Genomic DNA, 72,089 nt, shown 5'->3' with positions numbered 1-72,089 from the left:
TTTGTCTTTTTTTGTGGGGGAGAAAAACAAATATTAAATGATTTTAGGACATCTTAGAAAAATATTTTCTGAAGTATGTATGCATGAAGTATGAAATATGTAAATGTTATCACTAAATCACAATAAAATTCATAACTTCAAACCAAGAGATGTACTCATAAACATTTTAAGTCATTTTTCTTCAGCTGTTCTACTTCTAGAATAGAGTCATGACCTTACTCACCTTTCTACTTCTGATGTCCCACTGGGACTTCTCACTAAGTAAACCCAATTGGTAGACAGAGGGAAAGGAAGCTGAGTGATGTGCCCATATAGATCAACCTTTTGGGACACAAAATAGAGCGAACAAGTGGAGGAGTTGATCTGGATATAACAAGAAACATATCTGGTACAACCTTACTGCAAAAATAAATCCCAGATGGAATAAAGGCCCATATGTGAAAAGCACAACTTTGAAATTATTAAAAATTAATATGAGACTATCTTAATATCAAGGGGTATGAAAAAATTTCTTTACCAAGATCCCAAAAACATACATCCTAAAAGACGATGGAACTATTCTAAAATTAATTTTTGAACAGTACTATGCAAAACAGTCAAAGGTAAATAACAAACTACATATATAACAGACAAGGGATGGCTATCTAGGATATATAAATATTATGTACAAATAAAGTTGGCTAAATAAGCACTAGAAGATGTAAACCATTACATGTAGTTAATGTGAACTGGTTGGATCTTTACATATCAACATGGATAAATCTCAAACAAAATACTGAATTAGTGCACCTGGGTGGCTCAGTTGGTTAAACATCTGCCGTTAGTTCAGGTCACGATCCCAGCATCCCTGGGCTCTCCGCTAAGTGGAAAGTGGACTTCTCCCTCTTCCTCTGCCCCTCCCCCTGCTTCTGCTTACTTGTGAGCACTTTCTCCCTCTCAAATAAATAAAATGTTAAAAAATATTGAATTAAAGAAAACTCATGAAATGATTAGGTATGAAATACATTTATTATGATTATGAGTGGAATAATTCCATTTGTGAAAATTAAACTAAAACTACAATATATGCTATGTATTATTTATAGATAGATATGCAATAAAATTACAAACAGATCAGTTATAGTAAACTAGTCATGTTAGTTATTTGTAACCAGGTTTGGAGGGAAATGGGAGTGGGAAGTGTAATATAGGCACTTGAATGTAATCTCTAATGTTTTATTTCTTAACTTATATACAACAAAATGACAGTTTTGCTTAATTCAGTCTTAGGTACATTGCGTTATTTTTCTTTCTTTCTTTTTTTTTTTTCAATTTTCTGGGCTTTAAAACTTCTAAAAAATAACAAAAAAGAAGAACACTTTATTCATGCAATAGAAAAATACTTTTTCAGATATAGGAGAGTGATTAGGGTTATCATGAGATCAATAATTTTAATTCTGTAGACTGAGCTCATGATGGAAGTTAAGGAATTACTTTTGTGCTTTTTCTACTTCCACTGTTTCTCTGGTAGTGGATCTAAACAAGCAAGAAGTATTTTCCCCCTGTCTTTTCCCTCCATAGCAAAAGAGTATTAAATACATCCCAGGAGTTCAGAAACTGAGCAGCCAGAAAGTGGTTATTAATTCATGCATAAGTGTTAGTTGATTTTTAAATTCAATAAGCAACATGTACAAAACAATATTCTGGGCTATGTAGATAAATGCAGAAATGATCTTGGGGGAAAAGCAGGGTGACAGAAAATGAACATTCACTAAACACCTTTTGTATGGCGGGCCCCAAATAGGAATGTAAGGCACAGACTACTAACATGGAGTCCTTTAAATCTAATTTTTTAAAATACATACTTAGTATTTATTTAATTTTGGCAGTTAGAAACTTGTTTCTGGTCAATAAAAATGGAATTCTTATCTTCCAAGTAGGAGACTTCTTCCATAAACTAATTACCACAGCTTTGAACTTGTTTGCAGTTGTGTCTGTTTCAGTCTTTTGTTCATATCATGGGGAAAGAAGCACCTCTCATGGACAGTGGCAGGGAAGCTTCCCATATTGTTTAGACTGTATTTGAAATTTCTTTCTTCTGTCTTTTCTGTTAGCAAAACATTTCCTATTGTTTGGGGGATTTTATTATTTCTCCAGCTTTCTTTTCTGATTTTTTGAACTGTAAAGCTAATTGGGTGACGTCAAAACTAAGAGCAAGATTCTAAGGCCCGATTCTTGATTTTGTTACTTCTTGTTTGACCTGTCTTGGGCAACATAATGACTTTTTAACGTTCCAGTTGCCTTGTCTGACAATTGACATGGTAATAATACCACCTAGCTCAGAGAGTTGTTGTGTGTGGAGGGAGGTAGATTTAAAAAAAAAAAATCTTAAATAACACATCTGCGTCACTTGAACAAGGAACAACATTAAACCTGCAAATGAAACCTATGTTGGCTCAGTAGGTTAAGTGTCTACCTTTAGCTCAGGTCATGATCTCAGAGTCCTGGGATGGAGCCCCACATTGGGCTCCCTGCTCAGTGGGGAGTCTGGTTCTCCCTCTCACTGCTCCTCTGTGCCTGCTTGCTCTCTCAAATAAATAAATAAAATCTTCAAAAAAAAAAAAAAAGAATTACAATTTAGATGATAAAACTAGTCATTTGTTCCTGGAAAACAGCACTAGGCCATACAGCCCTGTGCTTCAAATTTTCCAATCTGACGCCTGAGGCCTTGTCAGCTGTTGACTTTCCATCCTGGGGTGTCTTTCCGCTTGTGCTATGCCATTTTCATCTGGCTCAAAAGGGGCCCATTCTCTAAGGAGTGCTTTTTAGAATTTCCACTTGAGGGCAGTGTCTACTTCTGTGGGAACTGGAATACCACAAGCGTTCAGTTACATCAAGAACCTTTTTTTGGAGTCTGGATTTAATTTATCCCATATTTCCAATATATTCTAGGGTCGTGTTAGTGTTCCTTATTGATTGTTGCCCCAGACGGATGCCATCCTGACCTATGCTAAGCACTTTATATTAGACATTTCATTCCATTGCATTAATCTTCTCAAATATCTTGAGGCGAATACTTGTCCCAATTTTATAAATGAGCAAATAGCCTGAGAAAGGTTAAGTAATTCTCCCAAGTTGTCCTAACTAGTGTGTATAATAAAACTCAAACTTAAGGCTTGATCAGTCTAACTACAAAACTAGTTGACATTCTTTCATGGTGTCTCTCTTTTGAATGTATATACATGTTTACAAATATGGGTGTGTATGTATATATAGAGAGATTATACATGTGTATGTGCATATATATGTATGTGTACATGGGTGTATATTTGAGCATATATGTATATATTTGTAATGTAAGTGTAATTTAAAAATTTAGTGGGCAAATATATAATTATATTTAGACTATGTTTTAAAAACCACATTTAGATTATATTTTAAAATAGATCCAAATTAAGTATCCCGATAAAGAAAATACACAGATACAATCATTTGCCTGCAGAGAAAGTTCTGTTTTCTTGATGAATAATAATGCAATAAATGTGCTAAAGCAGAGCTAGCACACCCAACTGCTTTATCACATTGGCAAGTAATAATAAAACACCAAATCACAGTCTAGAAACAAAGCACGTTGTTACTGTTACCAAGGGTTGCTTTAAATAATAGGAAAGCATCCCGACCCATTTAATAGGTGAGTTTTTTCCCACTGTTTCTTGTAAAATATTAGGTAAAGACTATAATATTATTTGTATTTATAGAGAATCAGTTCCTGGAGCAGACTAAGCCACTAATTCACATAAAGTTACTATTTCCCAACATAAGTAAAAGCAGAAGAAATAGTATGCATTATTATTCCATTTGTATGCAAATACGTAAGAATTCCTCCAGTTAACCTGGTTGGTATTTGCCACTTCTCCTTTTCTAAATGGTGCCAAATCGAATGCTCTTTTTTCAAAAATTTGAAACTTGAACAGTGTTATGAATTGAAAGGTGACTGAGAAGAGCATTAAAATAATTATCCATTGAGCTTTATATAAGTGAGTACTTTCTTCATAACCAATAATAAGCATTACTGAATGCCTCTTGGGTCTAGGACATTGTGCTGAGCAGTTAGAAACATGTTTCCTGCCCAATTTGAAAGGAGGGCTTCATGTGGGAAGAACAGAAGGTATTCCCAGTCTGAGAGTCAAGGCTCTGAGCTGTGAAGGTGGACAGCAGAGAAGGGCCAGGCCCTGACTAAGATGTCCACATTTCTCAAGACCGCCTATACAGTGCTTTCTGCATACAATATAGTTAATATGCTCCAGGCATTTTGAGGAGAGAAAATGGTCCTAGACAGCCACAGAAGTGCCTTTCTTCCCATCTCTTGGTAGTTAAGCATGAAACTTGGCTCAGCAGCTCTGAGTTAGTACAAGAAGAAGGTAGATGCTAGAGGCGAAGGGCCTGTCCCCTACCCCATCATTTCTAATAGGATCGCTTCTCTTATCAGGAAGCCCCTATTGGTATGGTAACCTACGTGTTGCCTGCAGTACTGTTTCCTTCTCTTTTCCTGTATGCAAAGGGTGGGAAGCTAATTCCTTCTCTGGAGCTTTTCCATGTTGCAGTGCAATATAGCTCTGCCTGTCCTAAGCTCAGCCACCTCTGCAGAACAAACAAGAATTTAAGAGATTGTGTATGCTCTGCTACTTCTCTCTGTTTTTGAATGAAAAGAAACCATCATATTAATGCTGCTGATAGTGTTAATGGTGTGTGTAGTTGTGCTTTCTTTACATTGACACATTTCTTTATAAAATGCCGTGTATGAGCAGTTAGGACAAAAACCACCAAGTCAGTTATAATTAGGGTTACAACAAAAATAATCTTTTCTTTGAAGTCTGGCATGTCACCTGTGCTCAGAACCAAAGGACCAACTAATTCACAACCTGTGGATGTGTCTGCACAGATACTCCAATGAATTGACCGTGCAGTCTGTACTTGTTGTGAAGGGATGTGTTGAAGAACCCAGACTGTGAAACAGACTTTAATTCAGGCAGATCAAAGTGGAAATTTTTTGAGAATACATCAGCAGAAGTGTTAATGTTAGATAATATGTTATAAATTTTAACAGTGACCTTTAACACTCCAAGAGCAGGAATTGCCAGAGGCTTGCTACTGTCATTGCCTCAAGTTCTAGTTGAACAAGCTTTCATTTGGTCCTCCAGAGGGACTACTGATAAAATAACTTTGAGAATGTCAGAACCGGATAAAACGTTTTCACACACATTACCCCTGACAGGCAAACCTGGTGGGCTGATGTCAAAAACATAAAACCACATCCTAGACCTTTTTAGAAATGCTTTGCCTGTCCCCTCTACAAATATAGAGCCATTTCAGATTAACTTCCTGGCTAAGACTTCGATGCATGTCAAATACACATAAGGCTGATAGCATTCATCACTGCTGGGGCTTTGAGGTGGAGATGTTGTTTTCCAAAATCTGGAGATCAAAAAGGGAAATTATGACATTTACTTTCCATAGGGAGAGTTATATAGTTTTGTGAAAATTTGAAGTGGAGGGTCAAACCAAAAATAAGTATGCAAAAAAAAAAAAAAAAAGAAAAAGCTTGGATTGTAAAGCCTCTTTGGCAATGACAGTTATTTTAGCTCAATGAAATATATAACTAATTGAATTTTCCTCCATTTAAAAATTAACTTGTTTAAGAAAATTAAACAACTTAAAAAGACATATAGTAAAACATAACTGTCTTGTCTCCTATTCTTAGTCCTTTTTATTAATTTCTTATACTTCCACAATTTTTAATGCAATTGTAATCAAATAGGTATTATATTTTATTTTTATCCTCACCCTCCTTTCATATGATTTGAGAGGTAGCACCTTGTTTTATTCATTTAACAATGTATACTATATATTGTATATTTCCATATGAAACTCAGAGATTCCTTGTCTTTTCCCTTCTTCCCTTTTAGAAATAAATGCATAGCATTTCAGTGTATGATTGTATCAATTTAAATAGTTTCTCATTGAAGGCAATCTGTGTGGTTGCTAATTTTATGCAATTACAATACTGTAATGGATAACAATACATATCATTTTGCTTGTGTACAATTATATCTTTAGGATAAATTTTATAAAATTGAATCCAGGTAATTTATAATTTTGAAAGATCTTGCCAAATTCCTCTTTATAGGTTAAGCTAATTGGTGGTCTCAGCAGATATTTATGAGCATCTTAACACAGTGTGTTGGGAATTTTTATTTTTTTAGCAGATATTTGAGGTATCTGGATAAAAATCGTATCAATGAAATTTTAATCTGCATTTCTCTTAAGAAAGCCAAAAAACTCTGTTCAGATGTTTAGAGGCCATATGTATTTCCTTATTTCTTTTTCTGTGAACCATTTATGCATATACTGTGCTCATTTTTCTATGGGGTCATTAATTTTTCTTATAAAAAGATTTTATTTATTTATTTAGCAGAAAGCAAGAGTGAGAGAAAGAGAGAGAGCACAAGCAATGGAGCAGCATGCAGAGGGAGAGGGAGAAGTGGGCTCCCCATTTAGCAGAGAGCCTGATGTGGGACTCGATCCCAAGACCCCGAAATCATGACCTGAGCTGACGGCAGCCATTTAACTGACTGAGCCACCCAGGTGCTCCCTCTTATAAACTTTCTTAAGAACTCTTTCTATAACAGAAAGATTAGTATTTTATTTCTGATATATAACTTTTTCATCTATCTCTTGACTTAGGATGTTTATTTATTTTGCAGATTTGTTTTTAATTATAATTTTATGTAATAAAATACGTTAATCTTATTTTCTATGGCTTCTGAACTTTAAGTACAAGTTAGAATATTGCCTAGAAGGGTGCCTGGGTGTCTCAGTGGGTTAAGCATCCCACACTTGGTTTTGACTCAGGTCGTGATCTCAGTGTCTTGAGATCAAGCCCTGCCCCGGGTTTGCACTGGGCAAGGAGCCTCCTTGAGAGTCTCTCTCTTGCTCTCTCCCTCCCTACCCTGTTCACTCTCTCTCTCTCAAAATGAATAAATTAGTAAAGTCTTTTTTAAAAAAAACTTCAAAGTAATAAAATAATTGTCCCAAGTTTTATTCTACTGGCTTAATATATATAGCAATTACAATTATTAATATATGTTATCTTTAGAAGATATTAAGATATGCAAACTGAGGGTTGGTAGAGAGGAGAGGGATGGGCAGGATGGGGTGCCTGGGTGATGGACATTGGAGAACTTATGTGCTATGAATTGTGTAAGACTGATGAATCACAGACCTATACCCCTGAAACAAATAATACATTGTAGGTTAATAAAATAAGGTATGCTAACATAAATAATAAAAATGTACAACTATAAAATAAAATATAAGAATACAAATGAACTGGGGCACATAGGTGGTTCAGTTGGCTGGGTGTCAGAGTCTCAATTTTGGCTAGGGCAGTGATCTCGAGGTTGTGTGATGGAGCCCCATGTCACACTCACACTAGGCGCAGGGTCTGCTTGGAATTCTCTCTCTGTCTCTCCCTCTGACCCTCCATCCGCTAATGTGTATACATGTTCTCTCTCTTTCTCAGTAAATAACTTTAAAAAATCTAATAAAAAGAGAAAACAAATGAATTGACAATATGTAATCATTAATATGCAGTTATTAATAAAACATCAAATAAATATATTTACACCTTTGCCATAAGATTGGAGGGTTTTGTTTTTTAAATTTCTAAGTGAGAAGGACTTTTGTTTTTGAATTTAAAGGTATTTTCTATTTAATTTTTAAAGATATATTTATTTGAGAGAGAGAGAGTGCATGGGGTGGAGGGGCAGAAGGAAGAGGAGAGGGAGAGACTGTCTTTAGCAGACTCTGTGCTGAGTGCGCAGCCCACCATAGAGCTCGATTTCAACCCTGAGATCAAGAACCCGAGCTGAAACCAAGAGTCAGTTGCTCCATCAATCTGACTATGCCACCCAGGCACCCCTATTTTTCTATGTTTTGATCAGACAGTATTGTCTGTATTCTTTCTAGTTTTTAATACTGTTTTTTTGTGTATGTGACCTAATAATGTTCTACTACTAATGTATTTCAAATTTTTCTTTGTATCTCCTATAATATTTTGTGCTTTAAAAGGTGGTCATATGGCGCACCTGGGTGGCTCAGTGGGTTAAAGCCGCTGCCTTCGGCTCAGGTCATGGTCCCAGGGTCCTGGGATCGAGCCCCGCATCGGGCTTCCTGCTCGGCGGGGAGCCTGCTTCCCCCTCTCTCTCTATCTGCCTGCCTCTCTGCCTACTTGTAATCTGTCTGTCAAACAAATAAATAAAAATTTTAAAAAAATTTAAAAAAAAGGTCATATTATGAGATATGTAGAAGTTGGTAACTTTAATATATTCAGTGTGATTTGTATTTGTTAGACTTATGAAGTATCCTTTTTAACTTTTTTTTTTGGACTTTTAATACACTGGCTGGAATACTTCATTTGACTCATCTGATAGTTATATCAATCCCTATCTTTTCTTTTTTCCTGCATTGTGTGGTTTATACCTTTCGCTATTCTTTTATTTTCAAACTTTCTGAATCACTTGTTTTAGCAGTGTCTGTAGTTTGGTATAAAAATTGTGTTCTATTTTTCTGTGAGTTGTAGACTTTTATGTTTGTTAAAATGGGAGATCTATTTGGTTTTATTTTAGCTAATTTTAATAAAATCTTTTGATTTAACATTGCATAAATGAATTACCTATAGTCTGACTTTGAGGCAGAATAGAGAATCACTGGCCTTGGTAGTAGGGAAAAAATATGTTGAATCCCATGCTGGCTTATAATAAACCTTTCTGCCTGGAAGTTTTCACTCACCTTTCATTGGCACAAGTAAATTATTACCACGTTGAAGTTGACAGCAGAGGGAAGGGGTGAACAATCTTATCTTTGACCTAGAAACATTAGACCAGGAATATTTGTGCATAGTTTATGATGACCATCTGAAGTTGTTTGACATTTTAATTTGTCATTTTCAAGCTGACTACATAGGTAGGTTATTTAAGAGGCTTGATTTGAGGACTAAAATACATAAGAGAAGTACAGTCTAAATACTTTTTGACATTTTCTTTCTGTCAGTGAATGACTTGAATTATTACATTTTTTTACATCTGTGAACAAAATATATTTTGGATATGGAGAAATTTTGAATTTCTAAAATATTTGGCTGGTGGTGATAGTGATGATTTTAACAATGATAATAATGATGATGATAACAATGGAGAAGATAATGATTGGAAAAATATTGCCTGAGAAATGTTAATTATAGTATGGAGAATGGCAGAACTTCATTTAAAGGCCAATAAGATTTATTTTATGGCACTAGGAGATAATCTTTTTGGAATAACTTGGTGCATTGACCAGAATGTTTCATTCCTGGTTTATGGAACAATCTGTTTCTTTGGGCTCACTTTCTTACAATACATAATTTATGTTTCCAATTCACATTTTTCTTTTCCTTATTATTGTAAGTACTTTTGTTGGAGGTTACTTGTTAATATTATTTTAAACACCAGAACCATTAAAACTGTACATCTATAGCCTTAAAATTGTGGTAACCTGTAATAAGACTTTGCATGGAACCTTTACCACAGTAGGTGCTCAAATTTTATTTGATGAATGACTCCCCATAAAAAGGAATTTTATGACTCAAGAGAAATTGTAATCTAAGTCTTTTATCACCTTCCACATAACAGATAAACCAGCAAAAGAACTAAAATTTCAGAGAAAACATGTTTGTGCCTTGTGTTCATTAATTGAAATTAGTCATAATGAAATTCTGGGTTAGACCAGACTTAATATAAGGATATAGAAAATTATTTTTCTCTGATGAACCTTAAAGAAACTGAGAAAAGTATCAATTTGGTATTATTCATTGAGCATTTAATATGTGCCAATAATTTTATTCTATTGGTAACTTAATGAAGTAGGAATTATTATGACATTTATACCCATTTTCTGAAGAGAAAACTTTCCTGACTATTCAGCTAACAAAATAATGGAAGTATGATTTGCACTCAGAAAGTCTAACTCCAGAACCCATTGTGTGAGAGATGACCTTGCCAAAATGATTGAAAAAGTTTCCATTATTGCATTAAAATTTTGTAGGTTTGTATTTATAAAGCTTCAAACCTACAAAGCAATGAAACTTTGTAGGTTTGAATTTATAAAGCTAGCTGTTTTTTCCTGTTGTTTAACATGCAGTAATATCTCAGTGCTGCCTTAATTATGTACAAAATACTAAGCTTCTGATAACTAAGAACCTGATTAGTTTAAGGGAATATCACACTTTTCCGAAAAACTCACTGAGACTCTACCCTAGTAAATTGCTTATATCTTTTATTTTTTATAAACTGCCACATTTGAAAAGATTATATACATTTTATTGCAGAAGTAAGGACTTTGGGACTACTCTCAACTATAGTAAACTGTTAAAAATTATGATTCAATGTAATCTTATTCTTTTCATGCCAGAAAAGAGTTAATTTTTGTACATAGTATAAGGTAGGGGTCCAACTTTATTCTTTTGCCTGTGGCTATCTGGTTGTGCCAGAACTATTTGCTGAAGACTATTCTTTCCCATTGAATGGTCTTGATACCTTTGTAAAAAATCAGTTTACCATAGGTGTTTGAGGTTATTTTTGGATTTTCCTTTCTATTCTATTGATCTGTATGTCTATCCTTATGCTAGTACCTTAATGTCTATCCTTATATAGTACTGTTGCACTGTTAATCTTAAAATTATTAAGTATGAATCCTCCTTCTTCCTATTTTCTTTTAGTTTTGTTTTGGCTTTTCTGGGCTCCTTGCAATTTCATATGAACTCTAGAATCAGCTTGTTAATTTCTAAAAGAAAAATCAGCTGGTATTTTCATAGGAATTCAACTAAATCTATAGATCAGTTTGGGGTGTGTTGCCTTCTCAGCAATGTGTTCTGATCCATGAACATGGATGACTTTCCCAATTATTTAGATCTTCATTACTTTCTTTCAACAATGCTTGATAGTTTTCAGAAGTAAGATTTGAGTTTCTTTGGTTAAATTTATTTCATTCCTTTTGATGTTTTTGCAAATGGAATTTTTGCTTGCAAATTATCTGTTGCAAATATGTAGAAATATAGTTGACTTTTGCATATTGGTACCATAGCCTGCAAACTTGCTGAATGTGTCTATTCTAATAGTTTTTTAGTGGGTTCTTTAGGATTTTCTCTGTATAAGATTAATCCATTTATGAATAGTTATTGTTTTACTTCTTCCTTTGCAATCTGGATGATGTTTATTTATTTATTTATTTATTTATCGACCTGTGAGAACTTCTAGTATTATGTTAAAAAGCGGTGGCAAAAATGGGCAGAAGATATGAACAGACACTTCTCCAATGAAGACATAAAAATGGCTATCAGACACATGAAAAAATGTTCATCATCACTAGCCCTCAGGGAGATTCAAATTAAAACCACATTGAGATATCACCTTACACCAGTTAGAATGGCCAAAAATAACAAAACAGGAAACAACATGTGTTGGAGAGGATGTGGAGAAAGGGGAACCCTCTTCCACTGTTGGTGGGAATGCAAGTTGGTGCAGCCTCTTTGGAGAACAGTGTGGAGATTCTTCAAGAAATTAAAAATAGAACTTCCCTATGACCCTGCAATTGCACTCCTGGGTATTTACCCCAAGGATACAGATGTCGTGAAAAGAAGGGCCATCTGTACCCCAATGTTTATAGCAGCAACGGCCACTGTCGTCAAACTATGGAAAGAACCAAGATGCCCTTCAACAGACGAATGGATAAGGAAGATGTGGTCCATATACACTATGGAGTATTATGCCTCCATCAAAAAGGATGAATACCCAACTTTTGTAGCAACATGGACCGGACTGGAAGAGATTATGCTGAGTGAAATAAGTCAAGCAGAGAGAGTCAACTCTCATATGGTTTCACTTATTTGTGGAGCATAACAAATATCATGGAGGACAAGGGGTCTTAGAGAGGAGAAGGGAGTTGGGGTAAATTGGAAGGGGAGGTGAACCATGAGAGACTATGGACTCTGAAAAACAACTGAGGGGATTGAAGTGGTGGGGGGGTGGGAGGTTGGGGTACCAGGTGGTGCGTATTATAGAGGGCACAGATTGCATGGAGCACTGGGTGTGGTGAAAAAATAATGAATACTGTTTTTCTGAAAATAAATAAAGTAATTTAATTTAAAAAAAAAAGAGGTGGCAAGAGTGGTTACTTTGTCTTGTGCCTGATCGTGGGGATAAATATTCAGGTCTTTCATCATTAAGTATGAGGTTAACTGGTTTTTTTCTAGCTGTTTATCAGGTTGAGGAAGTTCCTTTCTATTCCAAGTTTGTAGCATGTTGTTATCATCTAAGGGTATTGGATTTTGTCAAATACTTTTTCTCTATTAAAATTATTGTGTGTTATTGTGTGTTTTTAAACATTCTATTAATATTACATATTACATTAATTAATTTTCAGATGTTAAACCAATCTACTGTGATGGGATAAATCCACTTGACCTTAGTATATAATTCTTCTCATATGTTGTTGGAATCAGTTTGCTAGTATCATGAGGATTGTGCATTTATTTTCATAAGAAGCAGTGGCCTGTGGTTTCTTCTCTTGTGTACTCTTTGTTTCTTCTTTTTTTCTGCTTTCTTTGCCTAATTTTAGTATCAGGGTGATCCCTTTAAAATAAGCTGGGGAATGCTACCTCCTCTTCTGATCTCAGAGTGAAGAATTGGTATTCTTCTTTGAATGTTTGGTAGAAATTAGCTGTATTGGCTTGGGCTTATTTATGACTAGTTTTTTTTATTATTATAGTTTTCAGTCTCTTCATTTTTTATAGATCTATTCTGATTGTCTATTTCTTCTTGTGTCAATCTTAGCAGTGCATGTCTTTCTAAGATTTTCTCTGTTTCTTCTAAGTCATCTAATTTGTTGGTGTGCAGCTGTTCATAGTGTTCCTTCATACTCCTTTTTATTTATGTTAAGGTTGGTGTTTATGTGATGTCTGCTCTTTCAATTCTGATTCTAGCAATTTGAATCTTTGCTCTTTTCCTCTTGCCCAAACTAGGCAAAGGCTGGTTAGTTTTTTTGTTGATCTGTTTAAGGAAACTGATAGTCTATACTCTGTTTCATTAATTTACATTCTAATCTTTTGACTTTTCTCTTGCCTGCTTTAGGTTCAGTTTTCTCTCCCCTCCCCAATATGTAAAATTAGAAGTTTAGATTTTTGATATGAGATATTTGTTATTTCTTTTAAAAAAAATATAGGCATTTACAGCTGTAAATTTTCCTCTAAGAATTCCTTTAGCTGCATCCCATAAGTTTTGATATGTTATGCCTTTATTTTCGTTCATTGCAGGGTATTTTTGGATTTACTTAATTTCTTCTTTGACCTATTGGTTGTTTGAGAATTTTTTTTATTTTCATATTTTTGTGAGTTTCCTTAATTATTTTTAATGATTTTTTATTTTATTTCATGTGTTGAGGGCATATATTTAGTATTACTTCTACCCTTTTAAATGCACTGAAGTTTCTTTTATGACATAGTATATGGTCTAGTCTTGAGAATGTTTCATGTGCACTTGAGAAAAGTATATATTCTGTTGTTGGATAGAGTGTTCTACCACTAGTTTGTTAGATCTAGTTTTTTTTGTTTGTTTTTGTTTTAAGATTTTGTTTATTTATTTGACAGAGAGATAGCGAGAGAGGGAACACAAGCATGGGGATTGGGAGAAGGAGAAGCAGACTTCTTGCTGAGCAGACTTCCTGCTGAGCCTGTTGTAGGGCTCTATTCCAAGACCCTGGGATCATGATCTGAGCCAAAGGCAGTTGCTTAAAAGACTGAGCCAGCCAGGTGCCCCAAGATCTAGTTGTTTTATAGTATTGTTCAAATCTGTCTTTTTGTTGATTTTCTCTTTAGTTGTCTTTATTATTATTGAAGGCAGGATATTGAAGTCTTCAACTGTTATTATTGAATTGTCTATTTCTCTCTTCATTTCTGTCAGTTTTTGCCTTATATATTTTGATGCTCTGTAATTAGGTGCATATACATTGATAATCATTATATATTCCTGATAGATTGACCCTTTTATCATTATAAAATATCTCTCTTTATCTCTAGTAACATATTTTAATGTCTGTTTTAATATGAGTATAGAGCTACTCCATTTATTCTGTGGATTGCCCTTGGCATGCTGTATTTTTTCCCATCATTTTACTTTTATGTCTTTGAATTTAAAGTGGTTCTCCTGTAGACAACATATAATTGAATCTTTTTTTTTTTAAATACAGTCTGACAATCTGTACTTTTTTATTTTTTAAAGATTTTATTTATTTATTTGACAGACAGAGATCACAAGTAGGCAGAGAGGCAGGCAGAGAGAGAGGAAGGGAAGAAGGCTCCCTGCTGAGCAGAGAGCCCAACACAGGGCTGGATCCCAGGACCCTGAGATCATGACCTGAGCCGAAGGCAGCGGCTTAACCCACTGAGCCACCCAGGCGCCCCTGCCTTTTGATTTCTGCTGAGATCTTTAGCTGTTAATCTTATTGGAGTTTCATTTAAGTGATGTTATTTTTTTCTCTTGCTGTTACCAAGATTTTCTCTTTGTCAGCATTTTTAGTAGGGTATGTCTGTTTGTGGATCTTTGTGTTTCCACTTGGAGAATGTTGACTTTTCTAGATGTGTAGGCTATAGTTGTTCAATAAATTTGAGAAGTTTTTAACCATTATTTCTTTGAATATTTTTTCTCTACTCAGATATTCTTATATATATTTTAATGTTCTTAATGTTGTTCCACATTTCTCTGAGTCTCTGTTCATTTGTCTTCATTTTTTTTTCCCTCTCTGGTTAGTCTTGCATAATTTCTGTCAACTATTTTCAAGTTTGTTAATTCTTTCTGCTGTCATTTCCTATCTGTTTAGTTCCAGTGCTTCTTTTTTATATCAGTTATTGTACTTTCTAGCTCTATAATTTCCATTTGGTTATTGTATTTATTTTTATAATTTCAATCTCTGTATTGATATTGATATTCTTTATTTGATGCAACATTGTCATTATACATCTTTTTATTTCTTTAATCATACTTTCTTTTAGTTCTGCAAACAAATTTACAGTGGCTACTTTGAAATATTTTCCTGTTAAATCTGAGGTCTGGTCACTTTCATAGGCAGTTTTGCCCCCCAGTGTTTGGGTCATACTTTTGTTTGTTTCTTTGCATGCCTCATAATTCCTTTTTGGAAACTAAATATTTTAGATAACAATTTAGGTAACAATTCTGGGTATTCTCCTCCTCCTCTGTTTCCAGGGCTGATACTGTTATTTACTTGTTCATTTGTTTAGTAAGTGGCAGGATTATATTAATGTAGTCTGTTGCCCCCACCTCCCAATTTTAAACCTCTGAAGTTGCTTTTCATGGAGGCGTAGGTTTGGATATGCCCACAGTCATCCTGGTAACAATGGGATTGGTAGAACTCTCTTTCCCTCTTTTTTTTTTTTTTTTTTTTAACCCCACCCACCTGTTATACTCCACTGATTTCCAGCTGATTGCTTTGTTTACAATACCCTGGAGCATACATTCCTCTACCAACTAACAAATCAAATCGCAACTCCTTCTGTGGATGGAATAGTTTCTGAGGTCAGTGTTTGATATTTATTCTGACCCTAGAAGAATTTTTCCCAACTGTCTTATTTCCCAGTTATCTCCTGTGCAATAGGATCTATGATCTAGGCTGTATCTTCATGAATGTTTTCATCTTTGAATCTTCTTTCACCATGTTCATCTTAAAAATAAAACAACCAGTTATTTTACCAGCAAAATGGCTTTCTTCAGGTATAATAGAGGAATTGTAGTTATGGACCTGCAAGCTATGGCAAAACACAGGCAGGTTAAAAGAGCAAGGAGGGGAATTCTCTCTTGTAGAGGAAAGGGGAGTTAAGAGGGGCTGTTGTAATTGAATGTCAGTTGGAGTAAACTGGGAGTTTGAAGTGTAATGGCTTTTCATTGGTTAAGTTGTGTAAGTCTCTCATTGGCTGGACTGTTGCTGGGTAAACAGAAAATCTTTCTTCTTTTTTCTCCTCCTCCAGGTTAGTAAAATATAGGCTTCTCTGTTTTTGAAATGCAAAGTGTGCCTCTTTCTGTTGGTTCTGCAAAGGACTACAAGGAATGGTATGGCATAGGAGCTCCCCCTTCTGGCTTCCTATCTCCATTTTAAATGAGGTTTTATTTTATTCAACTGCAACCTCCATTATTTTTGAGAGCACCCTCAGGTTTAAACTTTTCCATATGCAGTTGCAAATGAAGTCAGTTCCTCTGGGAAGAGATCAGCAGCCATCTGTTCTACAGTCTGTTCTTCCCCCATACAAAATATCTGAGTCAGCGCTCTGGAGCTGGTAGTGGAGATGGCAGCAAGTGTTTCTCTGAGTGATACTTCCTGCTCTTGGAGCTGAGTGCCTGGATGTGTGTTTTGGTGGGGTGCAGATAGCATAGAGATGCAAATAGAAAATATGGAACACAAGGGGGAACTCTGTGGCATTGGATCAGAATTACAAATATCAGGGTAAACATCATAAACACATATTAATACATATACATCCCTATACATACAGGTTCATTTGTTGTTTTTTTCTGGTTCTTTTTTAGTTTTGGAACTTCACTGAGGCAGAAGAGCTCCTATATAGTTGTAATAGTTGGGCTGATAATATGTGGCTCACTTAGTTGATATATTTTGCGTTAAACCAGAGACAAAAGCTAATTCTTGCCATAAGCCTGTTTTTGCAAACTACATTCCCTTATGTGTTTAGGAGACCAGATAAAAAGCATGAAATTAATTTTTATTAGAGAAGGCAAAAATCATAACCTCTTCCTGATGGCTTTTTTGAAGACCACAGGAGTAGAGTTTCAAGGTTAAATATAAATTGAATCTTGGAGAAATTGTTAGATTTTTATGGATACAAATTTTTCTTTTTGTATAGGGTTGGTGATTTGCATGAATCCCAATTTGGCATATGTTTTTCACTACACATTAATGAACCATTCACACTATATGTGGCAGAAAGCAGTGGAAAATAGAAAGTAATTTACATTAAAATGAAGTTTTAAATCTATAGAGGATATAGATTTGCATTATTGTCCTTGTATGAAAAATGAAGGTTACTGCTTTCTCCTGTCAGATGAATTTTTACATACCTGAGAGAGGGAGAAAGAGAAAAAAAGAGAGATACAAGAGAGAAGGAGTATCAAACCAAATAAAGTTTTTGTATAAAATTTTGAGGTAGTAAAGGGAACTTGAAAAAATCTGATTACTTTTTTGTGATACAGTTTATATAAAACAGGTACTTCAAAATGATATGTGATACATAATGAATATTATTCATATTATTTCTTAGTTTTTGTTTATTTATTTATTTGCAAGTTGGAAAACAAGTTTTATGATCACTCACTAAAATCCATAAGAGAACTTTAAATGTTTACAGGGATAAAGTTTTCCACTAGTCTTTCTATTACCATGTTCTTCATTATAGAATATCACAAGTCAAAGTTTCTGGTTGTTTCATCTACTTAAAGTTAGTTGGAAGAAATAACCTAAGTCATAACAACTTCATGCTACAATGTGAAGCTGCCAAAGCTCTCTGTGAAATGTTTTCTCTCTGAAAGCTGCTTCCCTGTCTAGAAGGTGCTTGAGGCCCATGCACTTTTTTTCTTCCAGATAGCCAAGAGACCATTAAATGCCTCAAGATGCCCAAAGAGGTCCCAATATTTAGTAAAGGTAAGTATGAAAGAGGCTGCATGCTTTTTAGATATGATGAATGTCAGGAGTTCTGAGTAAGACATTAAAACCGTCATGGAATTCTTACAGGGCTGAGATATTAAAGCACCAGAGCAAAAGTCTCATGCAATAGGAAGGAGCCTGGAACCAGTATTTCTTCCTTCAGTATGTGGCCTTTGTAGGCTTTGGTCTAGAAGATAGTTTTTTTGTGCTTTGAGTTGGGATTTGCCCCTTTGCTTTAACCTCTGAACAGCTTCCCTCATATGTTTGGGTTGTAGTGGTGACATTTTCTCCCCATTTCTCCCACATATCCATTGCTGCTTCTACCACCTCCTCGATGAAAACCCTGGAAGTATCAGACATAGCAATAAAAACATTTTGAGACACAGGTGCCAGTGATGGACTGGATCAGCCGTTCATTCACTCATTCATTTTAACTATTTCATTCATTTGAGAGAGAGAGCAAGAGAGAGAGAGCAAGCAGGAGGAGTTACAGAGGGAGAAGAGAAGCAGATTCCCTGCTGAGCCAGGATCCTGGGGTAGGGAGTTCAAGGGACTGGATCCCAGGACCCCAGGATCAGAATCTGAACCAAAGGCAGACTCTTAACCAATTGAGCCACTCAGGTGTCTCTGGATCAGCCTTTTTATAGCTGCCACGGGGAAAGCTGACCGGTGATATATTTCATAAAGGTTCAACTGCTCTTCAGAAAAAGAAGAAACCAGGATTTACATCTTTTAAAATTCATCTTCACTTTTTGCTTCTTTTCTTTTTTTTCTTTGATATCTATTTTCATTTTTTTGGCTGCAAGAGTAATAATGATGAGTCTCCCCTTTTAACTGCTGTTAAATCTGAGATGTCCTGACTCTTGAGCTCTCCTTCCTCAGCCCAAGCTTTTTGTCTATTCTCCATCTCCATCCCCATCAGTTTCCTCTGGGATTCCATCTATAAAGGTAGCCCCAGAGCCGGGAGAAGGGGCTGGTTCATCTGACTCTGGAGCTTGGGGCACGCCTGGTCTCCTAATATCAAAAATTAAGATTATTAAAAATAATCCATGTAATATGCTAATCATATGGAAAATATAAGCATATCACATTTGTTGTTGAGTTTAATTAGTCCTCAGATATCTCTGCATATCCAAAGAAAAATAATAAGTAACCATGATTGTTTTTAATACTTACCATGTTCATTGGTTGGAGGAATTAACTTACTTATTAATCATATTCTGGAAATATTTGGGGCTTATATTTGGAGTAGTTAATTTCTGTACAAAGGAAGACTCTGGAGGCCTGTGAAGTATGAGTGAAGAAAAACAGGTTGTTCAGTAGAAGTATTTTCATCATTAAACCTTTAAAAATGTCTATCAAAATCAAGTTATTATTTCTGAAACTGGAAAGATACAGTGTGGCAAATTCCCCATAGTACATATTCTAAATTTTGCCATTCAGATGGAACTGTTTGCACACCCACATTTTGTGCTTTAGTTCTTTCTTCTTCCTGAGTTCATTCTCTTTTATTTCTATTGGTAGCTCTTAGATTGATCCTCCCTGCTTTGAATAATTCACTATCTAAATAAAAGCAACAACATCAAAGCATCTCAGATTTAACACACTCCATTCCAGCTTGGGCTCCCACAGGGTGATCTGAAGGAGCCTGAAGAATTAATCACCCAGGATAAGAGCCTCAAGGTTTTTATACATTTAATGCTCAAGTAAGTCACTTTCACGAAAAAAAAAATTCCCTTTCCCTTTTGTTTTTGTGTTTAGTTTTCTAAACACTGTCATTCTGTTTCCACTTCAGCTCCAGATCCCCGGGATGTCTTGGCACCAAACACATGTAAAACAAATAAACACCTTCTTGCACACTCTAACAAGTGTAGCAATTAGTCTCTGAGCACAGCTTGCTCTCCACCACGGCAACTCATTTGGTGCTGGTTGTTATTGTAGGAGAACGACTTTGAATCAGCAACATTTGTTTGATTCTGCAGTTTTCACCCCTGTCTGCATGGTGGCTTTCTGTACATTCCTTTCAAATAGCAAGTTCTACCCTGGTATGAAATGAGCCGCCACCCAGCATACAGCACTTAACTCCTGTGTGTCACCTTGTCACACTTTCATGGAACTTTCAGCAGTGGGTGATCATCACTCCATATGGGCTGTAATAACTACTTGCTGTGGTGTGAATTACAGATGAGTTCAGTCTGAGTATTTTTTTCCCTTTTCATTGCATGGTAGTATTGGCTTACAATAGGATTAATAATCCTTGGTATATTATTTATAAGCACCCTGCACTCTGAGATACAAAATGTTACTCGGAAGTACCCAAGTGGTATCTTTAGTGGGTAAGTGAGAAAACACTTGCTTTCATTTTATGTATGCCATGGAGAGGCTAAAGATTTTCTTTGAGTTGGTGCAGAAATTGGAAGGTTGAACATAAAGTCCCTGTCTGTGGCATTATTTGATATATTATCCTACCTTCCTAAATGATTTTATTTCAGAGATGATGGATTCTTTTTGTGGGGGAGGGGCTGAGGCATGTTAAAATATGTCTTTTAGGGCACCTGGATGGCTCAGTGGGTTAAGCCGCTGCCTTCGGCTCAGGTCATGATCTCAGGGTCCTGGGATCGAGTCCCACATAGGGCTCTCTGCTCAGCAGGGAGCCTGCTTCCTCCTCTCTCTCTCTGCCTGCCTCTCTGCCTACTTGTGATCTCTCTCTGTCAAATAAATAAATAAAATCTTTAAAAAAAATAAATAAAATATGTCTTTTATTCTGAAATACAGTGTCGTAAATTATAAATGTGCGTTTTCATCAGTGATATACAATATAACATATTTTCTTGTATAAATTAGTATTATTTGGAAACTGAATCAAATATTTCTAGCTACAAAAAAATGCTATTGAACTTTGTTTCAGCATACTAACTTCTACCTTTTCTCAACATTTTTAGTCAAATTCCCTAGATATTTTCTTTAGTAATACAGGGTACATGCGAACAAATCAACGAAATTAATAAACTCTCACTAGGTTCTGGTCCCGGCTCTGTGGCTAAGTGTGTGACTTTGGGTAAGCTGGGTAACCTTTGGGATTCAGTGCTTCATCAGTTATATGAAATGGTTCCGCTATGTGGTTATCTAAAGTTCTTCATGGTTCAAAAATACACTGTTTTTATTCCTATCAAATAATTCTTGCACTTGGAGGATTTGATTCTAAGTGATATCATATGTAACTCTGCTTGATTTTTCTGTGTAAATTATGAAGGAATTGAACTATTTACATCTAACAACTATTTATTGTAACTCTACTTATGTGCTAGTCATTGTGCTAAAAGCTAGATACAAGAGCATATAATAAAAACACACTTGCTGCCCCACCCTCAGAGAGATTTTATTCCAGTGTATGACAGATAAGCAAGTAATCAGGAAAATAATTACAGATTGTAGTAGGTGGCAAGATGGAGATAAAGAGCTGAAATTGAGAACAATAGGTATGGGAAAAAGGTACTTTCCATAAGGTGATATGGGATTACCTTTCCAGGTTTTGGTTTCTTTAGAACTTTGGTCACAAGAAAAGCCACACCAACAATTTTTGTTTCTGTTGTACCATCCTTTTGAGGGGAGAAATTAGTGGTGTGGGAGGAATATGAGATGTGATTTCAAAGAAGATGAATGGCAGTATACTGGTGCCTTGTGCTCAACGTGTGTTTTGGACAAGCCTCTTTGTTCTTCTGGATTTGCTTCTTCTTCTGTTATGGGGCTTCTAGGAGCACTTACCCACCCAACTGCTGAGGGATATAGAAAAACTGCCAACTCTCAAATTAGTGATCGGTTTTGTTTCATTTTTTAAACATATCAGTGAGAGAAAAATTTAAAAATCATCAAACACCTTTTCCTCAATTCAAGAAGCAAGAAGAGGCATGAGGTAAACTGGCACAGTGGAAAGGCCAAGCAGGAATGCAGAAAAGTAGGCTGGTGAATGAAGACGGGTTTGCTGTGGTCAAGTGATATCTACAGTTTTCTAACTTCCTTAGTTCCACTCCTGCCACTATATCTGAATAGTATTCCTTCTCCAGTGGAAGGGATTTTTGCTTTTTTATTCCATAAATTGTGAAAAAGGGTTTCTTTATAGTTTCCTTTTTGGAATAAGCTAGACTTTCTAGGATGCAGTGCTGGGATCTTTCTGTATTAACATTTCAAAGCCTGTAAATATCACTTGTGAAATAGTCATGTAATGGACAGCCCTTTAATTGGAATGACAGCATAAATTCAGAAACAGCTATTTAGAGAGTTCATTTCCCCCTGTGAGAATTTCCCCCAGTGAGGATACCATCTCTTATGTTACTTATGTTACAAACTTCATCAAGTTTTCTCAGTTGCTAAACCAGTAAGAGAAGCTTCTTTATTATACATTTGCAATATGAAGTAGAATCCCATTTTGCTCACTTTCTTTAAAATGTTACTATCAAACTGCCAAGCCAAGTGTTTAGTACTGATAGGGCTGCATTTGGTAATGGCATTAGCACATTCTTATGGGTTCTGCATATATAGCAAAAGCTACAGAGTCCCTTGACAAGGCTTATCTAGTTTAGCCTATGGTATCTTTAGGATGTTTGCCATCTATAAATACATAAGCCAGGCTTGGGCTTTTAAAGATGCTGATTAAGAATCACTGCCATATTTGCTTTAGGAAAAGTAGAGTGATTTTTGTTGCCATGTGATGTAAAGTTGTAGGAATCTACAAACTTGTGGGAATGTAAAGTAGAGCAAATTGTTTCCAAAACGTTTCTGTTCTGGTGGGTTGAACATTTTCTAGCATTTCAAAGTGCTTTGTTGTTAGGCAATGTTCTCTGACTGAGGATGTTTGAGGCATACCTATCAAATGCTATGCAGAGAGATTGTGTGACAAATATCTGATTTCAAAGATGGTAGGAAATTTTAAAGCCTGCACCAACAGTTGTAAATAGAAGAGCTCATTTTATAGGTGGTAGGTGTTTATCTGCTTGTCTTAGGCAAATGTCCATTACTGTAATCACAGTTTATACATTTGTAGTCAATTTTATCACTAGTGGTACCTTCTGCCATTCAGCCTTCCTTTTTATTCCCAGCACTATGATTCTATGATAATTTTGTTCTTTTGCCCTTAAGAGGTTAATATTGTGATTCAACCAAGTACTTTGAGACCTGCAAAAATATGATTTACATTTTCTAAAGCATCCTTCAGAGGTTTTACATTTGTTGATTTCCATAAAAAGTACCTGTTACACACAGATTAAAAATTCTAGCTCCAGGGTGCCTGGGTGGCTCAGTGGGTTAAGCCGCTGCCTTCGGCTCAGGTCATGATCTCAGGGTCCTGGGATCGAGTCCCGCATCGGGCTCTCTGCTCAGCGGAGAGCCTGCTTCCTCCTCTCTCTCTCTCTCTGCCTGCTTCTCTGTCTACTTGTGATCTCTCTCTGTCAAATAAATAAATAAAATCTTAAAAAAAAATTCTAGCTCCATATATTACTATGGAGTATCTTTAAAAGACTGATGAGAAGAGAAACAAAAGATTAGTAAGTCATGTAACATGTACATGTACGTAATGTACATGTACATTACATGTACTTTGTAATGTACAAACATTTCTTTGTATTCAAGACTTTAGTTACTTTCCAAGATTTCATATTTTTTTTGGACAGATATTTCCCTTCCTAGAGAAAAGTTAGGATTTTATCATTTCTTGGAGTGTGCATAGGAGAGGAAGGAGCTAAAGAGATATTTGAAATAAGACCTATCAAAACTTTTCTAAATTTTAAGAAATTTTGACAAAACCAAATATATATACACTTACATATTTATATTTTCTAGTCTTCGTAAAAAAAAAAAAAAACACAGCAAACTAGAAGAAGCCATTATCTTGAGGTGTTAAGTGGACTCTCTTCAGAGCTTTGAAAGTGCAGATGTGTATTTGAACTCAACTCTTGAACACAGAGGAAAGCTTAATCTGCAAACTATTGGTATTCAGCCTTAGGGGCTGATCAGAACTTTACATGTTTTCTCTTTTAACTGGCCTTAAACCAAGATAGTCCCCTAAATCACAGTGTTTATATTTTATCTCATCTGTTTATGAAAGGGAACATCTATAGATAATTCAAGTGAATTTATCTTAAAAATGTTTTTATTACACTATAGTTAATGCAGTGTTATATTAGTTTCAAGTGTATGATACAGTGATTCAACAATACAATACTCAGTATTAATTATGGTATTTAATCCCCTTCACCTATTTCACCCAACCCCCAACCCCTACCCCACCAACCTCTTCCCCTCTGGTAACCATCAGCTTGTTTTCTGGAGTTAAGAGTCTGTTTCATAGTTTTTCTCTCTCACTTTGTTTTTTCCTTTGCTCATTTGGTTTTTCTTAAATTCCATATATGAGTGAAATAGGGCATTTATCTTTCTCTGACTGACTTATTTTGCTTAGCATTCTACTCTCTAGATTCATCCATGTTGTTGCAAATGGCAAGATTTCATTCTTTTTTACGGCTGAGTAATAGTCCATGGTATATGTATAACACATCCTTTAAAAAAAAAAGATTTATTTATTTGAGAGAGAGAAAGAGTACACAGGGGGTAGAGGCAGATGGAGAGGGAGAGAGAAACCCAAGTAAACTCCACACTGAGCACACAGACCCCATTGCAGGGCTTGGACCCACCACTGGGAGATCTCAACCAGAGCCAAAACCAAGAGTGCTCAACCAACTGCACCACCCAGGTGCCTCAATACCACATCTTCTTTATCCATTCATCCACTTATGGACACTGGGTTGGTTCTATAATTTGGCTATTGTAAATAATGCTACAATAAACATAGGGGTGCATATATCTTTCTGAATTAGTGTTTTCATACTTTTTGGGTAAGTACCCAGTAGTGGAATTACTGGATTATATAGTAATCCTATTTTTAATTTTTTAAAGACTCTCTACAGTGTTTTCACAGTGGCTGCACCAGTTTTCCTTCCCACCAACAGTGCATGAGTGTTCCTTTTTTTCCACATCCTCCTCAACACTTGTTTCTTTTTATAATTTTAGCCATTCTGACAGATGTGAGGTGATATCTCATCGTGGTTTTGATTTGAATTTCCCTGATGATGAATGATGTTGAGCATCTTCCTCTGTGTCTGCTGGCCAACTGGATGTATTCTTTGGGGAAAATGTCTACTCAGGTCCTCTGACATTTTTACTCAGATTATTTGTTTTTTTTTTTTTTTTTGGTGTTGTGTTGTATAAGTTCTTGATATATCTTGGATACTAACTCTTTATTGGATATGGCATTTGCAAATATCTTCTCCCATCTACTAGGTTGTCTTTTAGTGTTTTTTTATTGCTTCCTTTGCTTTGCAAAAAGCCTTTTATTTTGACATAGTTCCAATGGCTTATTTTTGCTTTTGTTTCCCTTGTTTCAGGAGACCTATCTAGAAAAATGTATGGCCAGTGTCAAAGAATTTCCTGCTTGTGTTCTCTTCTAGGATTTTTATGACTCAGGTTTCACATTTAGGTCTTCAATCCAATTATTTTTCTGTGTGGTATAAGAAAGTGGCCCAGTTTCATTCTTTTGCATGTAGCTGTCCAGTTTTCCCAACACCATTTTTTGAAGAGATTGTCTTTTTCCTATTGCATATTCTTGCTTCCCTTGTCAAAGATTAATTGACCATATAAGTGTGGGTGTATTTCTGGACTCTCTTTTCTGTTCTGTTGATCTATGTCTCTGTTTTTATGCTGGTACCATACTGTTTAGATTACTGCAGTTTGGCATATCTTGGAGTCTGGGATTGTGATACCTCTAGTTTTGTTGCTGGAGATTGCTTTGGCTGTTTGGGGTGTTTTTGTGGTTCTATACAAATCTTAGGATTGCTTATTCTAGCTCTGAAAAATGTTATTGATATTTGGATGGGGGTTTCGTTAAATCTGTAGATTGCTTTGGATAGTATAGACATTTGAACAGTATTTTTTTCTTCCAGTCCAGGCACATGGAATAACTTTTCATTCATTTGTGTCATCTTCAGTTCTTTCAACAGTATTTTATACTTTTCAGAGTATAAGTCTTTCACCTCCTTGGTTAGGTTTATTCCTAGGTATCTTATTATTTTTGGTGCATAATTTATCTTTTGCTACTTCATTATTAGTGTGTAGAATGCTATAGATTTCTATATATTGATTTTGTATCCTGTGACCTTACTGAATTTATTTATCAGCTCTAGTAGTTTTTTGGTGGAGCCTTTAGGGTTTTCTATGTATAGTATTATGTCATCTGCAAGTTGTGGAAACTTTACTTCTTCTTTACCAATTTGGATGCCTTTTATTTCTTTTTGTTGTCAGATGGCTATGACTATGACTTCTAATATTATGTCAAATAAAAGTGGTGAGAGTGTACATCCTTGTCTTATTTCTGACCTTAGGAGAAAAGCTCTCAGTTTTTCACTGTTGAGTATGATGTTAGCTGTAAGTTTTTCATGTATAGCCTTTATTATGTTGAGATATATTCCTTCTAAACTTACTTTGTGGAGGGTTTTTATTGTGAATGGATGTACTTTGCCAGTTGCTTTTCCTGCATTTATTGAAATGACCGTAGGGTTTTTATCCATTGTCTTATTTGATGTGACATACCATGTTCATTGATTTGTAAATATCAAACCATCCTGTATCCCAGGAAAAAGTCCTTCTTGATCATGGTGAATGATTTCTTTAAATGTATTTTTGAATTTTGTTTTCTAGTATTTTGTTGAGGATTTTTGTAGTTATGTTCATCAGAGATTTGCCCTATAGTTCCCTTTCTTGTAGTGTCTTTACCTGGTTTTTGTATCAGGGTTATGCTGGCCTCATAGATTGAATTTGGAAGCTTTCTTTCCTCTTCTTTTTTTTTTTTTTTAATAGTTTGAGATTAGTTATTAACTCTTCTTTAAATGTTCAGTAGAATTCCCCTATGAAGCTGTTTGTTCCCAGACTTTTGTCAGGAGTTTTTTTGATGACCTATTCAATCTCATTGCTGGAAATCACTCTATCCATTTCTTCTAGGGTGTCCAATTTGTTGGCATATGTTTTTTCATAATATTCTCTCATAATCATTTGTATTTCTTTGGTGTTGCTTGCTTTTTTTTTTTTTTTTTTTTTAATTAGTCTAGATAAAGGCTGGGTTTATTCCCTGTGTTGTTAGTGGGCCAGTCTGGGGCTGGCTGGGTTCTGAGTTGAGTCAGATCAGGTTTTCGCTAGAGTTGTATTAGCACTAACTGTGAGGCAATTTCCCTGTGTTGTTTCCTGGGAAGCTTTCACTGGTGGGCAGGGTGGGGTCTGCAGTCATACCAAATGTCTGCCCCCAGCCCAGTGCTGGGGATATAGTCAGACCCATATCTGTGGTTATCTTCTCCTCTTCCCCAGGCAAGAATCACTCTGGAGTGGTGCTGGCCCCTCTCAGGGTTGCTTGCATACTACACACTGCCAGGATTGTGGCACTGCTTTGAAGGGCTCTGGCTAATGGTATGTTAGAGGGGGCAGATCTGCAAAAGAATGCACGGGCAGGGTGTGCTATTAGCACATTAGGTGTAAGACGGTACTGTGCTGGTTCCCAGGGGTGTTCATATGTCTAGGCTTGGGGGAAGTGATGCCTGCCAGCTCCTTTGTGCCTGGTGACTCTTCCCAAAGATCCCTGCTCCCCAGCACAGGTTCTGAGACTAGTACACATATCTCCCTCCTGTATACTCCAGGTATTTTTCTTTTCTTTTTTTTTTTTAAAGATTTTATTTATTCATTTTACAGAGAGAGATCACAATAGACTGAGAGGCAGGCAAAGAGAGAGAGGGAAGCAGGCTCCCTGCTGAGCAGAGAGCCCGATGCGGGACTCGATCCCAGGACCCTGAGATCATGACCTGAGCTGAAGGCAGTGGCTTAACCCACTGAGCCACCCAGGCGCCCACCCCAGGTATTTTTCAAACTGTTGCTTCACTGCTGTATCTCCAAGGGGCTGTTTGTGGTGCTGTCTCTTTAAGAGTAGGGAGTGAGTTTTCCCTCACCTTCCCATCTCTGCTAAAGTTCCAGATGTTAAGCCCCACTGATTATAAGAACTATGATTATTAGACTCCTCTGGTTTTCAAAGCTAAATGTGGGGATTCATCTTTCCTGTGGTCTGGACCTGGGGTGCTAGGTGTTAAGTATCTTTTTCTCTCCCCTCTCAGTGCCTCTTGTTTCCCTCCCTCCCACAGACAGCCCTGCAGTCTGTTGATCTCTTGACCACATCTCTGTTTTCCCTACCCTCTTCACTGTGGCCTCCTCTCTACATTTAGCTGTAGAGTCTATTCTGCCAGTCTTTGGGTCATTTTCTGGGTATTTACACTGATGTGGGTGTTGTTACCTGGTGTATCATGGGATGAGATGAACTTAGAATCCTCCAACTCTGCTGTCTTTTCCTGAAGTCTTCCAAATGAATTTTTCTAAAAAACCAATTCTATTTAATATTCTGGTCCTAAAATATTTTATGAAGGAAACAAACAAAACAAATTTAAGCTAATCTTTCAAAAGGATTAATTTGTAAAGTCACTTGATGCTTCTGCTTGGCTTTACTGGTTTCAAGCCATATCTATTTATCTTGAACTTAAGTGTCAAACGGCATATACACAAAATTTCGAAGTTTATTCTTTGAATAGTTAAAAAAAACCCTGTATAAATGAAAAAAAAATTTACATAGGAAATATTATTCACTTTGTTACTCAATAGTCTTCTGAAATTTTATTCTTTTAGTTGGCTAATTAGCAATTACTAGCTAAGTTAAGTAATTTATTGTCATGCAAAAGTATCCCCGTTTTCACAATTAAAACTAGTCAGAACATCATTAGTTTAAAAAGAAGCAGTTTTGGAATTCAACACATACTCAAAGGAGAAAAGCTTATGTAGTTGGTTTGACCTAAACCCAGGTACATTGCATAAATAAGAAACATAATTTAGTATAAAGTCTTTCTGATATACTGTGTGATCTTTATAGTACTGGATGAGTGTACCTCTCAAAAGTACAAATAGCAGATTTGTACAAACAGCAAATTATTATTTGCCTAGTTGAAGTAACTATGGAATGGAGGAGAGTTTGGGAGAAATTTGTACTTGACAGAAGTTGTTCTCAATATTTCTACAACATGTATTTATAAACTCAGTTTTTTATGGAAAATAAAGTTTATGGGAACATACTATTGTTCTATGAAACACACACGTATCCATATATATAAAATAAGTCTGTTGTAAAGTTAATCATAAAATGAGGGCTAGAGTTATTCTCTGTACTAAACAATATCAAAGCAGAGGGCAAGTAATATTAATTAAAATGGATGAGAAGGTCCCATGGACAAAATAATTGAAGGCCTACCTTGGCTAGGAAGTCTTCTCAGAAGTCTTAAAGAATAATCTTAAATACTGAAGATGACATCAGAGAAGATGTCACATAGAGAAGGGCATTGCAACTGATTGTACATTTGGATATTGAAGGGTAAATGTGAGATAGTATTGTAGTACTCTGTGCACTCAGTGGCATATCAATGTCCTTTAAGGTTGGGGTGGGGATTGTTTTTGGTCTGTAAAATATTTGCTGATTCAACCACCCTGAATATAGATATAGGAAATATTTCAGGCTGAGGGAGACCTGACTTATACTTGTTTGGTCACATAATCACCCCAGTCAGCTCTGTGTTTTGTTCAGATAAAAGCAGAAATAAGTATTACAACCATTTATTGAGTAACTAATATCTTCCAAGTAACTTGCTCTGACTTTTTCAAAGGACTCTATAATTTCCCTGTTCTACAAATCAGGAAATAACTTTGTCCATGTGGCAGAGACCTAGGATAATATAGGTTGCAGATGATAGTACAGAAACACTATCAAGGAGTTATGAAACCTAAACTCAAGCTGTTATATTAAGTTATATTAAGTTATATTATTATATATAGTTATATATATTAAGTTATATTAAGTCTGTGTCTTCAGATTCAAGAATGGGGAGGGCAGATGTGACAGAAGGAGAAGCGTCTTAATAAACCTGTATTTTAATCATCCTTAACATCCTGGTTACATTTCCTTGGCTTCTGTAAAACTGTACTTTTTTGGTTATCTTTCTCCTTTCTGACTATAATTTTTTTACCTTGGATTTTGACTGTTCTTATTTTTAACATCTCTACCAACCTAGCTTGTTCTCCCAAGGTGATATCAATCATTTTGCAAAGTGAGAAAACCTATCTTATATCTTTAAGTATCATTATATTTGTAGTATTTACATTTTTATCCAGGTCTTGGGTATTATCTATGCTGCTATTCTTTGTTTTACAACTGTGTGTGTGTGTGTGTTTTAAGAGTTTATTTATTCATGTGAGAGAGAGAATGAGAGAGAGAGAGAGAGCATGAGCAGAGGGAGGGGCAGAGGGACAAGCAGAACCCTTACCAAACAGGGAGCCCGATGCAGGACTCGATCCTGGGACTCCAGGATCATGACTTGAGCTGAAGGCAGTTGTTCAATCAACTGAGCCACCCAGGCACCCCTACAACTGCGTTCAGAATAAGCCAGCGGTTATTCTAGCAGCTTCTCAAGTTCAATAAGTCCTAAACTGAAAATATCAACCCCACATCTTCCAATTTCCCAATACAAGTATTCTCTTTTTTCGTTTCTCTGCTTTTGTCTCTGGTACAGGGCGACATTTTCTCATGCCCCCGAACATTTCAAGCCATTTTTATTTGTTTCTTTCTCTTTTTTTGGTCTTCACATTATTAAATCTTTTTCTAAGTTCTATAATTTTCCTGTCAATTACATCTTAATTTACCCATTTCTAGCTCCATAATTTAGGACTTCCAAATCTATGTCCAAATTATCTTTCAGTGAGCACTCTAATGTCTTTCGTCCTTTTTTTTTATATCTCCCAAAACTCAGATTAATTCTATAGATTTTTCTCTGATGATGCATATACACCTACATCTTTGCTTTGTGTAACAGAATCCTAAATCTTAGAAATGAGACCGTGTGGTTTAATCCTTGAATTTTTATTTCACATTGTCTTCTCAGATGAATTGTAACCTGTTAGGTTATGCACTGTTTCTTTGTATCCCTTTGATTATTAGAAAATAATTAAAGCACTGTGGGAACTTAATAAATACTATGAATTGACCAAAGAACTTTGTGGAGACTATAGAGGAAGAATAGGAAATATAAGAAGTTCACAAAATCTGATTCTACATTGATTTAGTATGTATGGCAGTTAAAAACACCAGTTATAGAACAAAGTATATCTTAAAGTTTATACCTTGGCTCTCCTACCTGGCTGAATTAGTTAAATCCTTTATGTCTTGGTTTCCTTATTTGTGAAATGGGGATAATCCTATGAGTCTTCTGCTATCATGTGAATATTAAGTGTGATAATAATGATAATAATATAAAATTACTAACATTATATGTCACTAATACTATAACTAGATATTTTACATGGTATCTTATTTACTATCTTATTATAACCCTTTGAAAAACCTTGAGTTAGTGCTATTATCATCTTCATTTTACAAAGAAACTAAGCTTTAGAGATTAAGCAACTTGCCCCTGATTATAACTCATAATCAGTGGGATAAACATGTGAACCCAACAGTGACTTTAAAACTTAGGTCTCAGGGCACCTGGGTGGCTCAGCGGGTTAAAGCCTCTGCCTTCAGCTCAGGTCATGATCCCAGGGTCCTGGGATCAAGCCCCACATCGGGCTCTCTGCTCACCAGGGAGCCTTCTTCCTCCTCTCTCTCTCTGCCTGCCTGTCTACTTGTCATCTCTGTCTATCAAATAAATAAATAAAATCCTTTAAAAAAATAAATAAAACTCAGGCCTCAGTCAAAAACTTTAAAGTATATAAGTATTTAACACAATGACAAACTCATATTACATATTCAATAAGTGATAGCAATTTTATTTTATTAGCATGAAGAATGTCTTTGCATAGGATTTGAGGGTGTGCTGTGGACTGCTATTGAATGAATGCATTTTAGTCTTTCTTTCTGTTATCACATACTTTCATAAACTCTGCTAATATTTTAGCAAGACTGTCCTGTAGTGTATTCCTCAGTAAATGAAACAGGAAATTTATCATTCTCGATTCCATGATCAAAAAGGAAATCAAACATACTTTTCTCTAACAACTTCATAGCATTAAGAATAAGTACTACATATCCTAATTTGGTTTCTATTTTATTTTCTAAGACTGTATTTATTTATTCGAGAGAGAGAGAGAGGGAGAGAGAGAGAATCTGAAGCAGACACTGCATCCAGCATGGAGCCTGATGTGGGGGTCAATCCCACTACCATGAGATCATGACCTGAGCTGAAAATCAAGAGTTGAAATCTGAACTGACTGAGCCACCCAGGTACCCCACTCATTTGGTTTCTAAAGGAGAAATACTTAGATTGCGGAATCTAAATCTTAGTTGTGGAATTAACTAATACTGTGACTATGAGTATGTTATTTTTACCATTCCAGGTTTTACCCTTTCCAAAAAAGGGGCTTGAGTTACTTATTTTCTATTATCTCTTCCAAATATTTTATAATAGGCCTAAATATGGAATTAAAACTCTGAGTAAAAATTTGTGTTTGTAATCATGAAAAAGAAAGAACAGTAGGAACATTAGTTTTGTGTTCAAGTATTTCAGTGATTATAGCTCTTTAACATCTGTCTCCACCAACATTTCTTTCCTTTAATTATTCCAACTGAAAGCTTTTTCCTTTTATTTTTTCCTGAAAATAGCCTGCAACCCTCTCAGAGGAGGGCTTGCACATCTAAAAGTTGTTTTAGTCTCCACCGCACCCCTTCTCTTGTGATCAAGAGAATGAGAGAACAGAATATAAGCATTTGGCAGGATTACCATATTAACAGTAGTTGCTGTTTGCAGCATAGTTTTCCAACCTGTTTCAATAACAAAATTATTAATAATTCATTAGAACCTTTCTCTTCATGAGTAATTAGTCAAGTAGCACTGAAAGAAGGTTCTAAGGGGAAGGTATTCACAGACCGGGAAGTCACAGGTGTAAATTATGATCATGATTATTTTATTTCAGAAAGTGACAGCATGTACTACTTATTTCTGCTACTCAGAGGCCAACAATGGCAACACTGATGATTTACCTGAGATGTGCTCATCTGTTTACACTTTACATTCCATAAAGCTGTGCAGTTACTATGGCAACTGGAAGTCTATAGGGTCTGTTTCAAAACCTGTGTTTGGCAGTTTATGTGCATAAATCTTCTACACACTGATATGACTCTAGTCCTGTGTTTTATTAATTTGTATTTTCTTTGTATCTTAGATGGTGTTTATTTTATAAATGATAAAGTCAGAAGAAGTTGGCTAAAGAAACAATTTGTCTTGAGAGTCTAACCTTGGAGCCTTAGAGAAGTCTGGCTTATTAGGATAAAAATAAAGCACAAAGCTTGGCATTTCAGATATAGAAACATTTACACTAATTTCTTCTACAAACTGGGCCAAAGCATTGGATCTTTTGTAGTTCAGTTTCCTAAGTAGTTCAATAATGACTCCTCTTACCTGGAAGGTGGAAAACCAAGTACTGGTTTCCAAAGGAGAATAAGCAACAATGGAGTGTGTTTTTCTCCTTAATACTGATGCATAAAACTGTATACTAATAGTTCTGTGAAAAGATAAACTATTCAGGTACAGTGTTCTGGTTCACTGCTGCCCAGAAGAAGTCATTAGAGAAAGCTCAACTAACTCTTATGATCAATACAACACCAAAACATCAGACTTTCTCAATAGATTCCTTTATTTTCCAAAGTGTCTTATAATTTTCAGTACTTTCTCCAGCAACTATTTGAACTATATTGAGGAAGTGTGGTCAGTGTGGGTTAAGTGTTGTCTGTTTGAACATGCAAGTCTTTAATGTGAGATAGACATGGAATTGGAATCTGGATCTTCTACTTCTTACACTAGACCTTTCTGAGCCTCTGTTACCTCATCTGAAACATTCAAGTAGGAATATATATTTGCCGAGTTATTGTTAGATTTGCTGTATAGATTAAATGTTTTTCAGAAATAAACAGAAATAAAATAATAGAAATAAAATGTTTTTCAGTTATGAAATAAACAGTGCAAATTGAGCATTTTAGCCATTTTTAGTAGTGCCATGACATAGCTACATTTACATTGTTGTACAACCATCACCATCTATTTCCAGAACTTCTATCATGTAAAACTGAAACTCTGTACCCATTTAAAAATAACTTCTCTTTTTTTCTTCCCCCCAGTCCATTCTACTTTCTGTACCTATGAATTTAACCATTTTAGGTATCACATATATGTGATCATACAGTATTTGTTTTTGTGATGACTTATTTTACTTAGAATAATGTCATCAAGGTTCATCTGTATTGTAGCATATATCAGATTTTTCCTCATAAGGCTGAATACTATTCCATTGTATGTATATACTACATTTTTTTTTATTCATTCATCTATCAGTTGACACTTGTGTTGCTTCCAGCTTTTGGCTCTTGTGAATAATGCTGCTATGAATATGGATAGAAATATCTCTTTACATCTCTTATTTTGGTCTTTTGGGCCTTCTATCCAGAAGTGAAATTGCTGCATCATTTGGTATTTGTACTTTTAATTTTTTGAGGCAGTGCTCAACTGTTTTCCTCCAATGTTTGCCCCATTTTACTTTCCTGTCAGCAATGCATGAGGGTTCCGTTTTCTCCATCTCTTCCACCAACACTTGTTACTTTCTGCTTTTTAGATAATTACCATCCTAATAGGTGTGTAATTGTACTTCATTATAGTTTGTTTTGTATTTTCTTACTAATTGGTGATGTTGAACATGGTTTATATGCCTATTGGCAGTTTGTATGTCTTTGGAAGGAAAGTTTTTCAGGTCTTTTGTGGGCTGAATTGCTTATATGTTGAAGCCCTAACCCCAATGGCTCAGAATGTGATCATAGTTGAAGATGAGGTCTTTAAAGAGGTAATTAAGTTATAATGAGATCTTTAGGGTGGGCCTATTTCAGTGTGATTGCTGTTCTTATAAAAAAAAGAAATTGGGACACACATATGAACACACAGCAGAAAGACCATAGAAGGAGAAGATGGACATTTATGAGTTAAAGAGAGAAGCCTCAGAAGAAATCAACTTTGCTGACACCTTGATCTTTGACTTCTGGTTTCCAGAAATATGAGAAAATAAATTTGTATTGTCGAAGTTACTCAAGTATGTGGTTTTTGCCATGTCAGCCCTAGCAAACTAATACAAAGTCTTTAGCCTTATTTTTAATTGGTTGTATTTTGTTGTTATTGTTGAGTTATAGGAAACCTTTATATATTCTGGATATTAATTCCTTATCAGATGTATAATTTGCAAGTATTTTCTATGTTTCCATGTATATAGATTAAATATTAAAAATGTATATAAATTTCACAGCTCAGAGATAACACTGAACAAATGATAGCTGTTGTTAATAAATACATGAATACACACTTATTACAATTTGTAGCCCTCTTCTTTATTTTCCTTTTTTACTGTGAAAATGATGGAACAAATGAAAAAAGAATATTTTAACAAAATGGAATTTGTGGGTATCAATAGAAAAAGTACTGTCTACTACAGATGCTTTGACATGAAAGTTGGCCAAATGCAGTATCTGGTAAACATTAAGAGTGAAAGAATATATCAAGCTGAAAAGAAGAAACATTCTGGGATATGTACAGACTAGACATATAGATAAATGAAGTGAATAATATATAGTGTCCTACGTGATTCAGTACTGTAGAAAAATAGTTTTAATATGACTCGAATCCTCTACATTGATTATGATGTGACCAATTTAATATACAGACTATAGTAGACAAAATTAATATGTTAATTGGATACCAAAAAAAGACACCAAAATCTTTAGCATTGAAAGCATACAGGTTTTTTTTTTTTTTTGCAAGTACAAAAGCGTATAAGTGAAATTTATTTAGTAGTTTGTATGAATATTTTCTGTTGGTGAGAAATGCAATTAAGTGGTCAAAGAAGTTGAAGTTAAATGCTCTTATTCAAAACAAAGACAGAAATAAGACAAAACATAACAACCAGAATAAATAAGCAACATTTCTAGCTTTATCTTATAAGCCACTTGTTTTGTTCCTGGTGAGTAGAGTGGAAATATTTATTTTGGAATTGTTAGTAAAATATCACTTTAAAAAAGTTCTTCTTGTATTTATTTACTTGTAAACTACAGAGATTAGGATTTTGGGGGACCACATAACAGGTGATTCTATTTTAGTTCTGTCATGTGAAATTAGAAATTTAATAATGAAACTTTTGAGAAAAAATTGAGAGATTCAAGACTAAGATGAATTATACCCAAGAAAGCTGGATAAAGGAGGGAAAAAAAAAAAAAGACCAGGATGTCTATTGTCATCACACACAATGCAATAAGGGAAGAAGTAGTTAACACTGGCCGAATATGATGGAAAGTTCAATAGGAAGGGTGGTCCTTGAAAGGTTTAGATAGTTGGCATTGGAAGGAGATGTTTCAGGGTGAAAAATACAGAGAATTTAATCTGATGAGGGTTGTTAGAATTTGATTCTTAGCAGTGCTATTCTGAATGGTTCCTCAGGGTCATTCTTTATAAAGAGCTGAAACTGGCAATAATGTTGTCTTTTGTGTGTATTTTTATTTCTTCAAGGGATAAATTAGTTTAATGGCTGGAGAGACTAAATCGTGCTATTTAGTGTCTTAGATTATTGTGGGTCAGGATTTAATGAGTTGTTATTATGTTTTATTGTATGTTGTAAATATTTATCTCAGCCTGTTTGCACAGTCCTTTAGAAATGTTTGATTTAGGGGTAAATGGGTGATGAGCATTAAGAAGAGCACGTGATATGATGAGCACCAGGTGTTATATACAACTGATGAATTATTGAACTCTACATCTGAAACTAGTGACGTACTATATGTCAGCTAATCGAATTTAAATAAAAAAAGAAATGTTTGATTTACATATGTCTTTCTAAGATAGGATTGCATAATTAGTCATGTATGACAAATAGATTTCATTAAGTATTTCAATATGTGGTAAATCAGTTTTATGAGAAATATGATTGATTTCTTTCCATCTGAGGTGCATTTCAGATAGCTAATTATTGAAACCATAGCTGACATGAGTAGTCTTTTTTGTTTTTTCTTACCTGTGTGTACTTGTGGTTGCATATTCAATGATAGGTGTGTTGTACCAAGTGTGTTTACCAGATTGTGTATGATAACTCCATTAACTACACTCTTACATAAATTGGTGTAGCAAAAAGTGAATAGTATCTTTTTGGGAAGTATAGGGGCTTAAAATCTAGAAAAAGATAATTTAAAGAAAGCTCTAGCTTTAGGTAGATTTGGTAGATAGAAATGAATTATTACTTATGTTAAACAGATCCTTTATATATGTTAACAGATCCTTTAAGTAAAGTGCATTTGGCTTTGGTTTTTGAGCTTTGATTTGGTAGCTTTATTTTAATACAACTTACTAGTAGTGCTTTTAAAAATAAAAGCTGGGAGTTAAAAGAAATTCACTTTACCAAAATAGAGTAATTTTAACAATTACTCTAATTTCAAATTAAAAGTTAGTAGTGAAAGAAAAAAAAATTCTCGTGTGTGTGTGTGTGTTGGCATGATGAAGCTCTGGCCTGAAGTTGAAGTATTATATTTACTATAAAATTATGGATGGTCATGTACATCATAGATGGTGAACTTAGATGAATGTAAACATTTTTTCTAACTTCAAAATTCTGTGACTCCATGAGCATTTATAAATTTACCTGGAATATAAAGTGTAGTTTTATTCAGAAAGTATTATAAAAAAATTCTAAATAAAAATAAACTCTCTCAAATTCAAGGGCTACAAAATTAGCATTTTTAAGTGTGATAAATTGATTATTTTATTCTAGGAGGAAGACAAGTTATGCTACTGCCTTGCTTTGATTTGACTGTCTCTTTGCTTTTGCCATTCCTAATAATGTTTGGAAGAAGCAGACTAATTATTTAGGAAAGCATTCAGTTTGAGTAATTTATGCTGAGTTCCCCAGAGGGAAAATACATTTAATTATTTTGACCAGAATAACACTTAGTTTTATCTTATCACCGATATCTTCTGAAATTCCTCTGATCATAAATTATTCTTCTCAAAATAGATAGAAAGTATTAGAGCATTTACCGCCTCATTAGGAATTCTATCTCAGAACATGTGCATCAATGTGCTACTAGCTAAGGTCAGTGCTGGAGAGTGCTAACCAACTCTATATTGTCTTTGTTGTAGTAACTTCTAGCAGATAGAAAAGAACCATAGTCTTAATCTTAATTAATTTTTCTCTTAACACTCTGAATTCCTCCATCACCATCTAATTTTAAAGAAATAGGTGATTCACTAGTCAATAGTACTAAAGATATCTGTCCCCAAAACGGCTAGTCTGGAGCTATATCAAGAAGTCAACTCCATCTGGAGTTCAATCACACTTTCCCATATTGTTAATCACCAGCTGCTTATGAAGGAGAATGTTGACAATGCTGGTAGGCCTGAAATTAGCTGTGCATCTGCATTTTGGCTATAGGCAAACCCTGTAAGATTAGAGTGTATGAAGGCAAAGATATCTATGATTCCTTTATTCTCTATTTTTTTTCAATGTTAAAAGTGCTGTATTAATAAAAGAAAATGTATCTGAGCTAGTAAGAAGCAGTCTGTATCACTCTCTGAAATCCAAACTAAGGATGAATATAATTAGCATGTGGTTAGACTTGAGTAATATTAACACAAGTTGTGAGACTTTATAGCTGGCATTTGCAAGTTTCTGAATTTTATTTACATGATTCATTTTCCTCTGGTACGTTTCTTTCCTGATAAGGATAATAGGTTTTGATTGTTTAAAATTATGTTTGTTTGTTTATAATTCACAGGTTATATCCTAAACTTTTTGAAAGCTAACTTAGAATGGGGACATGGTTGCCTTAGCCTACTATAGAGTGTTTTTGAATGCCTAGAAGTTAGTATCAGTGATTTTTTAAGCAATGATTATTTTTTGATTGATGCCTACTTGAAGATATTTAAAACTTAAACGATATTTAAAACTCTTAAATGATGATTACTGAAATTATCACTAACATCACTATTTTGAAGTTTTAACCTTTTTTTTTTTTTTTTTTTGCATGGCATGGGTAGTCTTAGCCATAGATAGAAACAGGAGGCAAACTATTATTCCATTTTACCCAAGCAGAAAATTGAATTTAGTATCTGGTGTGTGTTACACACTGACTGTTTGGTTAGGGATATTGGATCTTGTTTCTTATCCATTGAAATATTATGGGAATTAATGCCTTTAGACATTTCCCTGAATTTCTTATGATGATACGCTAGACCAGATCTTTTGGAGGAATTTTTATCCAAAGTGGCCATGAGGATGGGGATCATTTATTTGTATTTTGACCAGTAATCAGGGTCCATGTTTATTGCTTTTGATGGGAGATTATTCCCCACATTTAATGGCAAGCAAAAATCCTGTAGTGAAATTGGATTGAAACTATGGTGATTTTTGAAATAAATGATTTCTTATGGGAGTTACAATTTAATATGAAAGGATGCACAAATCTTTGAGGATACAGCTTGGTGTATACACCAAGTATACACTGATGATTTTAAAGTACCTGTGGTCCATTCCACTAATTCGTAGAATATGCATAGGAGATGGGGGAAGGAAAGCTTTAACAAAAATTATCATAATGAGAGCAACACAATTTTTGAATGAGAATAATTCGAAGATACATTTTGGCAGTTTAGGTAAGCATGCATATGTTGTAAAAGTCATGTCACATACTTGTCATGCATATGCATGTTGCTTGATGGTTAAATCACTTCACCTGGGGGGACAGTTCTTCTTCTAGTGGTTAGTCTTCAATGATAAATTCATATAGTCTTTTCAGAAGAAGAAGCAAATGTTTTTGAACAACCAGTTCTAACATTTCTGTATAGAGAATGTGATATTGTAGCCATTACCTGATTTGGATATACTTTAACATTCTCATGTATGTCATAGTAATTTCAGTCTTGTGTAGTCACCTTTACTGCTTTACTGTATTGTGTGCTGTTGCTGTAATATTCCCGTAATATAGACTTCATCCAAATCCCCAACACCTCAAATTTTCCTTATTTCCTTTAGATACTTTACTTGGAATTAGGGTATTCTGCCAAAAAATAAGTGGCATAATTTGATTGCATTCAGATGATCTAAATAGCAAGTTTCTTGTGCAGTTACAGTTCCCACTCCTATTATTTTCATAATTATTTAACATTTTTTCTCTTTATTTAAACATTTGGGTGTAAAATCTTAAAAGCAAAATCATTTATTAATGATTTAGGAGTGATTAGGAATTTAATTGCTAGAAGGAGGAGAAAAAAATGAAATAGTTTTAATAGGATTTTAAACATCTTAAAGAATTTTAGAATTTTAAATATTTTAGAATTAAACATTCTAAATAATACCCTTTAGGGAAAGGTAGTATTAAGAAATGATCCATGAGTGGCCTCTTTATCCATTCTGTTACAGTGACTCAGCCCACTTGATATGAGCTGATGTCTACTGATGCCTGCTGATGCTTACTATATGCCCTGCACATGTATTGAGTCACTGAATCCTCAGAACAGCCTTCTATGATAGATACTATTATCATCCTCCCTATTTCACAGAATGGGAACTGTGGCACTGAGAATTTAAGGAACTTGCCCAGTGTCAGTTGATTAGTTAGCAGAAAAGCTGAGATTTGAACTTAGTCAGTCTGGTCCCCCAGCTTATGTTGGATTTTTGATATTGTAGATGGCAATGGATGGATTAGAAATGATTCTTTCAGAGGTCATTTTGGCTTGTGAAAATTCTGGAAATTGCATAGAACAAGGGTCGCTTACTTCTTAGCAGGGGATTCTTGAGATATCCACGTAGAAAGAAAAATGTGCCAAAGAAAGGCTTAGTAAGAGCAGGTGTGAGGCACAGGAGGATTTTTTTAATAGCATTGTTGTATCATCCTTTCCTTTGCTTTGCACAGAGAGCTGCTGTAACTAACCCTGATGATGAATGATTTTGTCACATCTCCTTGTGAAGATTATCTGGGATTCCCAGTAAACAAAAGTGCCTCATGATACAGCCAGCTTTAAACATGCTACAGATCCAGATGCCTCAAAACTCAATTTAGAGAGTGCCAGTTGTAGTAAGTCTTTTGTTTTGTTTTGTTTTGTTTTTTTAGCGCTCTAAATAGTCTTTATTTTTTTTTTTCCATTTAAATTCCAGCTACTTAACATCCATTGAATTATTAGTTTCAGGTGTAGAATTTAAGGTTCATCCCTTATGTATAACAGCCAGAGCTTCTCACAAGTGCCCTCCTTAATCCCCATCATCGCTTTAACCCATCTCCCTGCCCACCTCCTCTCTAGTCACTATCAGTTTGTTCTCTAGAGTTAAGAGTCTGTTTCTTGGTGTGCCTCCCTTTTTTCCTTCCACTGTGTTAATTTGTTTTGTTTCTTATATTTCACATATGAGTGAAATCTTAGGGTATTTATCTTTCTCTGACTGATTTATTTCGCTTAACATTATACTCTCTAGTTCCATCCATGTCGTTGCAAATGGCAAGATTTCATTCTTTTTGAACAATTCCATTGTAATATATACACCACATCTTTATCCATTCCAAATGTCTAGCATGTCTTTTCTTATCTTCTCTCTTCTTTCTCTTTGTGCCACAATCATGCAAAGGCCTGAAGTCAAGGTTAACACACCGGGTGAGGAGCATTAGAGATATAGAGGAAACCTAGTATTCCCCCTTCTCCAAGGTTCAATAGCAGTCAGGGCTGCGGTTGGGGATACAATCCTATTTTAGATTAAATTCAGTATATTGATCATTATATGGGACAGGATGTTCTAATTGTTGAATCTATACTGTGCTTTGAATTTAAAGTGGTTGTACAACTGTTGAAAGTCATGGGTCCTGCAGATTTTTAATCTAGGGTCAGGAAAAAAATCTTTCACTACTGAATAAATTATAAAGGGCAGGGGGAGTCAAAAATAAAGATATATTTTTATTACATCCCATATGCCGTGCTTGATTAACTTGTGTAGAAAGAAATTATCATGGGAAGCAATAGCATCTCCGAATACATAACCAAGAAGCTAAAATGTAGCTACATCAGATAGGAAGGGAGCCCAGTAGACTTGTGGAAGCTGAGCTGCATGCAACTAAGTAAAAACTGTGGCTGCTCTATTTCTTTTGATTAGTATTTTAGGTAGAGCAAGGTAATATATATGAGAGCACTCTGCAAATTATAAAGCTGACAGAGATGCAAATTGCAATTTTGTGTATTTTTTATATTGAATTATGGCAGTAATTACCCTTATTACATTTGTTCCACAAACATTTGTTTTCTAATGCAGATTCTGTCCTTTAAAGAATTGCATTGTTTGATTTATAATTTCTGGCTTGTATTTGGGACATAATTTTTTTTTAAATGTAACATTTTACAGGAGAATTTGGTAAAGTTTTCAGATGTAGATTTTTAAGTTTAATTACAACACTGATGAGGAGACAGAAGTAATTTTGAATCTTGTTGAAAGAATCTAGACAATCATAATCCAGATTTTTCTAGTGAAAAATCACTATAATAAAATCCACATATTTTTAGCTGAGATTTTGTACATCCAGTGCCAGTAGGGTTAGCTCATTAGAAAATAATCAGATCACAGATTTAAAAAAAGATTCAGTATAAAATTTGAAATTCAATATATAACTTTTGGTATAATCTAAGTTCCTTTGTAGAACAAGGTGAGATAAATAAATACATAAATACATCAACTATATCTACAATATGGTAGCATTTGTGTAAATATACAGAATTATAATATTTGCATTATTATATATATAATTTTTTATGGATTATATTAAAAGAACACACAAATATATTGGAAAGTTATATACCAAATTTCTTGTAATGATTAGGTAAGATTAGATGATAGGGTATTGGGAGGGGAATGGGACTGGGGAAATTTTCAAAAAAGACTCCAATTTTATTTGTAATATTTTCTCTCCTTTAGGAGTAAAATCTTGAGTGACAAGTAATAAAGTACTAGTAATTAAATCTAGATAGTGGAATCATGGGTGTCTGTTAATATTATTTTTTAAGCTTATCTAGATTGCTAATTCTTTGAAAGAGTCAAATAAGTGAAGACACTATGAAACATAGTGTGCAGGCTGTGCTTTCTACTCTGGAAGAATTTATAATTGAGAAATGAACAAGTCAGCCTGAAGTGGGACAGATGGATGGTGAATGAAGACCAGAAAGGAATGTCTAGATTGTACCCACCATGAGATAGAGAACCTGTTTTTGTCATTGAGTCCTCAGCACCTTGCATGGCGCCAGATGCACAGGAAAGGATCAGTAGGTACATATTGGTCTGATCTAACATCAGAGATCTGAAGGAAAAAGATAGACTTACTTACTCATCCTTATGCAGGTTATCAGTTGTTATAGCAACCATATAATCTGTTGTCATAAGGTTTGAGAAGACATAATGAACTATAGTCTCAGACTGTAGAAAACCGTGAACCTGGGAAAGATGAAAAGAATAGTCAAATAAATTACTAAAAATAAGAGAGCTGAAAGGTATCCCTGATTCTCTTGTAGCCTTTGCATATTTTCCCTGAGGGAACCAAATTGCTCCATGTCACCTCCTGGCTTGGAGGAAATGTGTCCTGTTGGAAGTGTTCTCTGAAAGCCACTTGAATTGGGAAAGCCTGTAGTGATTTTAAAAAATGAAGACTTCTGATCATATTTCAGACCAACCATATGAGATATGCTAGGTGTTTGGCCATGGAAAGTGTTTTAATTGACTTGCATGTGCTTCTTGTTGTGAATGGTTTGGTAGGGAATAATGATTTGGCAGTAGATCCTAGCTTGAAACATTAGAATGGCACAGCCTCAAAGTCCTCAATTGTGAGACTATATTTTAGGAAGTATGCAACAGAAGTCCTATAGAATTAAATAAAAAACCTAATGATTTAAGAGAGCAAGAAGATAAGCCACAGACTGGGAGAAAATATTTGTAAAAGATATTTCTGATAAAGAACTAGTATCCAAAATATACAAGGAACAACAATAATATGGAAAATTGTCAAAAGACCTAAATAGACACTTCAACAAAGGAGATATACAGATGGCAAGTAAGTATGTGAAACAAGGCTCCATATCATATGTCATTAATGAATTGCAGTGTAAAACAACGATGAGATGCTACTGCACACCTATTAGAATGGCCAAAATCCAAAATCCTGACTACACTGAATGCTGGCAATCTGTGAAACAATAGGACTTTCATTCATTGCTGGTAAGAAAGCAGAATGGTCACTTTGGAAGACAGTTTAGCATTTTCTTATAAACTAACCATACTCTTACTGTATGATGAGGCAATGGCACTGCTTGGTATTTACCCAAGTGAATTGAAAATTATGTACGCATACACACACACACACACACACACACACACAAACTGTACATGAAGATTTATAGAAGCTTTATTTATAATTGCCAAAACTTGGAAGTAACTCAGATATTCAACAGATCGGGGTGCCTGAGTGGTCTAGTCATTAAGCATCTGCCTTTGGATCAGGTCATGATCACAGTGTCCTGGGATCAGGTCATGATCACACGTCGGGCTCCCTGCTCAGCAGAAAGCCTTTTTCTCCCTCTCCCACTCCCCCAGCTTCTGTTCCTGCTCTTGTTGTCTCTCTCTCTGTCAAATAAATAAATAAAATCTTAAAAAAAAAAGATATTCAGTAGGTGAATGAATAAACTCTGGTACATTCAGACAATGGATTATTATTCAGTGCCAAAAAGAAATGAGCTATCAGGCCATGAGAATACATGGAGAAATTTTAAATGCTTATTACTAAGTGAAAGAAGCCAATAAGTCAAGGCTACATACTGTATGATTCTAAATATATGACATTCTGGAAAAGGGTGGAAAAATATCAGTGGTCTTGGGAGGAGTGGGAGAGATAAGGAGGGAAGAATAGGTGGAATACAGAGGATTTTGAGGGGAGTCAAACTTCTGTATGATGCTGTAATGGTGCATACGTGTCATTAGACATTTGTCCAAACCCATGGACTATACCACACCAAAAATAAACCCAATGCAGATTTTGAACTTTGGGTAATAATGCTGTGTTAAGGTAGGTTCATTGATTGCAACTGGTGTTAAACTGTGGAGGGGAAGATAGGGAGTACATATACAGGAATTCTCTGTACTGTCCACTCAATTTTTTAAAAGATTTTATTTATTTGAGAGAGAGACACACACACACACACACAGAGGGAACACAAGCAGGGGGAGTGGGAGAGGGAGAAGTAGGCTTCCTGCCAAGCAGGGAGCCTGATGTGGACTTTGATACCAGGACCCTGGGATCATGATCTGAGCCAAAGGCAGATGCTTCACAACTGAGCCACCTAGATGCCCTGTCCCCTCAAGTTTGCCGTGAACCTAAAACTACTCTAAAACATTAAAATCTGTTATTTTAAAAAGCCCAATAATTGATTGATTCCTTCATTTACTTATTCATTCATAAATATTAATCACATGTGTGATTGGCATTCTGTATTGTATTAGGCAAACAGAGCATGCCAGTTTAACTGAGCGACCAATCAGTAGATTGTAATGTGATGTGATAAGTACTGCAGTTGAAATAGAAACACAATGTTTCAGTGGACACTAACCCAGCTAAAGAAAAAAGACGAAAGGAGAAAAAGCTACTAACTCAGCTTTAGTCAGTTGGAGAAGTTTCAAGAGGAAGTAAGAGCTAAATAGAGTATTGAAGTATGACTATGTTGAAGTCTATCAGGGAAGGGCAATAGAAGCATTAAAATATGAAGAACTGTAGCAGTCATGAAACACGATAGGTCAACTCTCTTGAATGTCATCTACTGGCCTGCTATCATCATTCTAATTGTGGTACCATTGGTTATTTTCTTGATGGTGAACCTCCACATATGTAGTGGGCAAATGAAGATACTAACGATTATGAAAATTGTTATTATCTGGCTTAGGTGTAGAGAAGAAATTTATATTGATATATATTAAAATATTGTCAGTTTTTTGTTTTAATAAATCTGAAATGTATATTTTCTGGCTGTCCTAATTAGTTTATATAATTCAGATTTAATTAGAATAGAACAGAATCTAATGGAACCTCTGCATTTGCTCAGTAAATAAATGTTTTAGTCAATAGATTGTTTTTTAACAGGGTGTTTACTTATGATGCTTTTTACCTCAGTGATCAATCCAATTTAACATCTTACTGGAAGGGTCTGTTTCCTTTCCAGCTAATGGGATAAACACCAACAGTTCAGCAATAACACCTTCATTTCATACACTGAAGTCTAATATTAGACCTGTTGTATTCTGTTGCTTATCTTTGGTTCAGTGGACTTCAGCCATTGAAATAAAGTCTTTAAAGACAAATAAATGGTGTACCTGAAGTGTGCATGAATGCTATTATTTTCATATACTTGGACATAGACTTTTCACAGAATCATTCAGGGTGGCAAGGGCTCTGGATTTAATTTTGTTTAACATTTACTGCTCTATGCTTGGCTGTGTGTTAGGCACTTACTATTATTTTTATTCTTTTTTACTGTATGTTATCAGTAGGGGACTGATACTTTTATATTTAATGTAGTCTTACATTATGATTTTGGGAACTGAGTGTAGTCACCTTCCTTTATAGAATAAGTTCATCATCCTCAAATACTTCTTTTCCCCACATCCTCTTATGCAATATCGCATCTATGCAATATCATAAAGATGGTGATTAGAAGGGAAGACTATTTTCCATAATGAGGCATTTGGTGAACAGAGTACCTGGTAGATGTTGAAAAAATAAATTATAAACAAAATGATGAAACAACACATAATATATTAACTCAAGGAATTTGGGGTAAGCTGCTGGGAATTAACAGAATAAAAAATAATGAGGGCTCAAGAAATGTCTAGACTTTTTATTTCCCAGTTCTATCTTACTGAGACAGCATCTTTTGTGAAAAATTATAAAAATTTCTTAGGCATTTTAGGATCCACTATCAAAATAGTTAATGGTAAACCAATGAAGCTAACATTTCTTGTAAAAGAGTCTTGAATATCCTTGATGATTTTCACAGATCATTTTTAAAGAACTGTTTTAACCCATTCACAGAAACATCTGTTGAGTAAGCACCTGGCACGGTGGTATGGAGGTGAAGGTCAGGTGCCTGGCCTTCAGGGAACTCATAAAAAAGTAAACTGAGATTAAGAGTCACTTATGGTTTGTCTCCCTCCCAATCCCATCTTGTTTCATTTATTCTTCTCCTACCCCCTTAAGCCCCCATGTTGCATCGCCACTTCCTCATATCAGGGAGATCATATGAGAGTTGTCTTTCTCTGCTTGACGTATTTCGCTAAGCATGATAAGCTCTAGTTCCATCCATGTTGTCACAAATGGCAAGATTTCATTTCTTTTGGTGGCTGCATAGTATTCCATTGTGTATATATACCACATCTTCTTTATCCATTCATCTGTTGATTGACATCTAGGTTCTTTCCATACTTTGGCTATTGTGGACATTGCTGCTATAAACCTTTGGGTGCATGTGCCCCTTCGGATCACTACGTTTGTATCTTTAGGGTAAATACCCAGTAGTGCAATTGCTGGGTCATAGGGCAGTTCTATTTTCAACATTTTGAGGAACCTCCATGCTGTTTTCCAGAGTGGTTGCACCAGCTTGCATTCCCACCAACAGTGTAGGAGGGTTCCCCTTTCTCCGCATCCTCGCCAGCATCTGTCATTTCCTGACTTGTTAATTTTAGTCTAGCTTTTCAACTGATTCTCTTGAACTTTTCAAGAATATAATACCAGATAATGAATTTGAATATTCCTTGCCAAATTTATTATTTTAATTTCTCTTTTCACATTAGTTCCTAATATCATTGTTAAGCCCCTACAAAAACAGGCTTCGGGTGGTTTATTCATCCACTGTTGCATTTTAAGCTTGTTTCTGATTGTTAATTTGACATATATTTATACCTAATTTAAATACATATCTATTTTATCAAATGGCATTCTGCCATCTATAAAGATTTTATTCTTCTATTAACATCAATATTTTGAAATGTAGAAATAGATTTACTATGATTGAACCATGAAATAAAAAAAAAAAAGTAAACTGATCATTACAATAATGGTCATAACAACAGCTTGCTGTGCACTCTGCATATGCCAGGCTTTGTTCTAAACATTTTACACATATGTTCTTTCAGCCTCACAATAATCCCAAACTATAGGAACTATCGTTAATTCCACTTTGTGGATGAGAAATACAAAGGCACAGGGAGGGTGAAGATACTTGCTCAAGAGCACACAACTAGTATAAGACACAACTGGGAATTCCACTAGAATCTCTCTGCCCTCCAGGACCCACATGGCTTACCAATTTGCCCAAAAACCTTCTTTTAGGGTATAGAGTACATGAACTTCCAGAATAGTGAGGCTGCCTTAAAGAGAGCTACTTAATTCTAGACAGAAGAAATAACATGGACGTATACAATAAATTAGAATTTAAGGGGAACTCTAAAGTTCATGTGGCTTAAGTATGGAGCTCATGAATGTTAGGAAAGGGAGGAAAAGAAGTTGACTGGGGCTAAATTATGAGGGTTATGGGAAGTTGTGAAATACTGGCAGGAAAGTAACATGTTTGGATTGCATTTTAGATAAAATAAAAAGGGAACAAAATAGGAAGTCAAGTGGAAAAGCTAGTAGCATAAACTAATCAAGGAATGGTGAGGACCCAAGAAATAGCAGTAGAGATGAAAAGTACAAAAGTTTTTTTTTTTTTTTTCTTATAGATAGTAAGCTTCTATCTAGAGATAGAAGCGACAAACCTTGGTGACATATTTAGTTTGGGATGAAGGGACAGAAAGCCATAGTCTCCCAGGTTTCTGGCTTGGAGGACTGGGTGGAAGGTGATGCTCCTCCCTTAAACAGTGAATCTGGTGTGGGGAGGGGGAGGGAAGGAGCTGGTTAAACTTGGAATTCACTGGTTTGAGTTGGCTGGTTCTGTAGATCTGGAACAAAGACTACCCCAGCCATCATCAGCATATGGATGGTAGTTGAAGCCAGGGGTTTAGATGAAGTCACCCAGGAAGAATTCATAGAATGCCAAGCATTGAGGCCCAACAGAGGAACCCTGTGCAATAGTAAAATTATCAAAGAGCAGGAACATGAGGACCCTGCGAAGGAGTGGCCAGAAAAGAAGGAGAAAAGACAGGAGACAGTAGAATAGAAACCGTTCTTGGTTGAGCACAGTAGCACATACAGAAGAGGTGCTAGTTCAAAAGCCCTGAATACCAGTTATAGAAACTTAATTCTATCTCAGATTTCTTTAAAATTACTTTCCCAGACATTCCTGTTTTTACTCATTAAGATATTTGTGATCTCAAATTTTCTGTGATTCCTCTCAGGTCAAACTCTGGATTCATGGGAAGGTGGAATTATGCATTCGTAGGAGGAAATACCAAAGCCCCAAGTAGAAAATATCTTAACAGAGAGCATTTTGCACAAGATACCCAGAATTATTATCCCTGCACATTCATAACTTTTTCTCAATTTAGCTGACATGCTCTACTACCATGTTAGTTATAGACAGAGGCCACAGATAGAGAGAAAATATCTCACACATCAAGAGAAAAAGAAATGATGAAAGGGCAAAGTTGGGCATAATTTTCTTTTGGAACCTGAAACACCTGCTACATTTCCTGGAGCCTGAAATGGCCTCTGTTGCTTTCGCTACTGCTCTAACCATCTGCTAAGCTGCAGAGAGGTGGTCTGCAGCATCTGAAAGCCGCTGCAAATGCTTCAAGTCAGGCTTGTTGGCACAGTAAGGAAGCCAGGGAGGTGTTGGTGCCAAATGCAGGTCCCATTTCTTTCGCTTTGCTGCCATGAGAAAAATTAACCAAGGCCTTTAGAGCTGCCATTGACATAAACATGATTTAACGTCTTTTTAGCATTTTCAGGACCACAGCATTAGCAGAAACCTTGGAGATGTTTAAGAGTGGAGTCTCGAAAGTCGTTCTCTGGCAAGCCATTTTAAAAGCAGATGTCGTGGGCATACTTCAGTACAGCTGCCTATTAGGTGACAGCACTTCAAATGCATAGAACGTGAAGGAAATGTACATTCTGTTTTCTTTATAGGATGGCAACCAACATCTGCCTCTTTTAAGTGTGGGACCAGATTTCGTGGTTGTTGCCTGCTCTGCCTTCCGTGTTCTGTGCTTCTGTCCAGCATGGTGAAGAAAGGCCTGATTAAATCAGGAAAGCTGTCCATATGAATCTATAGATGCAGTATCTGTGCAGTCATTTATTTACATAACTATCTTTTTTATTCTACAGGGAGCTTCTTGACAGTTGGAGCCAGATCTTTTTCAGGTCTAAATCCTGATTGCACTTCTTACTAGTTGGCAAACCTGGGCAAGAGACTTAGCTGCTTTGAGTCTCAGTTTCTTCATGTGTGTCTTACTGGCTTTGTGATGCTGAATGATGCTGCCATCTTCAAAAGCATCTAACAGGGTGCCTGGCACATGGTAGGTGCTCAATAACTGTCTATGGAATAAAAGACATAGAAGCTCCTGCTGTAGGGTGAATGTGAAAATTTTCATTACATGTTTGCCTTGTAATTGTATAAAGCCTCTTTTTTCATCTGTGAAGCAAGCTTGTGGCTTAAAATGTGAAGGGATATGCTGACCTGCTGGCTATTTGGTGAGTAGAGAATTCAGAGCATCTTACCTTACCAGTCCTTTAAAGAATTGGAGAGTTTGGACATGACTCCTGTTTTTACCCTTTTATTTTTTCTTTTTTTTGAGAGCAAGACAGAGAGAAAGCGGGGGTAGGGGCTGAAGGACAGAGAGACTCTTAAGCAGGCTCCATGCCAACACAGAGCTCCACCTAGGCTCGATTTCATGACCTGAGCCGAAATCAAGAATTGGAGACTTAACCAACAGAGCCACCCCAGTGCTCCATGGTGCCTGTTTTTAGGTCCCTATCTATACTCACGTTTCTTTGTCTCACCAAAGTGTGCTTTTGTTTTAAGACACTGTTCACAGCTATCTGCTTTTTTGGAAGGCTGACTTAAAAACCAATTTGTATTGGTAAGTGACTAAAAATGGCTTAAAACTGCTTTTTAAACTGTGTTCTGATACTTCCTGTGGAATCTTTGGGGAAGTCTAATGAAGAGCTGCAGGGATTTGCAGCTTCAAACCTGTGACTCAGGGTACTCCACCCCCAATCCCAATTTTCATCAGAAAAGTTCTACTTTTTATAAAATAAGTGGTACATATATATGTATATTTTCTACATACATACATACATATTTACTTAATTAAAGAATAGGTTTTACTATTTTTAAAAAATTAATCTTTAAAGACAACTTACGAATACTGACTGGCTTATCTCCTTTTACCTCATGCCCTTTTTTCATGAGACTCAACAATTTTCTTTAATCCTGGAATCCTAGCAAATGATAGGAAGTGATAGTCACTAGGAATCACCTTGTGGTTGCTAAGATTTACTTCAGTTCCTTCTTTGATAGAGTTATTAGACTGGTAATAAATCATTTGACATGGAGCATTTGAACTTAGCAAAGTATATCATGTATTCTCATGGATAAGAAGGGTAAGTATGAATCAGGTGTCTTATAATTAAGTGGATAATTGACAGAATATTAACCAAAGGACCTGATTTATAGATAAACACCCATCTGGAGAGAAATTTCTATTGATAGCCTCAGGGTTGTGTTCCATAGTCTTTTCATATTCCCTGCTTTGGAAATTTGTGACTTGGGTGAAGCTATTGAGGGAAGTCTTACCAAATTTGCAGATGACAAAGCTGTGAGGGTTAAAGAATGTGTGGGGTGGCAGAATTAGGATCCCAAAAGAGCTTGACAAGGTGGAAGGAACATTTTGAAGTGAAAAAACATAATGAAATTTAACAGGGATAAATGTGAGGTCCTGTGCTTGGGTCAAAAAACAGGAATATAACTGTGCTTCTAGGGATGATGAAGTTGTAGCCTCTGAGCAGAATGTGTAAAAATGCTTAGAGGTATTAGATAACAGTCATATTTCTAGAAGTCTGCAATATGATGTGGATGCCTTCAAAGCTACTCTGAGTTTAGGGGATGCATCAGTTGAATAAACAGAATGTAGATTTAAGATTGGCACAGACCCACTTTTCTTAAGACTGCTCAGATTTTTCAGGGATAATGTACTTCTCAAGGTATACAAACTGAAACACATTAGAAAGAAACTGAATGTAAAACCTTCAAACTCTATTGCATGAGGAGGGTTCCAGCCTGAACTTCAGGGAATAGAACTATATGACCTAGAGACAAGAATAGGATGTATCAAGGACTCCTGGGTGGTGCAGTTGGTTAAGCATATGACTCTTGGTTTTGGCTCAGGTCGTGATCTCAGGGTTGTGGGATTGAGCCTTGCGTGGGGCTAGGCACTGAGTGCAGTCTGCTTGGGATTCTCTCTCCCTCTCCCTCTGCCCTTCCCACTCATGCTCTAAAATGAATAAAAATTCTTTAAAAAAGAAAAAGAATAGGATGTACCAAAGTCATCATCTAAAAATATTTAAATTGTTATCATTTAGAAATTTTTGGTGTGACCAGAGGGAAGAAGTCAAATCGATGAGAAATTTCAGATTGGTGGACAGTAACTCAATATAAGGAAGAATGTTTCAGCAATAAGAACTGTCCAAGAAGGGTGCAGTCTCCATGAGATAATTTGTTCTTTATTATTATTATTTATTTATTTGAGAGTGAAACTGAGAGAGAGAGAGAGAGAGACTGGTCATGAGCAGTGGGGGAGGAGCAGAGGGAGAAGCAGACTCACTGCTGTGCAGGGAGCCCAACGTGGGGCTCCATCCCAGAACCCTGAGATCATGCTCTGAGCTGGAGACAGATGGTTAAGTGACTGAGCTACCCAGTTACCCCTAATTTGTTTCTTTCGATGGTACTGGATAGACTGGACTGCCAGTGTCAGAGATGTAGAACAAACACATTTTAAAAAATGGTCTAACCTGTACCCTTGGGGATAAAAATATATGTTTATAAAAAATAAAAAATTTTAAAAAATGGTCTAATGTGATAACTTGTGAAATCTTTCCAGATTTCACAAAGCCAGAGATTTTATGACTTATAAGATAATTTAAGACACAGTAACAACTACGTGGGATGGATGATGTTTTAAGGCAAAAACGGCTCTTCCTTCATTTTTCACCTTAGATGCAACTTCTCATTGCTTCTTTCCCATTTTAGCTAAAAACATATTCAGATTTTTAAATTTAGGGTATTATCAAAAATTACCTTACCTTTTTACTTTTCAAAATTTTGTTTTCATTTTTTTTAAGATTTTATTTTATTTATTTACATATTGGAGGGAGAGAGAGGCGGGGAGGGACACAACGTGAGGGGAGGAGCAGAAGGAGAAGGAGAGAGAGAATCTCAAGCAGACTCCCTGTGCTACACAGAGTCCGAAGTGGGCTGTGTTTCATGACCCTGAGATCATGAACTGAACTAAAATCAAGTGTTGAATGCTTAACTGACTGAGACACCCAGGCTCCCCTACTTTTCAAAATTTTAATTTTAAATTCCACAATAGAAAAATGTGACTGAATGAAACAATTCTCAGATTCTAGACAGAGTTGAGTGCTTTAGAAAGCAAGTAATAATAAAATTTGAAAGAACCCCTTCATTAAAAAGTCTGGGTAATTAAATCAAATAAGCAAGCAAAAATGAACCACAACAGTGTTGCCTGAAACATGATAAATGTTTCACTTCACAAACTCAATTTAGAATAAAAGATATTGAAATGTCTTTACTTATTTCTAGGTAAGAGATACTCTGATTTCTTTTTTTTTTTTTCTTTGACTCTACACACCATAGGCGTTTAATTAGGTAACCTAGCAAAATCCAGTCTCCTAGCAAGGGGAAGTAGTGATTGGTAAATACACCAATCAGGGATTTTAATTGCAAATAGTAGAAAAGATTAATGGTGTGGAACTTGAGCATGCATTCAGAATTAACTGGAAAGGTTGTTTAAAAACAGATTGTTGATTCAGTAGGTCTAGAGTGGGGCTTAATAGTTTAAATTCCTAATAAGTCTTCAGGAGATGCTGCTGGTACTGATTTAGGACCATACTTTGAGGATCATGTGTTAAAAGATAGCAGAGGTTTTCAGAATTCTTGGGAGTTCTAGAGGAATAGACTGAAGGCCAAACTTAAGAACAATGCCCCATACTCTCCTGGGCTTGATGAGGAAAATTTTGCCTTTTCTGTTGGTACCATCAAGCTGTATATTTCAGGAATTAGATTTTTCTGCAACTACTCATGATGCCAGGGATGATGCCAGTTCTGCAGCATGAATTCAACGTGCATCCAGTGGGCCCTCCAAAATCTAGTTGTCTTTGATTTTACCCATCCCATGCTCCTGTAGTAATGAAAAGTCTTCCCCACAAAAGGTCAGGATGACCTGATTGTTGGAACCAAGATTACATAAGGTTGTAAGGCTGGGTGGGGGAGAGAAAGGGGTTGGAGATTTTAGTACATTGGAGAAGCAGGACTCATATATGCAGAAACCATAGGTGTTAATATTAGAAAAATTCTACTACTACATTCACCTCACTAGTATACTTTAAAGCTTAGTTTTATTGACTTCAGATTTCTACTTCTATGGGACATCTGAATTCAAGGTGAGCAAATCTCTTCTGGAAACTGACATGGGTGATGCTTTGTAATGAAACATGTAAGTTCTTCTAAATGTGACCCAATTGGTATGCTATAAAAACTTTTATATAGTGAGAAATGATTCTGCCTACCAGGTATTATTTTATGTGCTGCAATATAAGGAAATACAAGACATGAATCTTGAGTTAAGGAGTTTGCAGTTTAGTAAGGGGAATAGTCAAGTAAATGGAACATTTCAATATAGATACTTATTTTTATATATGAAAAGATTAGATGCCAGAGAAAATATGGATATGCTTAAGTTCATTTGTTCAGAATGGTTTGTATATACATACCTACAGTTATTGTGAGAACTGTAAATGTTGATTAGACTGACCTTTACTCTTCTTGCTTCTTTCCCATCCTATAAAAACTATAAATGTGGATGTTTGTATTTTGTATTTTACTTTTCATTATAAGTAAATAAATAACAGAACAGTGCTTCAGATACATGCTATGCCATAGACCAATAATCTATTCAAAGGCTACGTCTAAACTGGGAGTACCACCCCTCATGATATGGGGATGATGAATCAAGTTGACATTCTTTTTCTCTGCTGTGTTCTATTTCTTGTATAATTGAGTCTATGTAACCTGAATTTATTAAGCAGAAGAGCACTCTTTATAATGGACAGAGCATATAAAGATTTGATACTATGAGAGTAGAGAAAGGTCTTGTATTTTAATCTGGAGAGTATGTGTTGGAAGGGTGCTTTGTTGAAGGACAGTGCATCTAAGCAGAGTTTCAGTGAAGACTATCAATAGTCCAGAGAAATTAAGGGACAAGAAATTCAAGGGCAGAAGTCTAGAGCTGTGTAATGGAATGTTATATCCAGAAGGAATATAAGCACATTAAAAATTGCAGGATGAGGGTCAGGAGAGAAGGAAGGTAAGATATACTGAGCAGAGGCTAGATCCCAGTGGATCTCTAACTATAGCAGAACATCAGAGAGCACCCTGCAATATCCGCCTACCTTCTGTTGGGAGAACAGTGAAACTGCAGGGGCGAGCAGAGATAGACCATAGAAGACCTCATCTGCCTCACGAGAGTCAGTGTGTGTCCTTCCTATGGTTGTGGCTAATCATCCTCCAACATGTGTTGTCCTTATTCCTTTGGTATTCCAATCCTCAGAGGGTTAGCTGGACATGTGGCAGCCCATTGAGGTGCTAAATATTTTGTTTTTCATTGAAACTAGGTATGGTGTCGTTTGAATACACAGCAAATTTTGTGAAGTGCCTACTTTATGCAGGGCCCTATTTTATGTCTTGAAATGCACATAAAGCCTGGAAATTGAATTTTATTTTCCTTTCTTTCTTTTTTTTTTTTAATTAACATATAATGTATTATTTGCCCCAGGGGTACAGGTCTGTGAATCATGAGGCTTACACATTTCACAGCACTCGCCATAGCACATACTCTACCCAGTGTCCATCATCCAGCCACCTTATCCCTACTCCCTTACCCCCAGCAACCCTCAGTTTGTTTTGTGAGATTAAGAGTCTTTTATGGTTTGTTTCCCTCCTGATCCCATCTTGTTTCATTTTTTCCTTCCATACCCCCCACAACTCCTTGTCCTGCCCCTCAATTTCCTCATAAGAGAGATCATATAATAATTGTCTTTCTCTGATTGACTTATTTCACCTAGCACAATACCCTCTAGTTCCATCCATATCATTGCAAATGGCAGGATTTCATGTTTTTGATGGCTGCATAGTATTCTTTTACACACACCACATCTTCTTTTTTTAAATTTATCTATTTGACAGGCAGAGATCACAAGTAGGCAGAGAGGCAGGCAGAGAGAGAGAGAGAGAGAGAGGAGGAAGCAGGCTCCCCGCTGAGCAGAAAGCCCAACATGGGGCTTGATCCCAGGACCCTGGGATCATGACCCGAGCTGAAGGCAGAGGCTTTAACCCACTGAGCCACCCAGGCACCCCTATACCACATCTTCTTTATCCATTCATCTGCTGGTGGAAATCTAGGTTCTTTCCATAGTTTGGCCATTGTGGACATTGCTGCTATAAACATTCTGGTGCACATGACCCTTCGGATCGCTACATTTGTGTCTTTAGGGTAAATACCCAGTAGTGTGACTGCTGGTTCATAGGGTAGCTCTATTTTCAACTTTTTGAGGAACCTCCATACTGTTTTCCAGAGTGGCTGCACCAGCTTGCATTCCCACCAACAGTGTGGGAGGGTTCCCCTTTCTCCACATCCTTGCCAACATCTGTCATTTCCCGACTTGTTACTTTTAGCCATTCTGACTGGTGTGCGGTGGTATCTCATTGTGGTTTAGATTTGTATTTCCCTAATGCCAAATGATGTGGAGCACTTTTTCATGTGTCTGTTGGCCAATTGGATGTCTTCTTTGCAGAAATGTCTGTTCATGTCCTCTGCTCATTTCTTGATTGGGTTATTTGTTCTTTGGGTGTTGAGTTTGCTAAGTTCTTTATAGATTATGGATACTATCCCTTTATCTGATATGTAATTTGCAAATATCTTCTCCTGTTCTGTCAGTTGTCTTTTGGTTTTGTTGACTGTTTCCTTTGCTGTGCAAAAGCTTTTGATCTTGATGAAGTCCCAATAGTTCGTTTTTGCCCTTGCTTTCCTTACCTTTTGGCGAAATTTCTAGGAAGAAGTTGCTGTGCCTGAGGTCAAAGAGGTCACTGCCTGTGCTCTGCTCAAGGATTTTGGTGAATTCCTGTCTATATTGAGGTCTTTCATCCATTTTGAGTCTATTTTTGTGTGTGGTGTAAGGAAATGGTCCAGTTTCATTCTTCTGCATGTGGCTGTCCAATTTTCCCAACACCATTTGTTGAAGAGATTGTCTTTTTTCCATTGGACATTCTTTCCTGCTTTGTCAAAAATTAGTTGACTATAGAGTTGAGGGTCCATTTCTAGGCTCTCCCTTCTGTTCTATTGATCTATATATCTGTTTCTGTGCCGTACCATACTGTCTTGACAATTACAGCTTTGTAATAGAACTTGAAGTCTGGAAAGGTAATGCCACCAACTTTTATTTTTCAACATTCCTCTGGCTATTTGGGGTCTTTTCTGGTTCCATATAAATTTTAGGATTTGTTGTTACATTTATTTGAAAAAAATTGATGGGATTTTGATAGGGATTGCATTAAACGTGTAGGTTGCTTTAGGTAACATAGACATTTTCACAATATTTGTTCTTCCATTCTCTGAGCATGGAATGTTTTACCATTTCTTTTTTTTCTTTCTCAATTTCTTTCATGAGTACTTTATAGTTTTCTGAGTACAGATTCTTTGCCTCTTTGGTTACGTTTATTACTAGGTATCTTATGGTTTTGGGTGCAGTTGTAAATGGGATTGACTCCTTAATTTCTCTTTCATCTGTCTTGCTGTTGTTGGATAGAAATGCAACTGATTTCTGTGCATTGATTTTATATCCTGATAATTTACAGAATTCCTGTTTGAGTTCCAGCAGTTTTGGAGTGGAGTCTTTTGGGTTTTCCACATAAAGTATCATACTCTCTGTAAAGAGTGAGAGTTTGACTTCTTCTTTGCTGATTTGGATTCCTTTTATTTCTTTTTGTTGTCTGATTGCTGAGGCTAGGACTTCTAGTACTATGTCGAATAGCAGTGGTGATAGTGAACATCCCTGCTGTGTTCCTGACCTTAAGGGAAAAGCTCTCAGTTTTCCCCCATTGAGAATGATATTCGCTGTGGGTTTTTCATAGATGGCTTTGAGGATATTGAGGTATGTACCCTCTATCCCTCCACTCTGAAGAGTTTTGATCAAGAAAAGATGCTGTATTTGTCAAATGCTTTTTCAGCATCTATTGAGAGTATCATATGGTTCTTGTTCTTTCTTAAGTTAATGTATTGTACACATTGATTGATTTGTGAATGTTGTGCGGCCCAGGAATAAATCACACTTGGTCCTGGTAAATAATCCTTTTAATGTACTGTTGGATCCTATTGGCTAGAATTTTGGTGAGAATTTTTGCCTCCGTGTTCATCAAGGATATTGGTCCATAATTCCCCTTTTTGGTGGGGTCTTTGTCTGGTTTTGGGGTCAAGGTAATGCTGGCCTCACCAAATGAGTTTAGAATTTTTCCTTCCATTTCTAATTTTTTGGAACAGTTTCAGGAGAATAGGAATTAATTCTTTAAATGCTTAATAGAATTCCCCTGGGAATCCGTCTGGCCCTGGGCTCTCGTTTGTTGGGAGATTTTTGATGACTGCTTCAATCTCCTTCCTGGTTATGGGTCTGTTCAGGTTTTCTATTTCTTCCTGTTTCAGTTTTGGTAGTTTATATATCTCTAGGAATGCATTCATTTCTTCCAGATTGTCAAATTTGCTGGTGTATAGTTGCTCATAATATGTTCTGATAATTGTTCGTATTTCTTTGGTGTTGGTTGTGGTCTCTCCACTTTCATTCTTGACTTTTCTTTTTATTTGGGTTTAGGCTTTCTTTGCTGTTCTTTCTCCAGCTTCTTTAGGTTTTGGGTTAGATTGTGTACTTGAGACCTTTCTTGTTTCTTGAGAAATACTTGCTATATACTTTCCTCTTAGGACCGTCTTTGCTGTGTCCCAGAAATTTTGAGCCATTGTGTTTTCATTTTCATTTGTCGTCATGAATTTTTTAAATTCTTCTTTAGTTTCCTGGTTGACCCATTCGTTCTTTAGTAGGATGCTCTTTAGCATCCATGTATTTGAGTTCTTTCCAACTTTCCTCTTGTGATGAGTTCTATTTTCAGAGCATTGTGGTCTGAAAATACGCAGGGAATAATCCCAATCTTTTGGTACCTGATTTGTGACCAAAGATGTAATCTACTTTGGAGAATGTCCCATGTACACTAGAGAACAATGTGTATTCTGTTGTTTGGGATGGAATGTTCTAAATATATCTGTGATGTCTATCTGTTTTGTTGTGTCATTTAAAACCTTTATTTCCTTGCTGATCTTTGGCTTAGAGGATCTATCCATTTCAGTGAGGGTGTGTTAAAGTCACCTACTATTATTATATTATTGTTGATATGTTTCTTTGATTTTGTTATTAATTGGCTATATAATTGGCTTCTCCCATGTTAGGGACATAGATATTGTTTCATGTTAGGGGCATAGATATTTAAATTGTTAGATCTTCTTGTTGGACAGACCCTTTAAGTATGACATAGTGTCCTTTCTCATCTCTTGCTATGGTCTTTGGCTTAAAGTATAATTTATCTAATATAAGGATTGATATCCCAAATTTCTTTTGATGTCTATTAACATGGTAAATTGTTGTCTACCCCCTCACTTTAAATCTGGAAGTGTCTTTGGGTCTAAAATGAGTTTCTTTTAGACAGCATATTGATGGTTCTTGTTTTTTAATCCATTCTGATAGTCTGTGTCTTTTGATTAGAGCATTTAGCCCATTTACATTTAGGGTAACTATTGAAAGATATGAGTTTAGTGCCATTTTATTGCTTGAAAGGTGACTGTTATTGTGTATTGTCTCTGTTCCTTTATGGTCTACTACTTTTAGGCTCTCTGCTTAGAGGACCCCTTTCAATATTTCCTGAAGGGCTGGCTTGGAGTTTGTAAATTCCTTTAATTTTTGTTTGTCCTGGAAGCTTTTTATCTCTCCTTCTATTTTCATTGACAACCTAGCTTGGATATAGTATTCTTGGTTACCTATTTTTCTTGTTTAGTACTCTGAACATATCATGCCAGCCCTTTCTGGCCTGCCAGGTCTCTGTGGATAAGTCTGCTGCCAATCTAATACTTCTACCATTGTATGTTACAGACCTCTTGTCCCAAGCTGCTTTCAGTATTTTCTGTCACTGAGACTTGTAAGTTTTACTATAAGATGATGGTGTGTAGACCTATTTTTATTGATTTTGAGGGGGTTCTCTGTGTCTCCTGAATTTTGATGCTTGTTCCCTTTCCCATTTAGGGAAATTCTCTACTATGATTTATTCCAATATACCTTCTACTCCCGTCTCTCCTTCTACTGGGATCCCTATTTTATTCTAATATTGTTTCAACTTATGGTATCACTTATCTCTTGAATTTTCCCCTCATGGTCCAGTAGTTGCTTCTCTTACTTTTGCTCAGCTTCTTTATTCTCCATCGCTTGGTCTTCTATATCACTAATTGTCTCTTCTACCTCATTTACCCTTGCAGTAAGAGCCTCCATATTTGATTGCACCTCATTAATAGCTTTTTTGATTTCAACACGGTTAGATTTTAGTTCTTTTATTTCTCCAGAAAGGGAATCTCTAATATCTTCTATGCTTTTTTCAAGCCTGCACCTTGATAATTGTCATTCTGAACTCTAGCTCTGACACATTACTATATCCATATTGATTAGGTCCCTAGCCATCAGTACTGCCTCTTGTTCTTTTTTTTTTTTTTTTTTTTTGTGGTGAGTTCTTCTGCCTTGTCATTTTATCCAGATAAGAATTGATAAATGAGAAAAAAATACTAAAAGGGTAGCAGCAGCCCCAGAAAAATATACACTAACTGAATCAGAAGAGACCCAAAACTGGGGGGAGAAGAAAGGGGAAAAAAAGGAAGAAAAAAATTATATGTATATATTAGACAGGTGAATAGAATGGAGCCACACACTTGATTTTAGATGTATTTTGGTCTGTTTGAAGAAACTACCTTCCAAAATTTTAAAGAAAGAAAAACTTACATATGTACAGGAATTATGGTAAATATGATGAAGGATTGGAATAGGATTGTAAAGGTGAAAATGAAAAAAGATTCTAAGAAAGGAATTGGTAAGATAAGAAGTTGGTTGAAAATAGGAAAAAAAAAAGGAGGAAAGAATGTGAGCAGGCTGGAGACTAAGACAAAGCCATGCACTAGATTTAGTGTATATTTTTATCCATTAGAAGAAATTATATCTCAAAATTTTAAAGAAAACCTATATGTATACAACAAATAAGGTTAAATACATTGAAGTGGTAAAATAGGACTATAACAATGAAAATTTAAAAATATTTTTAAAATGGTATTGATAAGATAAAATAGTTAAAAAACATTAAAATAGGAAAGAGGAAAAATTAGAAAAATAGAGTAAGAAAAAAAATTTTTTTACTTTAACTTTGAGAGACTAAAGGATCATGGGGAAAAAACCATGAATTCTATGTGTTGCTTTCCCCTAGCTCTGGAGTTCTACAATTCTTATTGATTGGTGAACTTGGTTTTGGTGGATATTCTTCGTAATCTTCTGGGGAAGATCTGCCCATAAGTGGCAGATCTGGAGAGACCCCCTCCTTCCTCCTCCTTAATGTGCCCTTGGAGAAAAGCCATCAATCCCTCCCATTTCCTAGGTCACTGGCTGCATTCTGAGCTCACCCAGCCTGTGACTCTGTTTTCGTCTCTGGTACACAGCGGATTCCTGCAGCAAATTCCCATGCCGCACCTCCCAGAGGAGGAAGGAGGGGGTCTCTCCAGATCTGCCATTTGTGGGCTCCCTGCTTAAAGAGCAGTAGCCCTACTGTACCACGGATCACAGTTCAAGGTAAGCCTGAGTTGAGAGCCCAGTCCTTTGCCCCATCTCTGCAGTCAGCTTCCCCCCTCTGATACCTGGGAGCTCTAACACCTTCAGACACCCCTGGTCTTTTTGAGCCCCCACAGGTCCTGAGATCACACTGTCCTCGCCAGGTTTCCATCCCTAGCCTCTGGAGGACATCCCTCAATGGAGCAGACTTCTAAAAGTTCTGATTTTGTGCTCTACTGCTCTCTCACTTGCTGGGAGCTGACCCCTCCCCCCGTGGTCTATCTTCCTGCCACTTTGGATTTGCTTCTCCACAAGTCCAACTTTCCAGAAAATGGTCAATTTTCTGTTCCTAGAATTGTTGCTCTTCTCTTCTATCTCCTGTTGAGTTTGTAGGTATTCAGAATGGTTTGATAACTACCTAGCTGAACTCTTGGGACATGATGATATTTTAGTCTCCTACTCCTCTGCCATCTTGCTCCTCCTCCCCAGTAATTGGGTTTTCATGCCACTAGCCTTTTTTTCTCTTTTAGCCCCTCTTTTCCTTCCTTCCACCCTCTTTCCCTTCCTCTCTTTTTCCTCCCTTCTTTCATTCCTTCTTTAAGGGATACATTTAAAAGGCAAAATTAAGTGCACCTGGGTGGCTCAGCTGGTTAAGCGTTGGACTCTTGGTTTCAGCTCATGTCTTGATCTCAGGGGCTCAGTGTGGAATCTACTTGGGTTTCTTTCCCCTACCCCCTTTGCATCTCCCCCTGCTCATGCTCTCTCTCTAAAATAAATAAATAAAGTCTTGAAGAATACATACATAAAAGGACAAAATGAACAGATGGCATGATTAAACCACGAATATCCCCCATCCTAATCATGGGATATCTGGAATTGCCTCTTGTATATTCACTAATAAAGCTGACTTTATGAGACTTCATCATAAATGTTTCCAAGGAAATACTGTCTTGTTCTACTATTTCTTTTTAATTACTTATTTAGTATTTAAGGTTCGAAGAATTGAACAAAGAAGGGATATATATTTAGTGTTTCTCATTGTATCCATCATCAGTGACCCTTTAAGCATTTTTTTTCATAGTCAAGAACATTGGTTTCTGTACATAATGCATTCGCCATTCTTATATTAAGAGTGGATGCTTTTAAGTTCCACTACCGTTATCGTTTTCTGAGTATGTGTAAGCTCTCTGTAGTAGTAAGATTTACTCAAACATATCACCCTCTAATTAATCATTGATGTTCCCAGGCTTAGTGAAGACTGTTCCTTTTGGCGGTTCAGTTTCAACCAGAAATTTATAAATGAAGAGACTGGGTGAGTTTGGGTGGCTTTGCTTCCTCCCACTGTGAAAGAAAGCTTGCTATGCCAGCTTTTGCCACACAGGGGCATTACCTGCCTTCTCTTTGTGTTAGTCCTCTACAGCAAGAGAATAAACCCCTAGAAACTCGTTTTTCATTACCTTTAAAAGGAAAACAATATATTAATACACAAAAAACCCATAAGAGCTAGTGGCCACTTACAAGTTATACATGATTTTTAAGCTAGAGAAATATTTTCCTGAGTAGATTATCACAGGCCAGCATGATCCTTTGCATCTTCTCAAGAGAGAAGCAATTATTTCTTTTCTAGCCATACCAAATTTCTTTATGTAAAATACTTCGATATTTTAAGAAAAGCTATGACCCTTATTTCAATAGAATTCTGGGCCGAATGGGACTTGGGGAAATAGTGCATCTCATTGGTGGCAACTGCCATCTGAAAGAGAACACGCGGCTCTCATCAGAGAATAGTCGTGCTAGAAATGTGTTTTGAAAATGTGGTCTCTATTCCCTGCTGTCACTCCCTGTCCCCCTCTTCTCCCCCCCCATCTCCCCCATTGCTGGTGCATATGCTCTCGCTGCTTCCTTAACACACATAATATCAGGTTTCAGAGAGAGGAGAGAGATGAGGAAGAACTAGAAAGAACAAAACCCTAATAAGATCCTGTGTTTGTACAATACTCCCAGTACAAGTGGCACATGCTTGATTCCTCATATCTAATACAAGGTAATGGAGATGATTATCCAGTCCAGTTTGAATCTGAATCTAAATATGATCCTAATTAAGATCATGATCACAAGATTCACACACGCACAATACTTTCAAGCAGAGCCTAATTAAAATAGCACTAAAGAGACAGTCTTCTGACATTTCCTTTTAGAAAAAAAGCATCAACACAGCTGCAGAGAGTTGTTCTCTAGAAGTTCCTGTAAAAAGGAAGAGAAATGCAATGGCTCCCATGCAGTGGCTAAGCCACAAGCTCAAATTAAAATGGGCAAGTGTCTTCTTTTCCACCCATTCCTGTGGGTTAATTGCACCTTGGTGTTCTCATTGCCCTTCAGTCACTGGGCGAGTGAACAGTTGATCACATATTCAATTTGGGTTTGGGGGAGCTGGTTAATTTCCTTACATGACCTCAAACCTAGTATTCCATTTCAGAGATATTAAAATATTTTCATGCCAATTGACACTGAAAATTTATGATAATTACAATTTTTTCCTGCTTTTCTTCATCTTTACTCTTTTTCAACAATTTCATTCCTACTTCCCCTTCCACTGTTTGCCACCATCTCCCTTCTAAACACTTCTTCCCACTGTGGTATTTGAAACCATTACTTAGCTCCTCTTTGGGGAAGATGTAGAACTTGCCCCAAGGCTGTGCCAAATCTTGTTAGGGCCAGCACTTGTTAGGGCCACAGATAGGCTCAGGGCTGCTTGGTCTTTGGTACTACTATATGGGAAGGGAATGTTTACTGGTGTAATTTTGGGAAAGTATGAGAGCATTTATGGCACTGCGTTGGATTCTAGTTTGAGAGCATGATGAACATAGGAAATTCTTTGACACTTAAATGGGCTCCCAGTCTATAGGCTGGACAATCAGATCTCTGGCACTCCCTGAGGATTCACAGGTGACCAAAAGCATTTTATTTTATTCTCTAAACTAGATTAAAAAAAAAAAGAAGAAGGAATTCTTTTCTACACTCTGGTTCCATCCCAGGAATTCTTGGATTTTACAGTGCCTGATTCTGGCACAGACTCCTCAGCTTTCAGCTTTTATCTTGTTTCTCCCATGTCTGATTCCCCCAGATTCATGTTGCAACTGTATTCACCAGACTGCTCCCAGATACAGGCTCAAAAAGACCTTAGTTTCCAAGCCCATCTGGATAGACATATTTATAGTTCTACCACACCCCCACCACCTTGGAATTAATTCATACACTCAGAATCTGGAAGCCAGTCTGCACAGCCAGGCTTCTGTGTTACTCTTCTAATTTCTTTTACCACCAACAAACATTGGATATTGACTCCTAATTTTTAGTACTTCCCTCTCTCCCACATATCCTAGTAAAGGTCTTAGATGTATGATGCAGGGTGAAGCTTCTATCTAGGTACATTTTCCCACCTAGTACCTATGAATTCCATCCCTCCCACCCCCCACCTCAGTCCAGCTCAACCTCATCAAGGAATGGAACCTGCACTGAGTTCTGAGTGATTGGAGGAGTTGGGACCATATTTTTCTTCCTACCTTCTTTTTCTCTTCCGTCCTTGATAGAACTGATAGTATACTACTGTGAGTAAAGCTAATAGTGACTACCATTTACAGAATATTTACAATGTATCAGGAACTGTATACAAGCTACCTCATTAAATTCCCCCCTAGTCCTCCACTAGAGGTTATTATTATTATTTTTAAAGATTTTACTTATTTGTCAGACAGAGGTCACAAGTAAGCAGAGAGGCAGGCAGAGAAAGAGTGGGAAGCAGGCTCCCTGCTGAGCAGAGAGCCTGACGTGGGGCTCGATCCCAGGACCCTGAGCCGAAGGCAGCGGCTTTAAACCACTGAGCCAGCCAGGCTCTCCAGCAGTGGAGGTTATTGAGAGAACTCCTTGCATCTCGTAAGTCACAGAGCTGTAAGTTAACTTTAGTTCTCTTCCAAATCCCACATGCTTTGCACTCTGCAGCACTGTCCTGGGGCAAAGGGAGACGAAGCTGTAAGGACCACAGTCTAGTTGAGTCAGGCATATGAGCATTTCACCATGTGCAATGCAAGCTGAAATATACTATAGTGAACAAGTAGATCCAAAGTGCACAAAATGCCTTAGGAGGAAGATGAAGAAGAGAGAATTCTTGCTGGACCAGACAGTGAGGGAGGGTACTGTCATGGTGGTAAGTTCTGAGAAGTTTTATTTGAGCTGGCCTTTGAAAGGGAGGTGAAATTCATGAAGTGGAGAATGGAGTAAGTACTTAGGGTTGTTTGTACATTTGTGTGTATTTGTTTTTCTGTATCTTATTGTCATTCTTCTTAGAGACCTTTTCAGTCCCCTTCTAGATAAGAAGTTTCTTTCTCTTCTCATTTATGACCCCTTATTTTTCTTCTTTATTCTATGCACTTGTGTTAACCTAATGCTTCAGACCTAAAACTACTTAGTTTATAACACTAAGTTACCAGAGAAATGGAATAAGACAATTATTTTGCATTCCAGTTTTTCTTTCCCTTTGTTTTGTGTGAACGTTCTGTGATACTGACAAAGAATGGTTTATTTTCTATTTAGGTATGTTGGAAGAGACACATAACAAAGGTAAAATTCACATGGCATCATGGAAAATTAGACAAACTTTTCAAAGAATGAAAATTATTTTAGTTGCAAATCTCTCTGTGATAAACTATTAATCTGGATGAAGTGTCTTGAAAATTATGAAAAATTATGTTGGAATTTTGGAGTTCCTAAAAAAGAAATGTGATTGAAGTCAATGAGGTTGGAAAAAAAAGATGGAGTATGACAACAAGTATTATTAGGGTTATTTTTAAAAAAAGAGAGTCAGATTATTGAACTGATAAAAGACAAACTACATGCTTGTTGGGGAAGAATCTCCAAGTATATTTCTGAGAGTCAACATCTGAAGTATATATATGCTTTCTGTTTCTTTGTCTTATTAGAGATCTCATTAAAGATGGAGTCCTTGGTTGAAAATGTGTGAGCTTTACCAGGTTAAATAAAATTTAAAAAGTTTCTTCAGTTTGCTTTGAGACTTTATGATTATCCAAGAAGCAGAAATAGTTTTGTAATATGTTTGACACAAACATATTTGTAGGTCAAAACCTATGTGTGTGTGTGTGTGTGTGTGTGTGTGTGGAAGGTCATGTGCAGCTAGTATTCCTCCATATCTCACTTTAGGAAATGCCAATATAAAGAAAAATAATGCAAAACAGAGTTGAAAATAGAAACTCTTTGGGGAATTATAATTGTTCAAAGTAAGAAAATATTGAAAGGAGGTTTGATAAAGCATGTATTAACCTCTAAATCTAACGCATCATTCTAACTATATTGTAGAATCTCCTCTTCTTCCTTTTCAGTGAAGCTTGCCATTATTATGTCAGCCCATGCCAATATCTCAAACTTCTGAATTTCTGTAGTTCAAATGATTAATCCGGGCACTTAGCATATGTTGTATATTTACTTATTTTTCCATTTGTACATATCATCTTGCCAAGTGCCCTATGAGATCTTATGGAACAGAAGCCTTGTCATGGGTTGATATTAATAATTTATATTGATTGTTAGGTCAATCACAAATTTGAATATTCTGTTCCATCAAATCATGTGTCAGACAATGTATTCCATTTGATGTCTCAGAATAAGGGTTATTTTATATACACATTTTAAAACTTAAACTTCTAGTATAGTGCCTTATAAAAATTGAGACTTCAGTAGTTACCTGCTAATTATAATTTAAACATGATGATAGGTACTTCCTGGTTTCAGGAAGGAAAAAAAGAAGGAACTAGAATAGAATTTAGCCATTGAAACTAAGTCATGTTAAGTTATCTATACCCATAAGATGCAAACCCAAATGTTAGTAGTGATGATCACTTTTGTTTTATTTTGGAGGGGGTAAATTTATTGTTTTAAAATTTCTGTATTTTCTCTGTGAACATGGCTCACATTTCTAATCAGCACAAAAATAAAGGTATTTCATTTCTTTAATCATTAAATTTATACTCATCTAGTGCTTACTAAGTGCCAGACAATATGCTTGACACTGGTGATATCTCAGAAATCAGGATAGACATGGAGTTCTTGGCTTCATGAACTGTATACTTTAGTGTGGAAGACTAATGTTAAATAAATATTTAATTAATTAAAAATGATATGAGTGCTGCATGGTTCTATCAAATCATATATATGAGATATCAAGAGTAGATTCCCTTAGGAAATGATTTTTAAATTATGATCTAATGATGGCTAGAATTTAGCTAAGCTGAGACTTGAGTAGCATCTTCAAGATCTAGAGTTAGGAAGAAAATATTGTATTCAAGAAGCTGATACAAAACCATGGTGTAGGGAGTCTGCCAGGCATTATCAGAAGAGAAGCCTGAAGAGGCTGACAGGGGCCTAATCACATAGGCCTAGCAAAGAACTTTTTCCTTGATTTTAAGAGCAATAGAATGACATTAAAAGTGTTTTTTTTTTTTTTCTGTTTTTTGGGGGGGTTCGGGGGTTAGTGTATATCTTAGTTAGATTTTAATTTTAAAAAGCCCACTCTGTGTATAATGGAGAATGAGTATGGGTGGGCATAAAACACAGCAAAATAAACCAAAAAACACCAAGGTGCATAAAAGAGAAGACGGGATGATATTGAATAATCTAGGTAAGGAATTCACTAAAGTGAAAACTTCACATCTGAACACCAACAGCTTCCACAGATGTATGCTCTTTGGGAATTCCATGTGCTGGTGTCAACCCTGTCTGGGGTAGCACTAGCTCAGGTGGTTAACAGCATGGGACCTGGAGTCGGATTATTTGGTTTCAAATCCTATTTCCACCAGAACACTTGGGCTGCCTTGGGGGATTTATTTAACTTATTTTGGCCTTAATATCCTTAATATCCAGTAAAATAAGAATAGTAACAACAGTAATACTCAGAGTTATTGACAGGATCAAATGAGTCAGTATATGCAAAGTACTTAGAACAGGGCCTTGTCACAGAGTAAATGCTATATAAATATTTTCTCTTATTATAATTATAGTCATAGACACATTCAAAAGATTTAGAGGAGAATGTGTGGATTTGGTGATTACTTAGATGGGGCAGGGGATAGGATGGTTTTGTAGAGAGAGAGAGTCAGAGGTAACTGCTAAAACTGTGTGAAAAAAGTAAGTGCATGATCCACCTGTTCACAGAATAATGGAGACGAGAGGAGGAACAGGCTTGGGGATCAAGCTCATGAATTCATTTTGGGCTATGTTGGGTATGAAGTGCCTATAAGATATCCAGGGGGATAAATTGAGGAGGCAGTGGAATATATACAGTTACATTTTTGTTTAGAAGTGGAGCCTTGATTGGAGATATACCACCAGAGAATACATTGTAATTTAATCCATGAGATTATAAAATAACAGACACACACACACACACACACACACACACACACACACACACACACAGATTGAGAATAACTATAGAGGGAGAAAATATATTGGCCAGGGATTTAGCCCCTAGAGTTTTAACAAGAAATATCTTTGCAGCAGCATAGATTGTGACACAGTTAGTATGGATTTATTTTTAGAGGTACTTTGTAGACCTTTAAATTCTGTTATTATTTAGAAACATTTTATAGGGAAATGTCTTAAAATCTATTGGTACGTGATTCAATTTCTACTCTTTGGTCACCTATGATTTGAAATGTACAGCTACCTTTCCACAGATGTGGTACCAATACATCTAATGGAGATCATGACTCTGAATAGTGGCACAACAAATGGTTCCAAGGTGGCTAGCCTATGGACTCAGCTAATTGTAGGTGGGACAGATAACTTCTGTAACTACCCATTTATCACTCATCGAGGGTATTCTGAATGCTTTTTCTAAACAACTGTATGCCCTAAAGTTTAAATGAGTTGTTGCTACATTACAATCTTTCCTTGTCCTTACCTTTCTCAGCTGCTGATTATATTGAGAAAGTTCAGTGTTAGTGAATAATAATTTAAGTTTATATATTGTGGTAACTTTCTCCTGAAAATCTCAAAGCACTGTGCACGATTTGCCTCAATTATCTGATTCTGTACTTGCACTTACAACTATTCCTCTCATTTTATTCTCTGACTTTCAGATGCTTGTTATTCTCTTCCCAACTGCAATTTCCTTATGAATCCCTTTGCCTTGAAATTTTCCAAGACTGCTTAACAGGAGTGCCATATTTAGCTTCTAAATGTGTCTAATTCTCCTATACAAGACTGTTCTCTTTTCACTTGGCGTCAAGGGATTGACTCAAAATAACTATCCTTTTGTTACAAAGAAAGAGGAGCAGAACCAAAGAAATTCACTAAAATGGAGGCTTCACAATCAATTTAAAAAGAAAAGTCATAAAATGTCTGAACACCAGCAGCTTCCAGTGGCAGTTTGGAGGCCCTCTATTTGCTCTTTGGGAATTCCATTTGGAAAAACTGATTTGATTTATGATGTCACATTGGGTGAGAGGGGAGGGGGTTAAGTACTAGCTTCAAATTTAGATTGGAGTCACAGCGATTGAAGCTATTGTAAAGCTTATTTTTAGCATACACTCTTGTATAGCTTTCTTATTTAGTACTCTATCATCAATGCAACATTTATCATATACTTTGTTTTTTTATACTTGTTTTATTTCCCTTTATTAGTTTTAAAATATCCTCTTTTAAGACAACTTGCATTTGTTTGTTTCTCTAATAGCCTGATATAGCCTTTTAACAAATACCTAATGCATAAATATTAATTATGGAACAGCAAACCTTTGTTTCACTTTCAAAATCAGAACTAATCCAAGTAATCTTAAAAAAGAGGTCTAGAAAAGGCACCAACATAGTTGTTCCTCTAGGCAAGCCTTTTTAAGCAGGTTGAAGGTTAACTTTTTATTTACCACTCCTTTCCCTTGGACAAGGGACTCTTGAAATTGCAATGGGAATAATTTGGAATGTTTTTCTCCTGGCATTGATAGGCTAATACTACTGATAATAAGCATAAAATGGGTAGTATTTACTGAGAGTTTACTATAGCTTAAAGTATGGATCATGGTAGGAACTCAAATATTTGCTGAAAGAATAAATATACAAGGCAGTATATTAAGCACTTTGTGGACTTGATCTCAATTAAGCCTCATTAAACTGCCCCCCAAAATATGATTTCATACCCATTTCTCACAATAGGAAAATAAAGCTCAGAGAGGTTATGTGTATTGCCCAAGGTTACATTATAGTGACAGAGATGACTCCATGAACTATCTGGAATGACTTTCTCCACACAATCACAGAATCTGCTCAAATCTTACATAAAGGCAGAGTACTCCCAGGCTGCAAATGTCTTCTCAGTCATAGATCCAGGGAAATTAATAAGAATCTTGTGCTCCATTTTACTCTAATCCTATCCTAGCCCTTTGGGAAGCAAACCAGGTGATTTATTGTTTCACTTCCAATGGGAACAAGATCAAGTATGAAGGGAGAAAATGAGAGAAGAAACTAAAGCTGTAGAATAAAAGAAGACTGAAAACATGCTAGGCAGTGTAATATATCTCTCCATTCTACTTTACCTACAACAAAAATATTAAAGAACCTGTCAGCTAGATCATGAAAGTTATTTCCATCATGACTAACCTGTGGATCTGTTCTGTTCTTTTTTTTGTTTGGGTTAAAAACCACAAGCTGTGACCCAAGGCAGCTAGAGGGTTTATTACATTTTCTTTTGTCCCTGTATAAATAAATATGCTAGTTCTTCCCAAGAAGTGCTTGACTTGTTATTCTGTCCTAATCTTTTAGGCTATTATTCTCCAAAAAGATCTGAGATTTTATAAGAAGGATTTTCTGCTTTTTTGTTTGTTTGAAGTTCCTGGGTATCTCTTGATATTGCTTAAATTCT

At 36.1% G+C, this 72,089-nt stretch overlaps 1 pseudogene; it reads right to left on the bottom strand.

Moving 5' to 3' along the window:
* Positions 1-17,980: 17,980 nt before the first annotated feature.
* On the bottom strand, positions 17,981-41,234 carry LOC116569977 (annotated as a pseudogene).
* Positions 41,235-72,089: the final 30,855 nt, after the last annotated feature.

Source organism: Mustela erminea, chromosome 12, assembly GCF_009829155.1.
Source record: "Mustela erminea isolate mMusErm1 chromosome 12, mMusErm1.Pri, whole genome shotgun sequence".
NCBI lineage: Eukaryota > Metazoa > Chordata > Mammalia > Carnivora > Mustelidae > Mustela > Mustela erminea.
Note: the sequence above shows the minus strand (reverse complement) of the source record. Positions and strands in the feature narration are given on the sequence as shown.